Consider the following 72,089-nt stretch of genomic DNA (forward strand, 5'->3'; position numbering starts at 1 on the left):
TTTAGGAACATCTTAGCGAAGTAACGGGATATTCCCGATTTGAAAGTTTTCGAAAATGTAAAGACGTCATCGTTAACTCTAGTATCGTATACGACCGAAGCGGTTACGTTATTTCTTTTTTCCTCTTCACTGGCTCCTAGAAAAAGGTCTCCTTCTCGAACGTTGCATAACATTTGCGTCGTTGCAGCCACTGCATGGTCCTTTCCGTGTAACGCAACTTTTATTTCGCGTATTGTTCTCTTAACGTCGCTATCCGACAGATGCACTTAACCTTAGTGCATTTCTCGCGTTACTCTAATTCTATAATTAAAGCTTCTGTATTTATTTAACCCTCTGGTTGTATTATAAAGCTAAAAACACGAGTTCCGTACAATTCGTTCATTTTTATTCGAAAATCTTGAGTGTACGGTCGAGCCAAAGAATATATTCCGATTGAATCAGAATAATTACCTCTACGCCACTGTTACCGTTGCAACTGACGCTTCATCGTGCAACTAAAAGGGGTAGAATTGAAATCACTTTTCGATCGCGAGCTCTCAATTTCTCGACTACATTGCTCCAAATTTTCTTCGATGACAATTTTTTACAACGTTTACAATGTATAATTAAAGCTTCTGTATTTATTTAACCCTCTGGTTGTATTATAAAGCTAAAAACACAAGTTCCGTACAATTCGTTCATTTTTATTCGAAAATCTTGAGCGTACTGTCCAACCAAAGAATAATTTCCGATTGAATCAGAATAATTACCTCTACGCCACTGTTACCGTTGCAACTGACGCTTCATTGTGCAACTAAAAGGGATCGGTAGAATTGTAACCACTTTTCGATCGCGAGCTCTCAGTTTCACGGCCACGTCGTTCCAAATTTTCGTCAATGAAAATTGTTTACGACGCTATTGGTGATCTTCGGCGCAGAATTGTTCCTCCGGCGGTTCGAGCCAGGGGTGGGGACCTTGCGGGAAATTCGGTGCACGTTTTTCCTTTAGATCTGGGGAGTGTTAAGGATATCCATTCGTGTCGGCAATAGAAATTACAACGGACCACGTACCCGGCTCGCTTTCATGATTTGCATATTCGTTTGAAACAATATCCTCGAGCGGAGCCGTCTCTCCGTCAACTCGGAGGTGTTCGACTGTTTCAATTAAAATAAGCATACGCCACTGGCGCGCCAACACCAACCCCTGTTGGTCGTCGACACCCTACTCTTTACCGGGGAACGACGGGAAAAGAAGATACCCACGACCCCGGTATATTGCTCGGCACTGGCGAGCATTGAATGCGAAAGTAGTCGGTGAAAAGTCGAGAATATTAATGTTTTTTTTCTTTTCACCCCCCGACGTGAACACTGCGCGGGGTTCGATCGAGAAATGATTTGTTTTCGATGGATTAAATTAGTTCGTTGCTAACGCGCGTCCAACACGTTGTTGTTTTGTACGAGGTGAGAGAAGGGATATTTGTCGATGGTTTAGTGGAGAAATTTTCAAAAATATTTTTATTTTGTACCGACAGGGACGTTTCTAACGCATGGACGAAGCTAGGGTTCACCAGGTACCTCGAAACGAGATTAACAACGATGACGAGTGAAACAAAAATTTTACCCAGGTCGTTTCGATCGTAATTCATCAAATCTATAGAATTTGTAAAAGATAAATCTCACAAGACGATCAAAGGTTCGGTCGACTAGGTTTTTGCAAAGTAGATTCTAGGAGCAAAGGCGTATTGTATATGTGTGTGCGCGCGCTTCGTACAAACGAGGGAAGGTAAAAAAGAATAAAGCTTCGTAAAAGTATCCACTCTTTGACAGCACGGTGCATATTGCAAAATAGTATTATTAAAATAGTAATTTTGTGTAAAAGAGGACTGTACAATAGTTTCTCGTACCTCTTCCACAAAACTTTCAATATCGTTTCGCAAAAATGTTTCGTTTTTCCGTAACAAATTTATTCCCTTTAGAAAATTGTTTACTTCCCTCTTAAAAGAAGTATAAATATTACTGTTTCCTTCGACCAAAAATTTCCACTTTTTTTCGTAAAGTTTTCTCGCGTCGAAAGTGATAAGTCCCTCGTAGCTTGAACTATCGGAGAAATTTACCAACAATTCCGTGTGGTTGTTCCATTTTCGTGGAACGAATATCGTCGTATTTTTCGAAGGAGAGATACAACGGTATTTCACCGTTAAGTCGAAAATAATTTCAGCGAAGTAAATACGACTCCAACACCGATATACAACCAGGAACGTACGCGCCCAACTAGAAGGGGGATACAGTTTTCCTCGGAAGTAAGGGAGGTATATATACGTTCCGCCGAGAAGGGGTGAATGGAGAGGAGGGTGGCGGGGTGGTGGCAGCCAGCTAATATTTTTAGACACCACCATCCCCCGGCCGATTCCTCGATGCTCACCTCGCCACCCCTGCCACTCTGCTACGTGTATATATAAGATCCTTTAAATGGGAAATCGAAACGTTTCGGAGATAACTCTCCTCGGGTAAGAATGTATTCAAAATGGCTGCCACAACGGCTCGGAGCGTTATGGATGGGAAGGAGATGGCGGGTTACCCCTCTATGATGATACGAAACATATTCCACCCTTAAGATCCCGGAGGCCGCTCCCCCACGCCGGCTATAAAATAAAATTCATCGTCCTCGTCCCTCCGCGACGATTCTCGCTTGAATTCGAAGATGGCGGACCGGAGTACCGGGTTTGAGGAGTGGTTTTTTTCAGAGTGGAAATGAAGTAAGGTCGAACGAGGAGGAGTCGATATATTCGTAAGAAGTTGAACATTTTATTTCCTTTTTCGCGTTCCATGGCGTCGCGCTCGTATCGTCGTGATGGTTGGAGAGATGTTTCGATGCATCGACGACAATACGAAACTATAATGTTAGATATCTCGCTGCTTCGGGATATGGAACATTCTGATATCAATTATAGCAATTTATCGATATAAAATCTACCGTACTATTCGTGTATTCAAAGATATCAACATTGAAACTTTCTTGTAGAAATCTCGATGTATCGATCTCAATCGTGAATTTCTAAGATGTACAGGTTAAGAGAGAAGCTTTTGCTACACCATAGATTCCTGTACTATCGTTTCGAGAAGTTCTTCATTCTGTGAAAGAGTTTTGGAAACTCAAGTCAGGAATAATTTAGACTAAAAAGTGCTTATCTTGTCCACAGAAAGTGGAATACCGGTTTGTAGAGTAATCGTCGCTATATTTCGTATCGAGAATAATTGTTTCTCAGAAAGTGGGACCGGAATTCACACGTGAGCGAGGTATACTCCTCTCGAGTGTATTTGTCGATCGTATTCGATACTTTCGCGCGGAGAGATTCGTGAAAACGTCCGTCGCGGGCTCGCGTCAAATTTCAAGTTCCCTCGCGAAGGCACCGTCCCCCAGAAATACAAAATCGAGCAACAGCAGTCATGATGTCTCGTCTACTCCAGATAACGTGGCTGTCGAACGAACTGATGCCTACTTCACCCCCGTGATGCATCGATTCTGCCGCGAAATCCACCCCTGACCTTATCCTCGATACAAAGTCGAGCACGAAAAACGTTCCCGAGCGAAGAAGACTCACCCCTGCTCGCTTATGCGTGGAGAAAGGAACACGTAGGTAGGACGTGGGCCACCCCCAACCCCTCATACATCACGCTGACACTCGTCTAACTACGTCTCTCCAGATTTATCGCGTTTACCGAGCGTACCTAATATCACGCAACGTTTTCACCACACCTTATTCGAAGCCTAGCACTTCCATCCCCGCCGGTGTCATTGTAGATCGTGTTGGAATGCAAGAAGTCGGAGGGTTATAAGCTCCCTACCGTTATTACCCCCGTGGACAATGCTGTTTTTCGATGCGAGGCTGCATTTGAGGGACGACAATTTTTTCTCTTCTCACCTCTACGCTTCTTCAGCCATTTCTCGGGGCAATTTATATTTGACAACCGGGAAAATTTGTGTTTGTACAGTGGTACGAATTAGAAACACATTTGTACAAGTAGTATTAAATCGTATTCGGTCTTGTACGAATATCTGTCATTTTTTTTTTTTTTTTGTAAAATTTATGATTTTGATTTTGTAAAATTTGAATTGTTTCTTTTGAGAGGAACGAAGCATTGAGCAATGTACAGAGTTTGATCGTAACTAAATTAGAGATTTGTAAGTCAGTAGAGATTTGGAAGAAACAATGTAGGAGACACTGATTAGTTTGATAATTTATATTTAGTAATATCTCTGTGGAAACTGTTCTGTTGTTTTCTTTTTTTTTATAAAATTTGTGATTTCAATTTTACAAAACCATTTTTAGGGACAATTCATATTGGACAATATCTATCATTTTTTTTTTTTTTTGTAAAATTCATGTCTCTGATCTTGTAAAATTTGGATTGTTTCTTTTGAGAGGAACGAAGCATTGAGCAATGTACAGAGTTTGATCGTAACTAAATTAGAGTTTGTAAGTCACATTGAACATTGTTTGGAAGAAACAATGTTGGAGACACAGATTAGTATAATGATTTATATTTGGTAATATCTCTGTGGAAACTGTTCTGTCGTTTTTTTTTTTAAATTTGCGATTTCAATTTTACAAAACTCGGGTTGCTTCGTATTTAGTGACGTTTTTGTATATTATCTTATAAGTACGGAATGTTCTCGACTCGCGCAGTTAATTCGTTCTATAGCTTTTCGCTTAAGTTGAATTGTACAAGTGCGATGTATTGCTGGGAGAAAGAAAGGTCGGTCCAGGGTTTAAAATAATGCGATACCATCAACGAAGGGAATATGGACAACGTCGAAGGTTTTTTACTTGCATCGCAGAGCTCTCGAAGGTCGAGTGAAACGTTCGACTCGATACGGTTCGCAATTCCAGCCGAGATTGATTTTTTTTCTCCTTGGAATACATTTAGTGTACAATCTTCGTTACAGAAGTTGATTAAAGTCTCATACGAACCCCTTTACGAAAAGAAAAATCGTAGAAACGAAAATTTTGTTTAATTTTAAGGACATATTTAAAGACACGATTTAAATATATTTAAGGACATAAACGTAAAATTATTTCTAAATTAGGATTTAAATTGGCCCAACTCGAGAAATCATTTTACTTTATTTCTCTCAAAGAAAACGTTTCGTTCTAACGATACTTTTACAGTAACATAAATACGTGGAAATCCGTTGGAACTATAATAAATTGAAATGTACAGATTAAGCTGAAATTTTTTTCTCAAATTAATTCATTGTATTTACAACGGTGCAATATTTTCTAATATTTTCGCGTTCCGTTTCTAGAATTCTGCCTCTGTAATCCCTGTTTTCCGTTTGTCGATTCAAAATTATTATTCTCGAATTTCGTTGGCAACGTACAAAGTTTAAACTAACCACGAAGTAAAAATTTAATGAAACTGCTCGCTCTTGAGCTCTCATCTTCGAAGAAATGCAACCTCAGGTACTCGTTCAACATGCTCACCGATTCCATGAGAATGCTTCTGCAAATGAAAAATCGTTCTTATCGAATACGTTGCCTTAAAATCCCTTACTACTCTCACCACTGTCCCGATAATTCCAAGTCTGACATTTACTCCAAAAAAAATTACACATCGCGAGAAAATTGCAAGTTACATGTCTTCTTATACTATTTTCACCACTGCATCGATATTTCCAAATGTGATATTTACTCCAAAAAAAAAAATTACACATCGCAAGAAAATTACAAGTTACGCCTCCTTATACTATTTTCACCACTGCAACGATATTTCTAAATGTGAGATTTACTCCAAAAAGAAAAGAAAAAAAAAAGAATTACAAATCACGAGAAAATTGCAAGTTACGTCTCCTTGTACTATTTTCACCACTGCATCGATGTTTTCAAATCTGACATTTACTCCAAAAAAAAAAAAGAAAAAAGAATTACAAATCGCGAGAAAATTGCAAGTTACGTCTCCTTGTACTATTTTCACCACTGCATCGATGTTTCCAAATCTGACATTTGCTCCGAAAAAGAAAAGAAAAATCTACACACCGCGAGAAAATTGCAAGTTACGTCTCCTTGATACCAGAGTAAACGCGTGCCGTATTATTGAACCGATGCCAATTTATCATCGGTGCGGGTTCAAGTAATTTTTCTCCTGGAACGTTTTACAACGTCCGGCGAGTACTTGGTCGACGCGACCCCTATTTCAAAACGAGATCGATGCAATCGCGCCACGGCACGGGTACGTGTCCTTTTATCCGGAAAATAATCCGCAGATAGCATCGCGGAATCGTGTATCCATAAACAGACAAGTCGGTTCGCTCGGTGATTAAAGATATTTATGAGATGACGATTACGCTTTCATTCGTCGATCGGTATCGAAAGGGGTGGCTCCGCTAGACGTTTTCACGACAGACCGAGCGGGAAATTCTGCTCGTCACCGGGCGTTCATTTGTCTGCTCGTTGGCTGGTGCCTCGAACAGGAAGCGTGGTTGGACAGCAAGGAAACAGAAACATGACACGGGCCACGGTTATTAATCGTCGTTACCCTCCAGGGTTGATCACGAACGATGCACCCCGGGGATACGTGTCGTGTTGCTTAATGCGATCGTTTTTGGCTTTGGCTTTCGGATACTTGGACGAGTTTCGGTCCGAAGTTGGTTAGGTTTAGTTTGGACGAACGCTCGAGGGGTTGAGTCTCGCTTTCGGGTAGACGTAGACGGCTAGCCTTAGGTGCTTTTGGGTTTCGGTTACGCTTCCACGGGTATTAAGCTCTCTTTCCCAAGGTGAAGCTTTAGCCGGGAAAGAAGCTCTTCTTACGCGTCTAATCTGGAAATTTAACAACGAACCACTTTTCCGGATAAACACCGCTCGAAACAATCGGGGGATTATTACACGACGTTATCGCCCGGACAATGACCGACACTTTCAACCCTGACGCGTTCCTCGCCTCTTTTTCGAACCGTCCCGTTCTCGTGTATATTGTTTTTCTATAATTGAAGCTATTATAACAGTGCATTTACTCGAGCCCTCTTGTATCTTGTATCTTGTCGTGTATCGCGAAATTAAAAATAGGTGTTCGTTCGGGATATTTTTCATCCAGTGATCGCGTTCGATAAGATGCGAAGAAAAACTTTTGTGTCTTTTTGTGTCGACTTCGTCGAATTCGGAATTTGTAATTTAATTATCGGTGGATGACGTCACGAGGAAGTTACATTTGTCGCGATACAACCAAGTTTACAAGTACATTTGTAAATAAATTTTATTCGAGCGTTGGGAAATTCTATATTTACAGAATTTCGTGTACGATCTTCTGTTTATACGATTTTAATGAAATGTCTTAGGGTTATTTTTCGTAGAAGTAAACGTATGGAAACCTCTCGAGTATATGTGCACTTGAGGAAAATTGTTTATCGATAGCTGAAGAAAAAATATTTTCTTGTAGATTCAATATTTATGCTTCGACTTTCGCAGGTTTCTTCAGAGTCGAAAATAAATTTTGAGGTTAGGAAAAAAATACTTTCTTCCAGATTCATGCTTCGAAGGATTTCTCAAAGTAAAAATTACATTTTGAGGTTAGGAAAAATGGTTCACGAGTGTTTCTTTATATTTTTGCAACGGTACGAAAAAATACTTTCTTCCAGATTCATGGAAGAATTTACTTCGAAGAATTTCTCAAAGTAAAAATTACATTTTGAGGTTAGGAGGAACGGTTGGTGAGTGTTCGTTTTTATTTTTGCAGCATTACGTAATCGATCGTGCTCGATCAAAATGTTGGGTCGAGCTGGAAATTACCATATCGCTTCGTACCGTAGACCCCTAGCAACGAGGGTACGACAGGGAGACAGAGGAATCTCGAAAACGCGATACAGGCTCTCAGCAGTCGCTCGGAGCTTTCCCGTGAGAGCAGATACGCGTGTTAATGCAACACGATGCTCGTTATAATAATCTGCGAACGGAATACACGTAGCCTAGTCGCAGGTTGTCGGTGATAGTACTGTCGGCGCTATCTCGTGCACGAGATCAGGCCCGATGGGGGTACGAGGTTTGCTTCGTAAGCCGGTTATCTAAATACCGTAAATAACAACAAGCCCCCGTAGCTGGGCAAGGCCCCCTAGCAGAGCGTCACCCTTTTGTGCATCCCCCACGGATGCTTATAATGTGTGCTTCCACGTGCCTGAACGACTTTAACGATTCCTATGAGATGGACCGTGGTCGGGGTGCCGGAATTACGTTAATCTCCTCTTTCTCGCGCTGGTACGGGGCGTTTTTACGCTATATGCCCCCGATCGAACGAACGGGAGTGCTTGCTGTTCCTTTATCTCGATCGAGGTACCATTTCCTCGACGATCGTTACCAGCACAGTCTTCAAGTTCCGATGTTTGTTTCCAGTCTGATCCGCAAGATTCGAGCGGGTCTGCTTCGACTGTTTAGCAGTGTTGGATCACCTCTAACAGGGTGAGTCAACGAGAACCGTTTCTTCATATATCTTCGATCGAAAAACGTATCTTCACGAAGTACACACTACAGTCATCGTAAATCTACGACTTGTCAATATTTTACGTATCGTATTTTTACGATAGACACTCGAATGAATTCCTACCTCGAGTTTCATGAAATTTCGTAAAGATACGTAAAACGGTCTGAAATATAACTGACACGTATTTTAACTATCATCCAAAGTTTCATCCTTTAACGATACCTCGATATTTTTCAATTTCTATATTCGACGCTTTGCACGCGTTTCGTTGAATTTCTCTCTCTTCTTTTTCCTTTCTCAATTTTTCAGAACGTCTCCTTTCAATTTCGCAAACCTCCGTTTCGCGAAAATAGCTCCTCGTGTTTCGTGTACCGCGACATCTTTCTTACCGAGTTCCTCTCGGCGCTCTTATCTTCTTATTTCGGTCTCTCTTCCGGTTTTCGATACAGCTCTTTATCTCCGACTTTCGGGCCGCGGCCCCAATACCGCTATCCCTTTCCCTTTATCTTCGTTGCCTCGTGTTCCGCTAGTTTTTGTCTCCTCGTTTCGGTCTCCAGACGTCCCTATCGCGGCCACGACTTCGCTAGAGCATGGCGGAGTTATTGTGATCGGTAGGCTTCCCCCAGGCTCAAAGGATTTCGGGTTATTACTCAACGTCAAAAATCAAAGCTCGGGATATGCGGGGATTAAGACGCTTACCTGATGTCGGATTATGTTTACTGATGTTTCGGCGCGTGGTTGGCGTTCGTGGCACGCCCCGTGCGGCATCGTTGTGGTCTCTTTGGCGCGGGCGATGCGGATCGCGCGATGCAATGTGTACGTTTCCACGGAACCGAGCTACAACTTCTAGCATTTTCACTTCCGGAAGGTGGTACAAGCCACGTTACTCGAATGGTCTATCATTGGAAGGCTTTATTATCAGAAGGCTCTATTATCAAGAGGCTCTATTATCAGAAGGCTCTGTTATCAATTGGCTCTATGATCAGGAGGCTCTATTATCGGAAGAATCTGTTATAAGAAGGCTGTATTGTCTGAAAGCACTATTATCAGAAGAATCTATTATATGAAGGCTGTATTGTCAGAAAGCTATATTAACAGAAAAATCTATTATATAAAGGCTGAATTGTCAGAAAGCTCTATGATCAGAAGGCTCTATTATCGGAAGAATTTATTATAAGAAGGCTGTATTATCAGAAAGCTCTATTATCAGAAGAATCTATTATACGAAGGCTGTATTGTCAGAAATCTCTATTATATGAAGACTGTATTGTCAGAAAGCGCTATTATAAAAAGAATGTATTATTAGAAGGTTCTGTTATTAGAAGCATATGTATATCATCAGAAGCATCTGTTATCAAAAAGCTCTATTATCAATCTGATTGCTCTATTAAAAAAGAAATCTATTATCAGAAGGTTCTGTTATTAGATTCATATGTATATTATCAGGAGCATCTGTTATCAGAAGGCTATATCATTAATCTGAATGCTGTATTATCAAAAAAATGCATTATAAGAAGGCTGTATTATCAGAAAGCTTTATTATCAGAAAAATCTATTATATGAAGGCTGTATTGACAGAAGGTTCTGTTACCAGAAAAGTCTATTATCAGAAGGTTCTGTTATTAGAAGCATATGTATATCATCAGGAGCATCTGTTATCAGAAGGCTCTATCATCAATCTGAATGCTCTATTATCAAAAAAATGCATTATAAGAAGGCTGTATTATCAGAGAGCTCTATTATCAATCTGAATGCTCTATTATTCGAATGCTCTATTGTCAAAAATATTTATTATCAGAAGGTTCTGTTATTAGAAACATATATACATCATCGGAAGCATCTATTGTCAGAAAGATCTAGATTCAGAAGGCTGTACTATCCGAATGGTTTATTATCAGAAGGATTGATCATCAGAGGTATCCATTATCAGAAGACTTTATTATCAGAAGTCTCTGTCATCCAAACAGAGCACGTCTTTCTAAAGTACAGGATATATAATTCATCTTTTTGAAACAGTTTGTTCACATTGTCACAACAAATTCTTTTTTCTGTGCGAGTATCTAATTGTTCGAGACTCAAGAGAAGGTAGTTTCTGTTTCGGTTATGGTTTTGTATAATATTTATGAAAAACTTGTCGTGGAAAATGTATTCCCAGCATTTTATTACTATTCCTCTTTATATATCCGGTAAGTGGAGTCGAATCGATCCTAGTTTCTAGTTGCGAAGTTTGACCAACAAATTATGCCAAACTTGGTATTTCATACGCGTTGATTGCTTCGAACACGTGTCTTGAATTTGGTTCAGATTCAAGTGTACACACCACTCGTTTCTTATATCGTGTTTTCAGTTGTGATTTTACTTCCGAGCGGTTGATTCTTGTGTTCCGTTGCAATCCCAGGTATTTGTATATTTCGTTTTGCTCCAAATTGTCTAGTGTTTCTGTTTTATTTCGGTGTGTCCATTTACCTTTCTCTGTACGTGGTAGTTTGCTCGATTCGAAATTGCATTCCTATGTCGGTTGTAACTTTTTCGACTACTTTGATTCGGTATCATCATACGTGTGCGTCTGTTGGTGTACGCGTCATTCGTGTACAACGCTTGATTTCGCGCTGTTAGATTTCCTGGCTACCAATACCAAATCTATAACTTGTGTCATCGAGGATGTCCGATGGTAGGTTTACCTCGTGACCATAATTCGCTCAATGAGTCTCCTCCATTTATTATCTATTTATTTCAAACCTATCTCTTCCCATACGTCTGCCCCAGATAGATCATAGAGATTCCTTTGTCGCATAGTATACCTCTATACACTTCTTCTTTTCCTTCCCCCTAACTTTTCATTATTACTCTTCCACAGATCTGTCATCAAAATGGAGTGTACATGTTAATTATATTAAAATTTTTCATCTATTCTCTGTCACAAAATTGTATACCATTGAATTCTGTGCATCTCCAGAATTCTATTCTCAAGTATCTACTCCTCGACAGTATAACATACCTTTTCACATAGTATACCTATACATAATTATTCTCTTCCTTTTTCCAACCTTTTATTATCACTCTTCCTTCGATCTACCTTCAAACCAAAGTGTAGATGTTAATTTATACCGTTGGATTCTCTGCACCTCCAGAATTCTATTCTCAAGTATCTACTCCTCGACAGTATAATACATCACTTCGAATAGTGAACCCATACATAATTATTCTCTTCCATCTTCCACCCATTTTATTATCACTCTTCCTTCCATCCACCATCGAAACAAACTGTACATGTTAAACCTATACCCCTCGATCGCAGCGAGTACCTGGTATTGCACTTTTCCCTTGTACAAAATTTTAGAAAAGTTTACACGGTTGGATTTCCCAGACCCCCTTGTATCCTCCCCTTAAATACGTACCGTAGAACGCGATCGACGTCACTTGGACAGTTCGTGTAACCGTTTCTTCTACGTTCGTTTCGCAATGTCGTTATCTATTATTCTTATTACGTACGAAGCTGTATAGGTAGACGTACGTATAGAAGTCCGCTGGCTGCACAACGGAGCGATCTGAAATCTACAGTGCGAGTCTTGCAAGTGCACCGAGATTCTTTGTTCCCACAAGCGGGCCGCTTTTGTTGGGCATCGCACGGAACAAGCAGGACGACTTCGGAGCGACTCGGTGATCCGATAAACTGATAGATATCCGCCGGTACCACTATAATTAACGCTGACCTGCTGGCGACCTGGCGGCAATTTCAGCAACCAGCCGATACGACGATCATAATAATCGCGGCTAAATCTTTCTGCTTGTCAATCAGCCGACTGACACACGACTCCGGTCTGCCCGGGGCTTTGCGTGTCCTGCGAGGATCGTTGCACGCTAGCTACATCGATGCTCGATCATTAGGCTCGTCCATGTTTCCTCTTTGCGCGACCCTCGCGTGCGATAGATCGATGCCCGTGGCGCGAGATCGACCAGCCGTGCCAGATGGACATCGAGACTCGTTGCCTTTCAATGCCCCTAATTATTTGGATTTGCGTACCAGCGGCTACGGGGGCCCAGAGGTCATCGTGCAGCCTTTCATTTACGTCGCTTGAGCAGAACGTTACGTGGAAATGGGAAAACTCGCTCTTTAGGGCTTTTCAACCTCGCGGCCCGAGCCTGAGAATTTACCGAGTCGTTGTTCCTTCTTGTTTCAATTTCTTTGTAGATCGATTTCTTCCAGAGGAAATCAAATCGAAGCTCAGAATATGCCGAGTCGTTGTTCGTTCTTGTTTAAATTTCTTTGTAGGTCGATTCATTCCAGAGGAAATCAAATCGAAGGTCGTACGAAGATAAGATTAACCGGGAAGGTGGGGTCTGGGGGATTTTGGTGAATTTTGTTATTGTTAAAAATTCTATTTATTCGGTTTCTTGGTCAATTAATAATTAGAATATACCGAGTCGTTGTTCGTTCTTGTTTAAATTTCTTTATAGATCGATTCATTCCAGAGGAAATAAAATCGGAGGTCGTACGAAGGTAAGATTAATCGGTAAGGTGGGATCTGATGGATTTTTAGTGAATTTTGTTATTGTTAAAAATTCTATTTATTCGGTTCCTTGGTAAATTAATAATCAGAATGTACCGAGTCGTTGTTAGTTCTCGTTTAAATTTCTTTATAGATCGATTCATTCCAGAGGAAATCAAATCGAAGGTCGTATGAAAATAAGATTAACCGATAAAGTGGGGTCCGACGAATTTTGGAGAATTTTGTTATTGTTAAAAATTCAATTTATTCAGTTTCTCGGTAAATTAATAAGAGTCTCAAAATCCGAATTCTTTCTTCTTACAAATGTCTAGAGACATTTAAACCATTCTTTCACCGTGTACCTTTCCAAAATTAATTTCCCATCTGTCTAGACACCACGTGTCAATTTTCACGTTAATCGGTTCGAAGTTTGAAAAACAGCGCGAAATTCAAATCGACCGCCAACGATCGGGACACCCTGTACTAATTTCGTCTCCGTGGTTGCACATTTGCACTCTTTTCCTTGCACCAACGCATTAAATTCGTCTTCGTGTGACTCCAAAGTTGAATTCAACGCATCGAAACAAGACAAACAACACCTGCAATCGCACCACACCCGAAAACAACCTCACGTCCCACTTGCAGCCATTTTGGTCTTCCCGGTAATTATTCCCACGATACAGATCCGCGTAACTTGAAACTCCAATTCAACGCACGTAGCGAACATCTTTCGAAACACACACTCGGCAATCCACCGACGATAATTGCACACTAACAAAAAAAAAAAAAAAAATGGCCTCCCGAGTTTTCCGTATCGACCTAACTCGGAAAAACATACGGTAAGATCGGTACCAGGTAGAAGTGCACACGCGGCCGAAAGGGTGAACATTGGTGTCGTCATCGAGGAAAGGAACGCACGGTTGTGCTATTCGAGCGATTTTTATCGGCAGGAAGACGCGACTAAGGAACCTGAACGAAAGGCAAACTCCATCGGACCGTGGAACTCCCATGCACCTGTTTGATCCGTGCTGATTAGTTTTATTTTTATGGCGGCCGTCTGTTGTACGATCCGTATACGCTTCCTATACGGAATCGGCCGAAATTGCGTAATTTCACGCATGCGAGGTACGTGTAACGCGCGAGCTGGCGATATCGCAGATTAAACTGTTTAGAAACACTTGTAAGGGTTGTCGATCGAATCGCGCGCGAAACGTAACCCGACCCGGGCCTGCGCTCGGTAATCTTGCATCTACCGGGGTTGCGAGGGTGAGGGGAGGGGTAAGGGGTGGTCCGTGACGCTGGATACGTGGGGTGGGAATTACGAAAAAGCGTGCAGGAATTTCTACGACAGCGTTGGCAATTAAACGTTACCGACACGGTACAAATTATTTTTCCTCGGTCTGTCCACCCCTTGAAATTAGCGTTCCGCTAACACGTGCGTGTTCGCAAATTGCCGCTTCGAATCCATCGACGACCGACGCCACGATAATCGGCAAAATATGTTTCGCGTCTCGAATTTCTACGCGAATCGTTCCTCGACTTTCATCGATTCGTATGTCTTAGCTCCGCTCGACTGTGTTCGAGGTGTTTTTGCGTAGGATACTGCGAGTTCCAAGAATCTAATTTTTCCAGAAGGAGAAACGAAAATTGCTGGTGTAATGAAATTTGATTTGTTTTTGAGGGTTACGAGGTATCTTGTTTTCTGTTAATTGATAGATTAGGAAAGTTTTAATAGGAAATGTATCGTTTGTTTTTGAAATTTGTTACGGTTTCGAGAAGGAGAAACGAAAATTGCTGGTGTAATGAAATTTGATTTGTTTTTGAGGGTTACGAGGTATCTTGTTGTTTGTTAATTGATAGATTAGGAAAGTTGTAGTAGGAAATGTATCGGTTGTTTTTGAAATTTGTTACGGTTTCGAGAAGGAGAAGCGAAAATTACTGGTGTAATTTACGAAAGAAATTTAATTGTTTTTAAGGGGTTACGAGGTATCTTGTTTTCTGTTAATTGATAGATTAGGAAAGCTGTAGTAGAAAATGTATCGTTGGTTTTTGAAATTTGTTACGGTTTCGAGAAGGAGAAACGAAAATTGCTGGTGTAATTTACGAATTAAATTTGATTTGTTTTTAGGGGTTACGAGGTACCTTGTTTTCTGTTAATTAATAGATTAGGAAAGTTGTAGTAGGAAATGTATCGTTTGTTTTAGGCAATTTGTTACGGTTTAGAGTTTTTGAGATATCGAAACGGCCTTGAAGTTTTTAATCGATACTTCGTTTATTTATTTTAGCGTTGTATTTTAATCGAAAATGTAGGCGGTGGAATTCTTGAAACGAGTTCTGCAAATTACGAGAAGTTGTAGTAATCGAGACGTTAGTGTGTATTGTATATGTGTGTACGTATATAGACTTGTCATATGCATGGTACGATAGTCAGCTTGTTAACGAGTGTAACAAACACCTTTGCGGAATTAATTAGATCCATCTACTTGGAATTCTATTTAAACGGAGCTGAAAGTGGCGTAGGTGATCCGTTGGCAAAAATGATTCCAAGCGTGAATATCTTAGATAAGAAACACTTCGCACCTTGCAACGCAACATCTAGAACACTGTCTACAGAGGTGATAAAAAATACTGTCGTCCTTTTTAAACGAGATACCTTTTTTTTTTAAATGAATGTTAGGCAGGGGAGGTCGATCAAAATTGATCAAATTAATCTCCAAATCTGATTTGATGTACAATTCAATTTATACATTTTTAAAATTAAAATAATATTGTTGCGTATGTGATAATAATATATTTTACCTGTAAAAGTTATCAAACTCGTTTTCAAATTTTCTCGTTAATCGTGTTACCGAGTCAACAGTGTTAACGACCACTTTTGAAATAAAAATCATATAACGTGGATAATATAAAATTATCATATCTACAAAAATCATGAAGCTTCTGTTTAAAATGTCTCGTTAATCGTGTTATCGAGGCAACAGTGTTACGAACACTTTTGAAATAAAAATTATATAACGTGGATAACTGCATATAAAAATATCATACTTATAAAAATCACGAAGCTTCTCTTTAAATTGTCTCATTAATCGTGTTACAGAGCAAACTTTATCAAACACTTTTGAAATGAAAATCATATAACGTGGATAACTGTATATAAAAATATTATATTTATAAAAATCACGAAGCTTTTCTTTAAATTGTCTCATTAATCGTGTTACAGAGCAAACGTTATCAAACACTTTTGAAATGAAAATCATATAACGTGGACAACTGTATATAAAAATATCATATTTATAAAAATCACAAAGCTTCTCTTTAAATTGTCTCATTAATCGTGTTACAGAGCAAACGTTATCGAACACTTTTAAAATAAAAATCATACAACGTGGATAACTGCATATAAAAATATCACACCCACAAAAATCATAAAGCTTCTCTTTAAATTGTCTCGTTAATCGTGTTACCGAGCAAACGTTGTTATCGAAAGCATATATCGAATACGCGAAACACAGCCAGAAATTACAAACGAGGAAGACAAATAATCGACTCCTACGATCGGCAACGACCCACATTGCCAAAGAGCGAAAAGTAACGCGTCCCACGGAGAACATTCCCCATTGATCCAGGATAGTTTCACCCGTGATTCACCGTGGTCCGAGAAAGTTCACGGTCCTCCAGAAAATTGAAGAGCGGCCATAGTGGCTCGTGGGTGAAATTACAATTATATCGGCCGGCTCGTATATATCGACGACAATAGGACACTCAAGTGGGATACAATGTGCATGAAACTTTATTGTTCCCCTGAAAGCGCCGGTCAGTTTGGTCCATCTGCTGACACAGCGGCAGTTGCTACACGTACCGCCGGCGTCATCAACTGCATCGGCATCGTTTACAACGAGTTCTGAGTGGACGTACTCCCAAGGATCCATTTGATACGAACTATCCTCGTCAAACGGGACCACGGGAAACGTATACCCGCGTTCCTTGACAGAGTCGCGTTTATTATTCACCCAACGACCGGGTGTTCTGGTACAAGCAGGTTGGAAAAATATTTGCGTCGCCCTACATTCGAATTTTGCGAACACGGATAAAATGGACAAATTTTCTCGATCGACGGATCTGTGAAATTCGAATTGTATTTTGAATTATGTATAGAGGATCGATCTTCGAACGATGTTTGAAAAATAATCCAAGGCGATAGAAAATTTATTAGAGAAGTGTTCTGTAATTTAATATCTATTCATATTTAATTATTTATTTGTCGAAAATTCAATTTATTCGGTTCCTCGGTAAATTAATAATGAGATGAATATTATCTATTCGTAGATAAATATTTCATTTTTGCTCCGTTGGGTTTTGCTTGATATTTTGTTAGGTATAGGCGTTTTTTGCTGGCCAGATCACGGATGAGATTTAATTAATATTGTGTAGAATTAATTAAAAGATCTTTTCTTTAATCGACGCAAATGGTATATGTTATTTTTGGGATAGTTGAAGTTTATATACACAATTTTGTTTAGAACTGTATTGAATTAATTGATATTAAAAACACGTGGTCGTCACAAGTTTTATTATTATCTTGTTTGTACGTATTCTTGCGAAGGACCTGAAAAAGTGTTAAGATTTGGTAATATCTTTGTATTTGTTATCTTCGTCGCACATGACCAAGAATAAATAAATTTTTGACAATGGTTGCGAAAGAATCCATCATTTTGTGTTCGATTCTGATACAATGATAAACTCACAACGTTATGTCACAATACTGGAAATTTTACAACGATCATGAAGAGTTCGGGGCAACAAAAACTAAATTTTGTTGCAACTTGAAAACGTGAGACTGCATACAGTTCGAAACACCGGAGAAACAACGAAGAAGTTATTGCTCCATTCTCCATATAGTCGAGACTTGGCCCCAGGAGAATTTCACCTTTTTCCAAAATTAAAGGAACACCTTCGAGGCCATTGTTTCGAAACTAAAGAAGACTTGGAAAGCACCTCGAGGAAGTGGCCGAAGGTACAAAATGGTCGGTTTTTTCGCAACAGTCTTCGCGAAAGACTTCGATCGTAACCTTTCTGTGCGAAAAAATTATTCTTTACGGGATATTTATTTATAAAACTATCGCGAACAACGCTGCTAATCACTAATAACACTAGAAGAAAAGCAAAAGAAATTTTGCTACAGTTTATAAAATTTCTACAAATTAGTATTCTTACACCTACATTTCTTACATTCTTTTAATTAAGAAAGGTCAAAAACTGGGTAAATTTTGCGAATTTTTTTTCTAAGTAATTACTAAATGAAAAATGTAGTCTTTTTCAGAGAATATAAATATAACTTCCAGCTTCATTTTACAATTTTGCAAATGTAAAAACCTTACAAAATGGTGAAATTTTTCGCTATTCCCAAAATCCCTTCTGGTGAAACATTGTTTGTTGACCACTACAGTTGACAAGAACTGGGAGGTTTGAAATAAAAAAGTATCATTGATTCATAAACTAGAGACTATTATTTAAAATGTAGCGTACGATATTTCGAAAATTTTAACAATTGTAAAAATGGTCGTAGCTTGAAGAGATAACAATCATTTTTATTCGAAAAAACGACTTTAAACGTTTATAAAAAAATTAATATTTAACAAAAATCGTGTTTCATTTTCACCGAAAAAAACGAAATGACTGTCGAAAACGTGAAGTTTTGAGAGAATATATAATTTAATGAAAAGAATGGAGATAATACAATTTAATAATATGTTTAGACACTCTAAAAAAGTTGTGTTTCATTCCACCAAAAAAAACGAAATGACTTTCGAAAACGAAAAATTTTGAGAGAATATATGATTTAATAAAAAGAATGGAAAATATACAATTTAATGAAATGTTTGTACACTCTAAAAAATCGTGTTTCATTTTCACCGAAAAAAAATGAAATAACTTTTCGAAAACGAAAAATTTTGAGAGAATGTATAATTTAATGAAAAGAATAGAGAATATACAATTTAATAAAATATTTATACACTCTAAGAAAATCATATTTCATTTCCACCGAAAAAAAATGAAATAACTTTTCAAAAACGAAAAATTTTGAGAGAATGTATAATTTAATAAAAAGAGTGGAGAATATACAATTTAATAAAATATTTATACACTCTAAAAAAATCATATTTCATTTTCATTAAAAAAAAAAAAACAAAATGACTTTTCGAACATATTTCCCGATATTTTCAAGAAGGTCAAAACATTTGACACGGTTCATCGAACACGATTCCTCGAATATCCTTCCCCCCACCCCCTCCCCGAGTCGTTCCGTGGAATATTGTATCGATAATTCCTCGAAACAAGTATTCCAAATTGCACCCCGTCGGAAAGAATAATTACTTAACGGTCGGGGGTTGTCGAGGCCGTAGCTGCGTGCAAAAAATCAGTCTCACCGATCACGGAAGTCAATCAGCCTCGAGGGAGGATCATTAAATTCGAAATGTAAATCGCGAGGGGTGCGGCAAGTGGGCGCTAATATGCGCCAGATCCATTAATCATAACCCCGGGGATCCGCGCCACCCCACCTCGTGTCTGTGGGGGTTGCAAAACTGTGCGAGTGCTCAGAAACTGAAACAGGTTAACGTTAGATACACCCCATCGCTCGTTGGGGGACAACCGGCATTGTTCATGGTGCTGCACTACCCTAAATATTAACAACGAGCGAACAGGGGTCAGTACAACCCTCGAAAACTTTTCCCCGGCTGCTCCCTTTGGGTTGTTTCTCTTCGTGCTCGCGGAACGTCGTCCCCTCCCCTACCCGACGCGCGTCAGGGACGATTCTATGGGTTTATGAGAACGTAGGAATGTGAAAAGTTTCATCTTTCATCGAGAGATATTTGTCACGGTGCTCGAAGAATTTTCCATGAATTTCGCGACGGTCCTGGACAAGAGTTTCTCGTCGATAGATGAGATAGCGACACTTCCGGGGGATTATTTTCTGGGGGATAATCAGGTGATGGAGGGTGTTGGTTGGAGAGGTAATCACATTTGCGATTTATCTTTGAGATTTGTTTAATGTTTGAAAATTCTAAGGTAATGTTGGAGAGGTAATTACCTTTGCCATTTATCTTTGAGCTTTGGTAGTGTTTGAAAATTCTAAGGTAATGTTGGAGAGGTAATTACCTTTGCCATTTATCTTTGAGCTTTGGTAGTGTTTAAAAATTCTAAGGTAATGTTGGAGAGGTAATTACCTTTGCCATTTATCTTTGAGCTTTGGTAGTGTTTAAAAATTCTAAGGTAATGTTGGAGAGGTAATCACCTTTGCAATTTATCTTTGAGCTTTGGTAGTGTTTAAAAATTCTAAGGTAATGTTGGAGAGGTAATCACCTTTGAAATTTATTTTTGAGCTTTGTTTAATGTTTGAACATTCTAAGGTAATGTTGGAGAGGTAATCACCTTTGCGATTTATTTTTGAGATTTGTTTAATGTTTGAAAATTCTAAGGTAATGTTGGAGAGGTAATTACCTTTGCCATTTATCTTTGAGCTTTGGTAGTGTTTAAAAATTCTAAGGTAATGTTGGAGAGGTAATTACCTTTGCCATTTATCTTTGAGCTTTGGTAGTGTTTAAAAATTCTAGGGTAATGTTGAAGAGATAATCACCTTTGTAATTTATTTTTGAGCTTTGTTAGTGTTTGAAAATTCTAAGGTAGTGTTGGAGAGGTAATCACCTTTGCGATTTATCTTTGAGCTTTGTTTAATGTTTGAAAATTCTAAGGTAATGTTGGAGAGGTAATAACCTTTGCAATTTATTTTTGAGCTTTGTTTAATGCTTAAAAATTCTAACTTAATGTTGGAGAGTATGTACGTAATTACCTTTGCCATTTATCTTTGAGCTTTGTTAGCGTTTGAAAATTCTAGGGTAATGTTGAAGAGATAATCACCTTTGTAATTTATTTTTGAGCTTTGTTAGTGTTTGAAAATTCTAAGGTAGTGTTGGAGAGGTAATCACCTTTGCGATTTATCTTTGAGCTTTGTTTAATGTTTGAAAATTCTAAGGTAATGTTGGAGAGGTAATAACCTTTGCAATTTATTTTTGAGCTTTGTTTAATGCTTAAAAATTCTAACTTAATGTTGGAGAGTATGTACGTAATTACCTTTGCCATTTATCTTTGAGCTTTGTTAGCGTTTGAAAATTCTAAGGTAATGTTGAAGAGGTAATAACCTTTGCAATTTATCTTTGAGATTTGTTTAATGTTTAAAAATTCTAAGGTAATGTTGGAGAGGTAATAACCTTTGCGATTTATCTTTGAGCTTTGTTAATGTTTGAAAATTCTAATGCAACGAATAGAAATATAACGAGTGAGATATAGTACAAATTTATATTAATGAATATGTATTGTTTACAGAGTAAAGTAAGGAAAGAAAGATTAAAAGATATTTTATTTTGAGTAGAATAATTTCGTTCGAAAGATTTGAAAAAAAATATGTGTAGTGTAATTGCATAAAAAATAGTATTAAAAAGTAAAAGTTATTACGTGATTATTAATTACTGCCCAATTTTGCTCGATTGACTTCTGGTTAAACTTTTGGTTTGATTACACATATACAGAATAAGTGTGTTTCTAATAGGCACTACGTAAGATTTTATTTCCAAGGAATTCTTAGTTCTTTTCAATTTTTGATCGAATACAGTTCGTAAGATTTTCTTATTGCATTTAGAAAAAATCAGTCACGTTTAACTTGTATCATTGGACAAAAATAACTTTTAGTAAAATTGATAAAAGTACATGCAAAATAGTTTAAGAATTTTATACGATTATAATCAATACAATGTCACTCAATAATTGTGTAATCGTTAGGAGTTGAATATATCTAATAAAAAATTTCAAGTGTATACGATACTTTTTGTTGAAAATGACCTACTTTATACGAGGACAATATTTGTTGAATACCACACTCGGCACCCTGTATATACAATTAAAATTCTTTGTAACACTTTCCCCCTTGTGTATTTATCGTTAAGAATTTAATATCACTCCTTCTGACCGACTTGCATCGGAGGGGACCGAAGTATAATGGTTGGAAGTTACAAGATCTAAATTACTAAATTACTTTGAAGTCGGATTACTTGTAGAGATTATACAAAAAAATAAATCTTTTCTACGTGAAACACCAAATGCTCTCTTAATCCTATATCTAAATTTCAACGTCTAAATAGTGACATTGATTAATCGCAATATTCATAAAGAGTATATATATTTAGAATCAATTTTTCGACGCAAGAATATTCTTGTTAATTAATAACAATATTTACAAAGATTGTAAATAAATCAATTTTTCTTACTGAAAACCTACAAAAATACCTCCTTAACCCCAATATTCTTGCATGCTTAAATCTCGATTCAAGAATACTGTTATTATTACACTATATATTACTGGATGATAACAATATTTACAAAGATCGTAAATAAATCAATTTTTCATACTGGAAACCTACAAAAATACCTCCTTAACTTCGTGCTTAAACCTCGACGCTAGAATATTCTTATTAACCAATAACAATATTTACAAAGATCGTAAATAAATCAATTTTTCATACTCGAAACCTATGAGAATACCTCCACAATACTTCCTTAACCCCATGCTTGAATCTCGATTCAAAAATACTGTTATTATTACACTATATATTATTGAATGATAACAATATTTACAAAGATCGTAAATAAATCAATTTTTCATACTGGAAACCTACAAAAATACCTCCTTAACCCCGTACTTAAATCTCGACGCAGGAATACTGTTTGAATAATAACAATATTTACAAAGATCGTAAATAAATTAATTTTTCATACTCGAAATCTACAAGAATACCTCCTTAACCCCAATATTCTTGTATACTTAAATCTCGACGCAAGAATACTGTTATTAACCAATAACAATATTTACAAAGATCGTAAAGAAATCAATTTTTCATACTCGAAACCTACGAGAATACCTCCACAATACTTCCTTAACCCCGTGCTTCAATCTCGACGCAAGAATACTGTTTGAATAATAACAATATTTACAAAGATCGTAAAGAAATCAATTTTTCATACTCGAAACCTACGAGAATACCTCCACAATACTTTCTTAACCCCATGCTTGAATCTCGACGCAAGAATATTCTTATTAACCAATAACAATATTTAAAAAGATCGTAAAGAAATCAATTTTTCATACTGGAAAGCTACGAGAATACCTCCACAATACTTCCTTAACCCCGTGCTTCAATCTCGACGCAAGAATACTGTTTGAATAATAACAATATTTACAAAGATCGTAAAGAAATTAATTTTTCATACTCGAAACCTACGAGAATACCTCCACAATACTTTCTTAACCCCATGCTTGAATCTCGACGCAAGAATATTCTTATTAACCAATAACAATATTTAAAAAGATCGTAAAGAAATCAATTTTTCATACTGAAAAGCTACGAGAATACCTCCACAATACTTCCTTAACCCCATGCTTGAATCTCGACGCAAGAATATTCTTATTAACCAATAACAATATTTAAAAAGATCGTAAATAAATCAATTTTTCATACTGGAAACCTACAAGAATATCTCCTTAACCTCGTGCTTATAGTAAATCTCGACGCTAGAATATTCTTATTAACCAATAACAATATTTAAAAAGATCGTAAAGAAATCAATTTTTCATACTGGAAACCTACGAGAATACCTCCACAATACTTCCTTAACCCCGTGTTTGAATCTCGACGCAAAGAAACACCGAACTTTGATCCCCGCGTGGAACCCGTTTCGACGGTCAACTGCCACGCATGGAAAAAAGTCCCGCGAAGTAACCCGCGGAAAGACGAACTCCGCAGAACGTCATTGCGCGCGTACGTGAACAGATAGTGATCGGCTATCGGGATAAGTGGTGAAACTGCTGCAATATGAAAGGCGACATCCCTAAATGGAGCAGCCGGTTGTGAAGGCAATATGTACCGCTCATGTGGCACGCGATTGCGCTCACAATGTGTTCCCATATACGGTCCTGTACATGTGTTCCGGTCAGTGGTTCTTCTCCCTCTGGTCCAGGCTGCCTTTTCCGGCTGTCGGGTGCTGCATTCCTTATTCGATGCGCCTCTGTCCACGTGCACGGTGCTCACCTGTCGGCCCCGAGAGAAACGCGCGCTCCACTGGCGATAAAATATTGCCAATCCCCGTTGCTGCAACTACAGCTGTCGGGAATAACAACTAACCGGCGAACGATAGGAGAGAACACGAAAAACCAAAAAAAAAAAGAAAGGAACGGAAGAAAAAAAAAAAAAAAAAAGAAAAAATTAGAAGATCGCGGACGGAAGTTTCGAAAGAAAAGAAGAAAAGAAACGATGATTGCGCGTTCACGAAATCGAAGGTTGGTTTCTCGGGTCCCGAGACGTCGTTGAACGTCGCCAGAAGGGAGACGAGACGGAATCTGGGGGAAACTGGCATCTCGAAGACCAAGTATCGGTTTCTTTATACGTTAACCCTGGTGCGTTCCTTGTGTCTTTTTCGAGCAGTGTCCTTGCCAATATATCGTACGTTTGTAATTAAAATTATTACGAGCTTCTGTATTTTTTTTTTTAAATCGTTTCATTACGAAGTTACAGAGAGATGTTTCGTACATTGGGGATATCTTTGCTCGAAGATTTTTAACGTACGTTTGAAGGAAAGAAGGTTTAAGGTTGAAGATCCTTGTAATTTTAAATGCGTTAAATATCTGTTGAAAGAGTGTATAAAATTCCTTGGATCGATTGAAAGTAACAAGTGGTAGAACTTGAGTAACTTGTAATCTAGATTTAGTTGTAAAATAAAATAATACAATTTTATACTTACACATTTGAGCAATTGTGGTTGAAATGGTTAGTGACGTTTTTGGTGTACATAGAATTATTTGAATGTTACAAAAGAGACATTGACTTTCAGAGTTTGTTCGGTAGGTAATAATATAGTATATTGTAGCTAATTGAATGTTTTAAAAAAGTGAAGAAAAATAGCATCGGATAAACTCGACGAAGAATATTCTGCTCGTGATTTTCGAAAGTGCGATGCATTCTAAAGACGTTATTTACCGAAGATATTATTTTGTAATGTCAAGAACTGCGCTCCTTAATGTTTAAAAAATGCAAGCCTGTGGACTAGATCGATACTAAGATGTCTTTATTTATCCCGTAGCTTTCGACGAACATGTTTCGATCCCCTTCGGTGCAAGGCAGTAATAATACTTACTAAGGAGCGATATAAAATTCTCAATCATTTGGATCCCATCCCATATCGGTCTCGAATGGCGAAAGAAATAGCCAATCTTGCAATCACTCCTCGTGCCCAACTTTTAGCGCCAAACAACCTGCCCTCCCTCATAAGGCCACAAGTACAACACGACTGAACGGGGAATGGAAATCTACAGCGATTTTTATGGAAAGAATTATTCGAGTAATGTCTCGAGACAGGACGAAATTGCAAATTCAATTTCACCGAAAGCAAAATTATCACGAACCACTTTGTTTATCGTTACGATAAATTTTCCATCGATCGATCGCGTTTGAATATCAATTCAGGATAATAGGATAATTCAAAGTATCGAAAAAAATGTATTATATTCTCCGGAGGTTTGGAAACGAATTAAATTTTTTCGAGAATCGTAACAGGTAATCAACAGGTTCGATCGAGTCGCTAGTAACCCGCTCAATTGGTTGACGCGACTGTGAACAACTAATTAAAGCAGAGATACCTCTTTGATCGTATTAAGTTTAAATTATACAGCCTGACCCATAAATAAGTGGCTACACGCTGGGAGCTTGTTATACACACCTTGGGGGTGAAAAAATTGAGACGGTAGTATGGTCGAAAACACTTCCTTTTTCAGTTGTAAACACTTTTTAGTCCCGGTACGGTTCTGAGAAACTGTTCACAACGTTCGTACGGGTTCGATCTTAGAATGAGTATCGCTCATTCCCGTGTCAACGATCAAACGAAAAAGTCTACACGACTGACTCGGTCAGATATTCTTACGAAACTCTACCACAAGGAAACGTAGAATTTTATTCGCAACGTTCACGAAATTTATAAAAATTCTATGCAAGTAGAATTGGAGGGTCAAATCACCTTTTGAAAAATTTGAATTTTTCTTTCTCTTGGAATATTTCCAAAATAGTGAGAGATATAAAAATCTACTAGATCTACATACTTGGAAGACCATCGAAAATAAAAATCGTTGAAACTAATCTATAAATCGCAGTAACAGAAAAAATACGTATTGCTCGAAGCGTTTCATATAGTTAACAAACATATTTTGTCAAAAAAAAAAAAAATATATATATACAAATTGAACTTTCGAAACATTCCAACATTGCAACGATTCTATTATCTCCCAAGGCGGTAAATCCCCAATACAACGAGGAAGTGACCGTATAACGAGGTTTTTTAATTAATGTAGGGAAGGATCGTTTAGATACCGTTCATAAAAGGAGAAGAATACCAGGAGGAAGTGTCCCACTATTGTTCCTAACTGAAGAACTATGTTGTCGGGAATATCCCGACATCCGTTCACCGGTAGGTCTGGAAAAATTCTTTGTGCCAAATTATTTCGGATTTCGCATTGTCCGTTAAATTTACTAACCGTTGCGTTCAATAGGCGTCCGAAATAACAGTAATTATTATTATTGTGGGACGCTCCGGAGCCCCGAGGGATTCTAGAGCGCTCCCGAGAATTCTAGAGCATTCTGGTTATATGCATTATAATGTGCATACTTTGCATAACGACCAAGATGTTGCAACGCTCCTACCTACTGCCACGAATTACGTGGATATTCCGTTTCCTGGTCAGCCAAGCCAAGAACAGTAAATGCAAATGCGATGGGTTCCCGCGTGGTTAATATTAATGAATGAATTTTCTCTTCGCGCCTTCGGCTGCGCGTCCTTAAATGTTGTTCTTTGAAATATCGCGGTCGGGAAATTTCATGTGGAAATTATTACAGGCCCGTGAATAATTTACACATTATCGCAGCTCGTGCGTGTAACGAGAACTGCTTGAATTTATCGGGTTCGAATGGGCTATTTTTTTTTTTTATATGTCTTTACTTTCTGTCTCGCATACGTATCACCGTTTAGAAGTCACGTATCTCGTTTAATTGCTAGGAAAAAATGTCGAGATTTGCAATCCCGAGTTGGACGTACGTATATACTTTTTATATGCATCTGTGGAAAACAGCGATATTGGGTACGAATATTCTTGCTTGGGAATTTTTATTCGAGTCTGTCGTGCGATAGCCAATTAACTCCATTAATTGGAGATTTTATTACGTTTGGGATCGTTTATGAGCCGTAACGATCCTCGTGGCGATTATAGCAATTCTTATAACGATGTGGACTTAGACGAATGAGTTTGTTTCTTGTAATAGAATGTTCTCGTGTTTAAAGTTTGTTTTGGATCGTCTTGCTTATTGTTAGTCTAGGTGTTTTCCTTTTTGTATATACTTCTGATGTATTTACTCGTGGAAGTTGATACGGTATGGAGGAACTGTACATGATAGCAAGTAGGACACGTACAGGTGTGCAGGTTGTTCACCGCACGAGGGCGGTTAATCAACAGGGAGGTATTGAGATCGATCAGGTGAGCGTTGAAATTTTGTTTCTAACGCACACGATTTTTATTCAAGAAGCTTTCTCGGATCTCGAAATAATTGAAGACTATTTGCAATTCATCGTGTCACTTATCCAATTTAAACGAGTGGCTTATTTCTTACAATTACCCAACTGCACCTTTGATATTGCAATTTTTTCAACTAATACCAGGTTACGAATAATTTTTCTTCTCACATTTCAAATCGTACACCAAAAAGGATCAACGCATAAATTTGACTTCTTCGTTTCGATAAACGATAAATGATTTAAAAATGAAATTTTGAAAAATTCTGTACAAGTAGAGTAGGGGGTGAAATCACGTTAAAAAAAATTCAAATTTTTCTTTCTCGTGGAATATTTCCAGAATAGCGAGATATATATATAAAGAAACCTACTATACCTATATACCTAGAAGAATATCATTTTGTCAATAATCGTTTCTCCGAATATTCAATAATCGCGTTTATATTATGCTCTCCGTTCTATCGTACTCGTGACTACGAGTTTAACACGTTCAGTGCCGTGTGGCTCATCGGTGAGCCACGTTCTACTTTCCCTCCCAGACGATTTCGATCGTTTCGTACGCGAAACGTTATCGAGAAATTTTATAGTATCGTTCGATCGGTACATTAGTATTATCTACGGTGAAATCACGGTATCGTGGGCTTTCTTTTCTTTATCTATCGCCATCTAACTGGGTCGTATGACGAAGAAAGTAAATAAAACATATCAAAACCGAGCGAGCCCCTGTACCGTCTCATAGGACTTCTTGCGAGCTGTGCACAGTACAATGAAATCGTCGTACGGTGGGTCTTCTTGACAACGATTTTTTTAACGTATCTAAACGTTTCCAATGTATCTTTTTAACGTAGGTCTTCTTTACAACGATTATTTTTATATATCGTAGGTTTTCTTCGCAATAATTATTTGAACAATCTTAAGAAAATATTGTATTTTACATACGAGTACGAGTGCAATAACACTCGACTATACCAATCTAATATTGGTAAGTATTCGGTAGAGTGAAATTATTGTTTTCTAGGCCTTTTACATGACAATTATTTTAACACAGTGTAGGCCTTTTCCACGACAATTATTTTAACACAGTGTATGCCTTTTCCACGACAATTATTTTAACACAGTGTTGGCCTTTGTCATAACAATTATTTTAACCTATCGTAGGCTTTCTTTACAATGGTTATTTTAACAATTTTGCGCACAATGTCAACGAGATTCCAATCATCCTAACTTAATATTAGTAAGTATTATGCACACTGAAATCATCGTATCGTGGGTCTTTTTTACAAAAATTATTTTAACAATTTCACTCACGATATTGTGTCTTACAAACCAACCATCCCAACCCAATACTACTAGATATTACTCACAGTGAAATCATCGTATTGTAGATCGTTTCCACAAAAATTATTTCAACAATCTCACTCACGATATTCCGTCTTGCAAACACCTATAAACGCAACAACACCGAGAGCATCCCGACCCAAAATAAATTTTCCCTTGGTGAAAAATCGCGTGAAAAATTACGGCGGGTTTCTCGACTCCGTTGAAAACGTCTCTGCGGAACGCCACGTTTTCGAGTCCCGTTTCCATCAATTTTTCGGAAAATCCGAAACGAACCGATTAATCGGGCGCAGCTGAACCCCGGACGTCTCTCAATTCACGCCCCCGTTTTATTACTCGATAAAACAGAAACGCTACCTGTCACCGGGGGCCCGGGCGTGTAGCAGCTGTCGGGGCCACGACGAAATAATCGTAATAGAATTGTCAAAACGTATCCGGCCGGTTATTTTACGGGGGTTGAATCCGAGTCCGGGGGAAGAGGACTTCTTCGGCCGGGATCCACGGAGAATCGTTTCCCGGGGGAATTACCGGGTATTATATTGAACTGGAAGGACGTCGAGATAGGGGCCCGGGTGCAAATGGAGTGGCCCGGCAGAATATGCTAGTGTCACGGGGACGCTTACTAATACCACGGATTATACCGGAGATATCTGCACGGTATATCTTATTCGCGCGATCGCTTTAACGCGGCTGCATCTTTCCGGTGAGAATTAGCATACTGCGATAAAGCCTGGGTCGGAGGAAGAAACATGTAGATGAGCTTTAGACGAGATGTGACGGCGAGGTAACGACTTATGCGATAACTTCGATCGCCCGTAAAAATGTTCGCGCCTATTGTACCGAGAAGTGTATCTACCGTGTAGTAGCTCTCGAGTTGTGGCTCTTGAGTTTGCGAGCGAGTTGATAACAAGACGTACGAGCGACGTAACTGCGATGCTCAGCACGCGCGCTGGAGAAGAGAGAAACTTTTCTAACGCTTGATTGGTTGCTCGAAACCGACACCCATTCGAAATTATGCGGATTGTCTCGTCGGTGGAGGTGATCGTCGATTTTGAAGCTTCGAGTCGATGCATCGAGTCTTTTGAATTTCGAGGTAGTCGAAATGAAAGGAAATTGACAAAAAATAGATCAACTGGGTGTTTATTTACGAGGAGGGATGTATTGGTAATGTGTGATTTGAGTAATTTTAATTTTTGATGGAGAATTGAACTTTATGGAGGGTTAAGGATATTCTTTATCGTTTTTAATTTATTTTATATCTGAACTCTGGATCTCTTCGGATTGATTATTATTATCGTATTAATTTGCTTTGTTTCTTCACCTTATATTTTGAAGCTTCGAGTCGATGCATCGAGTTTTTTGAATTTTGAGTTAGTCGAAATAAAGGGACATTGACAAAAAATAGATCAACTGGGTGTTTATTTACGAGGAGGGATGTATTGGTAATGTGTGATTTGAGTAATTTTAATTTTTGATGGAGAATTGAACTTTATGGAGGGTTAAGGATATTCTTTATCGTTTTTAATTTATTTTATACTCAAACTCTCGATCTCTTCGGATCAATTATTATTATCGTATTCTTCACCTTATATTTTAAAGATTCGAGTTAACTTTAACGATAAGGTTGTATCCGAGATTCCGATTGATAGTCGAGTGTTACTTATCACACTTCGAGATAATTAATAGGTATTTATACCATAGTCACGTGTCCCGATAGGTTTCAAATTGTTTGACGACATTCCTGAGAACGGTTTCATACAAGAGTATCGATTTCAAACCTACATGTATCCATGATACCGAAGCACCTCTTGCAAGGAACGTCAGTAAAGTGTCCTTCCTTTAATTTTGATAAAACTTCTCAGAGTGTGAAGCGACCAAAAATAAGGGTCAGGTATTTCTTTTACCTGTGGTAACTCCAGTTACGGTAACCTCTCAAAGTTTCAGTTTTCCTATAGTATGACACTACCGAATATATCAGTCTTTCAAACAAACGCAATAAGAATATTTTCCAAATTAAAAGTCTTGTTTCAAAATATTTAAATTACACTATTCAAATGAAATACTGAACCTCCGTTACCGAAGAATAAATTCTTGTTACGTCTGTCCCCTATCTATTGCATACAAATTTAATTGTTTCACAAATGTATACAATATCTCGAGATGAGCAAAGGTAAGTAAAGAATATATACAATTTTAATTAGTTCGAGCAATATTCGTATCGAAGTCGATCGATTCTCGAAATGTACCCCTTTTCGTAAAGTCTCAAACGCCAAATCTCGATTTAACGGATTGAAAATTTCAGAAACCACCACCCCTCGTCGAAATGGTTGAAAATTTCGAATCCAGGGGGGTACGAGATGCGACCCACGGAAGAGACCACGGTGGACGATAAATCAACGCTGGAGTTTTCCGGCATCGATGACAAACACAATAAGTCCCAATTTCGGTCATTTATATACGCTACGCCTGGGATAATATGACGCCGGATCCTTTGTGCACACAGACCGTGGGGTTCGTTGGATGTACACGAGTGACGTCACTTACAAGGACATAAATCAAAGCGAAGGACCAGGGTCCCGGTCACGGCGCTGACGTTCCCCGGGGAACCGGAGTCCTTTTTTGACTCCGGCAAGAATTCCACGGGCGAGGATTACCTAAGGGTTCGTCCACGCGTTTCGTTCAAAGCGAGAGGGTCCAAAGGGGTTAGATTTTACACTATTGCGGCGAATTGAAAGAGATAGAAGTGGCGTCGCGTGTTTAAACGCGAGAAAGGGACTTTTTAGCGACAGAAGGTATCCCACGACGAGTGACCGACTTTAATTTTAACTACAAGAAATCGAGTCGATGGAAACGTTGGGGTAGTGCGTCTATTTAAATAATATATGTATTTAACTATGGAATCTTTGGAAAGAAATTGGTGGATTAGATCATTGTTACGAATAACTGTCTTAATGTTTTTATTTCTTTTTTATAGGATTATTTGAAGAGTGAAGCGTGCAACATGGTTCTCCTCACTGCTGAGGACTATTGGGTTGTTCGGGAAGTCGTTTTGTTTTTTTTTTGGTGAAAATGAAACACGATCTTTTTAGAGTGTATGAACATTTTATTAAATTATATATTCTTCATTTTGGAAAACGAAATGACTTTTCGAATAATCCAATGGATGCTTAAGACTGGAAAAGACGAAAGGAAATATATTCAACCGATTCTTATGGATACTGTTAAGTAGAGGAATTGTCCGAAGTGCACAAAGCACCTTTTATTTCCTATGTAGGTATAAGAATCATAAATATTATCGGTAACAAAGACAAGAATAATGGGCATTGTACATGCTGTTTCGAGACGTATAGTACTCGAGGGGTGATTGCACGTGCAAAAAGAAGTCGACATTTTTGAACGAAATTTATTCGAGAAAAATTATATTTACGAGCAAAAATAATACTCAGAATTCTTTCGAGTGAGAATTCTTCATTTAGAAACGAGTAGGTTAATATGTCTGCCCATTACTCATTATTTCTACTGGTGTTTGTGTTTGCAGAGATTTACGGTTATTAAATATTGTTTTATCTAGTTCTAGTTAGAACATTGTAAGATCAGCAGGAAATAAATAAGACGGTGTTTACGAACATTAATTACAGGTAGATATAATAAGTAATAGATACAAGCGTTAGTTAAGTTGCAGTCAATTGTACGTGCTCCTTAAAGAATTTTCAAAACAGATACTCTTGAATGGAAAGCTTATTAAATAATTTTATTCCATATTTTCCAATTAGAATCATCACTTGCTCGAATGTACCATTTGTTTTAAAACACCCTGTAGAGGGCAAGGATGATCATTTGGCGGACTCGGTGCCCCCAGAATATAATTTTGGGTTACACGTTGGACAAATGAAAAAATAATGTGTAAAAATCATTAACTGTAGTAGGAACATACTAGTAAGTAGTGTCTTACTGACGTCCATTCTATGCATGTGTTATTTTAGGTACTAATAGTCATTGACTACTGTTGCAACGTATGTCTGATATGTTACGTCATCGTACAATCGAATTGTTCACATCACCTTTATATTTATATTTATTCTTATATGTAATATTCCCAGAAACTTCACATGCTACAATTTGATCCATAGTCGATGAATTCAGTGTCAAGATTCGACGATCTTGTACATCTTTCTACGTGAAATTTGCTATTAAAAAATACCACTTTGAAAAATGTTTAATTTCTCATCTCGTCCTATACATCTTCCTGGATTTTACTGCTGGCCGTGGGAGGCTCACAGTTTGCATTCATACACGCCCTAAATTCATAAAGCGAACCCCACCACGGGACTCTTGTTCTACGCAGGCGTGGTCTGTTGTCCAAAGAAAGCTACCTGTCCCATAGCGCTGAAGGCTACCCACGTGGCCAACAAGTCGGCCATCCCTGTTACAGGCTTTTATTCCAAAACCGGAACACTTAATTATCTCCTTTATTTTTAACGACGACTGGAAACGTTTCGAACGCGATTTGAATACTTACAACGCGTGTTTGTTCTAACCTTAGCTTTTGCGGACTTGTCAAGTATAGTTGGACAATTTGGAAAATATCTCTAGACTCTCTAGACACCAGACTCTAGCATCTTCTCCCATAAGACGTCCACATTGATTCAGTTATTGTTCCAGTTCGAATTCCACGACTTTGTATTCCTTTTTTTCAAATGAGTGTCACGGTTTGACGATTTTAAAGAACTGAACTTTATCGGCTTCTCAGTTCAAATAAATATCCAAATATCAACGATAAAGTGCCTGTTCTTTAGTCGTACGACGTTCGATGCGACGCCTGGTAGCTGCGCGACTTCGCGTCTTATTGCTCCATCTTATCCTCTCCCTTCTTTCACCCCACCATGCTCGGACCACTCCCTCAGGGACCTTTTCTAAGTTGTTGAGCTATACTTTATGTACCATTCCCTTTCCACCTTCTCAGAACTGCCTTCATCCATGATAATTCTTCTTCTGTATTCTCCAGTAGCCTTACCATTTTTCCATCTGCGTTCCCTAACCCTCTGCATTGCCTCGTAAATGTTCCAATTTGTCCATTTCTCTGTATTAAAATATACAACCCCTGTTCTTCGGTTCCATTCGATACCCGTTGCCTTTCCAGTTGTTTCTCCATCTCAATATGGTAATCACTTTGTACCCTAATTACTCTCGTAGTCTTCTTGATTACCTATATTACTCTCCCACGTAACACTACATTCCTTGTTTTTCTATTCACATTGTTCAATTTCCTTCGATACGAATCCATCTTTTTCATAGAAATCCATTTTCTATTATCTTCTCCACATTCTTCGTCGCGAATGCAAAGTAAACGTTACAATAATATACGTTATAGACATTTAAAAAATTATTACTACAAATGGAACACTCTCTCAAAATTGTCTCAGCGATCTTGGAATGATTCAAAGTTTAATTATCTTCCCATACCGCGAGGTATCTGTGTTCTGTTTCGGTTAGTAAAATTTACAAAAAAAGCACAGCGTTCCCTGGAAGAAAATGGCGAGCAAGAGTTGCCCGTCGAAGTGGTTTCGAATGATCGGACTCTGTGAAACTTGGGTTAAATTATTCTGTCCGTATATAATCCGGATTCTTCGTCGGTGGAACATCCTTTGAAATTTAACGAGTAATTTCCCGATTAAAAGGAACCAATGCGTTCCGACCCAGGGGGGGTTGTAGGAAAGTTGGGCGTAATCAGCGATAAAACACTTGGCTGAATCCACCCCTTCCAGCGAATTAAACCAGGCCCATTATCTTATGATAATTCGCGCGCCGGGGTTGAAATTAATCGAGTAACTACAATTTCATAATGGCTACCCCCAGCGCCGCGTTGCCGGCACGGAGGGGAGCGTCCCTTTGTCTCTCTCTCCTCCCCATCTCCCCCCACCCCGCCACAAGTCCCTCCATCGCGCCCGTATAACTGGAATGACATAATTGAATAATATAACGCGCAGCCACCCTCCTCGGAGCAGAAACTGGAACCGCATCGAGCTGAACTGAACTGAGTAATGGTGGTGCGAGTCGAGGACTCGTGGGACCTCTCGTCACGCATATTTCATTACGCGATCCGGCAACCCTGCAACCCCGGCCCCCCCGTTACACCGCACCGCCGACGTTGGTCCAGGTTCGGTCGAATCGAATCCGGAAATAAGCGAACTTAATTAAAGCGCATCAAGTGCCGATTCCTTTCCTTCCGAAAAACGCTTCTCAAATTCTCCCGCCCCTTTTCACCGACTAGAGGATTCAACCCTTGCTGGACAGGGTGTGTGGGTACGTGTCCACGACCACGACCGTGAATTTTTAAATACCATCGACGGAGGAAATTGTTTTAGATTTTTAACCCACGCGTGGATAATGCTCCGTGAGATCTTTTAAAGTGGTCAAGAATTCGTTAAGTGTTCCTTCAATTTTTTTTAAGCGTGATTGCTTGAAGTGTTCACGATTTCGTTAAGTGTTCTTTCAGTTTTTTTAAGTGTGATTTCTTGAAGTGTTCACGATTTCGTTAAGTGTTCTTTCAGTTTTTTTAAGTGTGATTTCTTGGAGTGTTCACGATTTCGTTAAGTGTTCTTTCAGTTTTTTTAAGTGTGATTTCTTGAAGTGTTCACGATTTCGTTAAGTGTTCTTTCAGTTTTTGTAAGTGTGACTTCCTGAAGTGTTCATGATTTCGTTAAGTGTTCTTTCAGTTCTTTTAAGTGTGACTTCCTGAAGTGTTCATGATTTCGTTAAGTGTTCTTTCAGTTTTTTTAAATGTGACTTCCTGAAGTGTTCATGATTTCGTTAAGTGTTCTTTCAATTCTTTTAAGAGTGATTTCTTGAAGTTTTCAATATTTTTTAGGCGCAATGGAAAATGTTTAACCCTAGTCTGTTCCTAATACCTTTTTATACGATTGTAGCTATTATACTATATTATAGACGCAATTCGATGTTCTTGTATTTCTTTGTATTCTTTATTACTCTTATTTTATTGTAAAATTAAGAACGCGAGTTGTATATATTCGAGTCATTTTTTACCCAAAAACTGAGCTTACCTAAAAACATTTTAGGGTTAAGTGAGCGAGAAGAATAAGGGTGATGCACTTAACAATAGGTACGATGGATTTTCGACTAATTTATATATTCGTAATGAATTTCCTTATTGAAAAATATTACATACTACGAACTATTAAAGAACGAAATTTTTCAGTACATTAATTCAAAGTTATCCATAGAGTTACAAAGTAGATCAACATACGTCTTCTACACTTAATCCACTATACCCGATCCAAGACCACTCTTCACCGAGATTATTATCCTTTCGACGTAGTCTTGCAAACAACAGGTGCATCACTTGCCGTGAAAACAAACGGGAATATAACAATAAACCTGCATCGACTCTATAGCTACTAAACCCCCAAACCTCTACAACTACGATAATTTTATCAACTTCAGTACTTCAGGAACACATGTTCATATCCATACATCACTTCGATACTTTCAGTATTCAAGGCTTCGATAAAATACACCGACCGAATAATCGATTTTTCTAACCCCCCGGTCCGAGAGATCCCCTTAAGGAATTAATAATGGTAATTATCATCAGCACACCAGACCCTATTCGCTTCCACCATATTGAGACTCTCCGAAATAAAGGAACACCTACCAACAATCCTGTCTCTATCCTCGGAAAGAAGTTACTCGAGCCGAATTATTCAAGTACCTAAAAGCCTAACACTTCCTACCTCGCACCCCAATCTCTTTTACCCTCAAACGCATCCCGGTCCAATCTCGATATGATTGCATTTCGAGGAGAAAAAGATTGTCGTGAAAGTGCAGTGATTATCGGTGGTCCGATCGCCGATAAGACGAGGAGGAGCCAGCTTTTAAGTGAATCGTCAAATCGTTTCTGTCACCCCTGAAACCGGGGGGTTGCATGGACACATGTATCGCATGCTGTGCAAATACCCCTCCCTCGTGTCGCCATAAAGCTCTATCTCCTCTTTGTCCGGCATGGAGGGTGCCTTATTCCCTTATTCCAATCTCTGTCGCGTCTTTCGATAGGAATGCGTACCCCTTGCACCGCGAACAGAGAGAAAGAGAGAGAGAGAGATAGTGACAAATCGTGCTCTGTTTATCCAGCTGGCGCATTTAAATGTCGCTCTAACTCGGCGTAAAATTATATGCAAAAATCCCCATAAAATATGTAAGTCCCCCTTAATGCACCGGGAAATTGTTGCGTTGCGTGGCGGGGCCTTCTGGGATTATTATAGCTCGCGCTTCGAGCCACCCCCGTTAAGAAGGGTGCACGATCCACCCCATCCTAGGAGTTAAATGCAGCGCAGATTTCTTTCTCCTTCGGTTTATTCGCATGGTAGATTTTCGAAGATAGATACCAGAGAAATGTTAACTTCTACGGAGACCCTGGCGCCATGGCACGGGAATTTTATAGCAAACGTTGTTTCTCAACGTAACTACATTCGGTGTGGATTATGAATTTTCGATGTAATTGTTATCAACGAATAATAATCGAAAGGGAATCTCATCGACGAGTAATAATCGCAAGGGTGGTATTGTTATTTTGATCAGAGAAAATGGGGCGATTACGATAGTAATTGTTCCTTAAAATTTGTAAATGTGTTACTCGATTTTCTACTGTGTGATTATTTTTAAGTATTCAAATTTATTGCAACGTAAATATATGATTTCTCGACCACGCTGAGAAAAACTAGATACTTCCAGTTACTGTTTAATACGAAAATATTTAACTTGTATCAATTTTACAGTATTTTTTTGCTTGGACGATTAGAATCACTCTGCTTTAAACTAGTTGGGTAATTTGACGAGGTTATGGTTTAAAGTCTAATTATGTAGAAGTTATGGTAGAAAAGTCTCGTTTCTAATTGGACGCTCGGAAATTCTTCATATTTGATTCGTCATTGACTCGTTTAGGGAGAGAAGAAAGCTAATCCTTCGAAGATGGAAGGGTCTTTTCTTGTACCGATTCGTCATAGAATGTTATACCTGGAATTTACACGTTGAAAGGACACCGTGGCGAGATGTGTGGTCCGGTAATTAACAGTGCAGGGCCCTCCGTGTGGCATTCGCTCTTGGATTTATATACTTGGCCCGTCATTTTTGTTATTTCTTTCGTATTTCTTCACAAATCTCTTCTCCCCCTGCATCGATCGTTGCTCCTTTTCGTCCTGCGTATTATAAAATATTGTTCAACTCGTTTCTCCGTACAGAGTGTTCGAAATTGGTGATCGTTTCGAGAAAATAGAACGAAACGTGTACAAATAAATACATTACCGAAAATCGAACAATTTTCTCTTAGCGACCACAAAAAAAAAGAATTCAGGTACGTATCAAATAATTACGCTTCTGCACGCGTTATACTCGCGTAAGAATGGTGCGAATGGAATTCGAGTGTTCGTGAAAATCTACCGGTATTGTATTTTCTTGCTCGCGAGATAAATTCCTGGTGTCTTTTAATTAGCTGAAAAATCACGGTCCCCAATGGAAGGAATTGAATGTGGTTAGCACAAAATTGGATATTTAGAACGTGTGCAGAAGATGCGGAAAGTAGCCACGAACCCAGCGAGAGAAAAGAAAGATTGTGAAAACGGAACGCGAAAAACGATCGAGGAAAAATGGAAGAAAAGACGATCGCTGGAAAAACTGGCGAATATTTAATTGTCATCCAACGTGTCTACAATTTTTCGTGTCTTTCTCTTCTGAGATACATTCTTCCAAATGTCAACAACGGATGCAAGAGAATCCACAGGTTTCTTAGTAATCGTTAATATTATTAGACATTATAGCAATAATTGCTCGTAATAAATCCTCTGGATCAAATATAATAAATACTGGTCTGATCAGACGATCGAAGGTGTTTCTAGTAAATATTAATAAATTAGTAATTTTTTTCTTAAAAAAATGTTTTCTCCAGTGTCCCCCAATGATCGTTATTTTAATTTTAGATAAGTAGCTCGTTACTATAAATACTGTTATCGGTATTTTCGCAATGATACGCTTCGAATTTCCCGTTAAATATAACGTTCTGCTTGTTTAATAACAACAATACCTTGTCAGGGCCGCGAAGCGTGCATTAAGCGACTCATAGCAGCCATCGGGATGGTAGGGGTCAGGATGCAAAGCAATTTGTAGGTAGCAGCCAGCAGGTTGTCAGGTGTCGATGGGGGGCCGAATGTCAGCGGGGGTTCCGCTACCTAACAGTAGTAAGGCTGCCATCGCTTATTCGACGGCCCCCTGCGATCTTACATGGTCCCTCGTTCCTCGAGCCTCGATTTTTGGCTATTTTATCTTCAATTAAGTTAAACCCGTTGGACTTTCACACTTTGTGGATCGATTCCGCTTTAACGCGTTCGTTGCCACGTCATTCGTACACGTGTCTACGTAACACGGTGATCTTTCGTACATCTGTACGTATAACAACGTTACGTAGAAATACAACTGATATTTAAAAGTGCAACTGATTTTGATCAAATTGATTCTCCTTTGTAAACGGTTTTGCTAAGATTTGTGAAATAGAAGATAAATTGTGAAACGAACCAAAGTCTCAAAATTAAGAAGTCAGTTACAAAGGATGCAAGTTCGTAAACTCTGATGTACAGCTTTAGGTTTTCATACGAATTAATTATTGTGTATATAATACTATAACATTTTTTTGCGTACACGTGTCTACGTAATACGGTGATCTTTCGTACATCTGTACGTGTAACGTTATGTAGAAATACAACTGGTATTTAAAAGTGCAACTGATTTTGATAAAATTGATTCTCCTTTGTAAACGGTTTTGCTAAGATTTGTGAAATGGAAGATAAATTGTGAAACGAATCAAAGTCTCAAAATTAAGAAATCAGTTACAAAGGATGCAAGTTCGTGAACTCTGAGGTACAGCTTTAGGTTTTCATACGAATTAACTATTGTGTATATAATACTATAAAATTTTTTTTGAAAATGTTTCAAAGAATCTTTGTAAAAATATCGTTCAATTTTTAAGGGTGCGGATAGTTTTGGCTGAATTACAGTGTATTTGAAAATTTTCTTTTGTTTTTTGAAACTCTTTCAACTTCTTCGAAAACAGAAGCAACATTTCAATGCTGCATTATGACGAAGTCGACGAAAAAATCGACTCGGGGGACCTCTCAGCGGTTGTTTTCTCTTCCCCTCTTATTGCCTTGGCCGATGACTTCGATGCTCAGAGTTCGGCAGCGTTCAATGAGGCTAGCGATGGGATCGAGTGTATTGAACGAATTCTTGTTTTTGTAAACATCATTTCGACAAAATGAATCTTGAACACCTTATTAATATTCACAAACGATGCTGGTAATAAACATCATCGACTAAAGGTCAGATAAAATCTCTGACAATGTAATTTTTATTGTCTCGAAATCGAAAAAGACAAAATTATTTCGTTTCAAACATTTCGAGTACGATAAAGAACGAGAACTTTCGACCAATATTAATTCACATAAATATTCACCTCTCAATTAATTCTTCTTCAACGACTCTGAAATAACAAAAGAAGAACACAACGAAATGAAAATCAACCGTATGAAAACACGAGGTACAATATTAAAGAAATGAATTTCTTCCGGTTCGTCCCTCGAAAAATTGAATATTAAAATATACGATCGAAGCGAGCAGGATTCGAAGGCGATCGTGGAACGATATGTAAATTTTAGAATGGTTGCAATCGAACGAAAAAAAAAACCAAAAAAAGAAAAATATATATTCTTCGATTTGAAGAAAACGAGGAGAATTTGTAAAATTGTCAAGCACCGCTGCCACGAGTCGCAGCGTCCTCCGTATGACAAGAAACAATCTCTCTCTCGGTGAAACAACGTCCTTCGTGCTGTGCAATTAATCGCGGAGCTTATGGGAATCATAAATATTCAATACACGCGGCTGGAAAAGAAGAGCCGCGAAAAAGCGGACGTGAAATAATCCGATTACAATAATCCGTAGCCACCGGTGACATTACGCTCCTCGACTCCATTGTGATGCCAATGTAAAAACGATGCCGCACGATATGTTTATTACCAAACACCGGATAGGGATCAATATTCATAAGCCGGTTCGGTTGGACCCGGACTGGCGCTCATCGACTGTGGCGGCTCGGGCATTATTATTTTAATCAAGCCGTATAATGTCTCTGCAAATTACAGGGTGGCCCTCGCTTAATGACCGGAAGGTCTAGCGCGCTGCAACGGATGAGGAATCACTGCGAAACCGGAAGCGCGGTATCTGCGATCCGTAAAGGTTTGCTGCGAATTGGAGGAAAGAAGCAAGCGCGCTGTGAGAAAGAAGGGAAGAAGAAAATGGCCACTTGCTCCACGAATCTCGCGAGATACGTACCTATTTTCTTTTTCTATCGTTATCTGGTATTCGTTGCGCCAACGACTATAGTAAACGATTAGGTGAAATACGAATAGACACGGTGTAAACACCGACGCGGTTGACAGGTGTGGTTCGAGGAGATCTTGTAAATGAAACGAAGTTAATCGTTTGGTTGTTGGGAAAGTCATTTTGTTTTTTTTTTTTTGGTGAATGTGAAACACGATTTTTTTAGGGTGTATAAATATTTTATTGGATTATATGTTCTTCAGTTTGGAAAATGGAATGATTTTTCGAACAACGAATAATATGTTGGGATATTTACATGAATGCATATTGAAAAGGAAAATAAACACAGTAGGGAAATAAATTGAAATGGACTAGCCATTAAACCACTTTGGAAAGTGTGATTATTTATTTATTTACTGATATAGGAACGTTGAAAAATATTTATTACGCGAGTTAAGATTTGTACGAATTTATGTTTCAATTTTTTGGTAACTTTTAGTCCACGTTCGTTTCAAATTCAATTGTAAAAATTTCGTTTCAAGGTACAAATGGTTTGAACGACTTTTGATTTTTATTTTAGAACTTGGAAAAATATTAAAAGTAACGCTCAGAAGTTGTTACGGAATGCGTAGAGTTCTATTATTTCAATTTCAATTTTATTTTATCGTTCATTTAGTCGATAAGTGGAAACAAATACACGTACGAATTTTATCTGTACTGTATGGATAAGAATTAACAACGAAATCGATTCTTGCATTACAAGGGTTGGCGCACAAAAAGTGAAAAAGTTTGCTTCGGGTGCGTCAAATTACAAACAAATCGTCGAATCGTGAACAACGAATTCGTTGTTTTCGTTAATATCGATTACAATTAATACCTGGGTAGCTACATGTCGCTGTACGTAGCTACGAGTACTTGAACCGGTGCGAAACTAATTCGAGTGAGTTATAAACTCAGTTAAATTATCACCAGTATACTTAACTTTCGAACGTACACGATTGCAGAATATTATTTACAACTTTCGAAAAAAAGCCATCCGTTTAAGAACAGGAAAACTGTAATCGATTGGTCGCCAAACCGTGAATACAAATCGTGGTCCAGAGTATTTTAATTAGCGACAATAATGGTGAAAAGAAATATAACGATAAAATTCCACCTTTCTATCGTTTCTCAAAACGTGGTATTCGTCAATAACCGAGAAATCCAATCACCATCCGGCCAATAAAACCGTCAAATGCTCAATTCCTGAAAACAGCTTTCATTTAACCTTCGAACGTACACGATTGCAGAATATTATTTATAACTTTCAAAAAAAAAAGTCATCCGTTTAAGAATAAGAAAACTGTATTCGTTCTATCGCCATATCGTGAATGCAAATCGCGGTCCAGAGTATTCTATAATTATAAAAAGAAATATAACGATAAAATTCCACCTTTCTATCGTTTCTCAAAACGTGGTATTCGTCAATAACCGAGAAATCCAATCAACATCCGGCCAATAAAACCGTCAAATGCTCAATCCCTGGAAACAGCTTTCGTTTCGTCGTATTGACGCGAATTATCAGAGACAAAGAACGCCAGGGGGATGAGTCTACCCCGAGGAAGCAGGACAAGGGGGGGGTGAAGAAGAGGACGAGGCTTGTCTCATTTTACTTTACAAGAGGGATTTAAAAACGAAGCACCATTTGACAGCTATTGCCGGTCGCTCGTCTCTCTGGGGTTCCGAATTAAATTTAAAATATACAATAAACAGGGAAATAATCAATAATCGTGTCCCTCGGTCGTGTCGTTTAATATGTCGATAATTAAAAGTCGTCCTGGGACGCGTCGACGGCCATGTTGGAAACGGGCGGGAGGGGGTGGGGGGGTTTAGGTTAAATTGTGAATAATGACGCCGTCTTATTGGTAGCGCCGTTAAAATCGTTACCTGAGATCCGTGCCTACCCGAGGCGAATACGTTAGTCTAGTTTCTTCTGCGACTTGTTTTTCCGAAGCTCCGTGCCTCGCTTTTGAAATTTTTTCGCGCCCTCGGTGTGTAATTCGATTTCTCACGGAAGACCGGCGGAACGTGTCTTTGATAATTTATGAGTTAATGAGACTTTCGAGGGATTCTCGCGCCATTTTCTTTGTTCATGGGGGTTGTTTCGAGGCTGGCCATTCGAACAATTGGCTCAAACGTTAGTCGAATACTCGTTTCAGCTGCACGAGAGTCACCGAGTTCCTGTTTTGAAATTATTTTCTTTATTTTTCACTCCGTAATTGCAACTTTGTTCTCTTAGATTTACCGGCTCGAATAACGAGGTTTTATTTTAAGATAAAAATTCCAGACGAAAGACAGTAAAAATCATCAAGGCCGATCGTTCTTATCGGAAACTCTCTTTTATTTTATTCACTGCTTTTTAGTATTACACTTTCAAAGTCAAGATTACGATCGAATTATTTTTAGAACGAGGGATTTCTTATTAAGTATACTTTGTTCAATTAACAATTGTAGCATCGTTTTCGGGTCTCTCGAACGAATTCTGCGATATTGTTATCAGGATTTTGTTCGTTATGGATAATAATAGAGACACTGTTTCGTAGAAGTCGAGATCGAAGAAGAGAGGTTACCATAGAACTCTAAACTTAAGCAATTGGTACCGCGTCTATAACCGATCGATCGTAATTAAAATTTCACCACAAATCATTAATTGGTATCTTGTACTGACACTAGTTAGTATCTGGTAATCTTTCGTTCGATACGTTACGAATAATCGTTCGGTTAAGTACACCCTTTAGAAGTAATTAACTCTTCAACGGTTCGGAAAGATGACGCAGGCCTGGACTATCCACTTATTAACGAAAAATCAATATAATACCTACGAAACATATTACAGTCGTTCCCCTATGGCAATTACGACTAATTTCGAGCGTAACGAGGAGTAAACGTTTTATTCGCTCTACTTGGTCGCTCTTAATGAACTGTTAAAGCGTTAAGTAGCTAGCCATGCATCACGTAGGATCGAGCACGACGATCGAGCCGTGATAGCAACACGGTGGACAACTCGGTTGCGCGAATTCCAGAATTATTATTATCATCGGCACACTTGCCCGTGTTTCTTTTGTATCAATTAATGCAGAAACTTCACCGCGTACTTGAGCGGTTCTTTGAACCCCTCCCCGCCGGTGTGTTCACCATAGGTGTGGTGATCAACTCGGCGTGTAACCGAGACCGAACAAGTCCGCGTCTGGAAACCGAACAAGAGACGAAGCTTGCTTCAAAAGTAACAAATTCCTGACAAACGCGAAATGCAACACGGCCGCTCTTTCCCGACCGTAAATGCCACTTTTAAGTCGCGAGTAGGCCTTGGTCAGCACTTATCTGGTTGCTCGATCGCCGATTCAACGGATCTGTTCTTACCGATCGATAAATAACGAGCGCATGCGCGACCGGCGTAGACTTATTTAATAATTTATATTATGCGCGTGCACATAAATCGACGACACAGCGAAGAAAGCCATGATGTATGGGATAATTTGACGTATAGCGAGGGCACCGATCGTGGCGGCCATGTATGGCTGAATGGCCGACTGTAAATTACTGGCACGTCGCGTAAAAACAACGGGGCTGGCTGTCCAGCCTCCCTTGACCAACGTCGACGTCTATCGACGTCGATGCCTCATCGACACTCGAATCCCCATTAACTGCTGCCTGACGCGGACGCTGAATCGAGTTCGTCCTGCAAGACGCTCGTAGGGACCTGATTCAACGAGTTGTGATTGACCTTTGTCTTCTCCTGCCCGGACAGAAAAACACCAGTTTGAGATTGTACCGGTTTGTTGCGCCTATCCGAGTGGAGTTTTGTCGAAGACGAGGTTTGTTAGGTGGAATATTTAGGATGTACACTTTGTCGATAACAAGGAGAGGTTATGGATGTATGTATATACGCGACGATTGCGGAGTATGGGGTTTATTAACCACCGATGCTGGCCGATGAAGACGGTTTGAATTCAATGGTATTTTTGTAATTATTCCAGCTTTTCTTTTCAACACTGTAAGCTGTTATTCATGGTGGTACATTGAAAATTGAATTAATAATATCGAATAACTATCGGAGTGGATTTTGTCGAAGAAGAGGTTTGTTAGGTGGAATATTTAGGATGTACACTTTGTGGATAACAAGGAGAGGTTATGTATGTATGTATATGTATATGTGAACGCGACGATTGCGGAGTATGGGGTTTATTAACCATCGATGCTGGCCGATGAAGACGGTTTGAATTCAATCTCGATTTTATACCTTGCACCTCGTGGTAGCTGAAACTACCAATAGTACCGAGCGTGTAATTTATAAATTTTAAAATACCGGTTTACAATTTACGTCAGAGTGGATTTTGTTGCAGAAGAGGTATGTTAAGTGGAGTGTTGGGGATACTGCCGGTAACGAGGAAAGGTTATGTGTATTTGCGAATGCGATGATTATAAAGTGTACGGTTTATTATTGAGAAGAATTGGTTATCGAAGACGGTGCAAAGGGAATTTAAATTTAATCTCGATTGTAGACTTTAAGTTCTTGTGTAGCCGAAGCGAGTGGTAGTGGCAACGAGAGTGCGATTTGTAAAATTTATGCAATTTTTACATTCAGATACATTGTAGAAGAGTAATTGGGGAACTCAAATATGAAAAAATGATTCTTTGTCAATTTGATAAATGATGAATTTTTATCAATTTGATAAATAATGTTTTTGGACGTGTCTCGTTATTCTGCGGTATACGCGAGCTAGATTCGGGGTCTACACACAGGGACTCCTCGTACGCGCATGCGTGAAACGCCGTGCACGGACAAACCTATTTCCAACGATTTAAAACGCAATAAAATATTTTCTATTACTATTTCTGTTACAATAGTCACAAATTTCTTTCGAAAGAAATGGTAAAAGTATCAAATATCAATTTGTAATTTTTGTAGCATCCAATCACCCTCGTTAGATACAATGCATTTTTTTGCATTCGAATACCTTATCACTGCCAATTCCTTCGAAAGATTTAAGAATTTCTAATTCCAAATAATATTCCAAATATTTCGAAAATTTCAACTTCCTTTCAAAGCTGACCGAAGTTACCTCGAAACTGTAGCTTTGAATTCATTATTATCGGTTCATTCGGAAAGTCATTTCGTTTTTTTCCGTGAAAATGAAATACAATTTTTTTACACTGTACAAACATTTTATTAAATTAGTATATACTCTCCATTTTGGAAAACGAAATCACTTTCCGAACAATCCGATACAATATCATCGACACTTTCTTCGCGATACTCAAGTGCACCGAGATCTGAAGATCTTGTGCATATTTATTCGAAGTCGGAACTATGGGGGAATTGTACCACGGGTGGGGGTGTAGTGTGGCGAGATGGAGCAAGGGTGGGGAGAGCTTTTTGTCACTGCATGGGACCACCTCGGAGATGAAGCTGTCCTTCCTTCCTGAACCTACCCCTTCTGAGCCTTCTTTTTGGTGTTCGGTGATGTTCACATTCGCACAATTCTCACGCGCGCGATCATCAGAATTGGGGACATTGTAGAAAGAAACCGCCGTCAAATCCAAACCGGGAACTGAACGGATCGCAGGAATCGCAATAAAATGAACACGGGCCCTTTGAAATTAAGGACAGCAAAAACGTCGACGGCTTCGTACTTGGACCGTGGATGAATCGTTACCAGCCGTAGTTTTGCGAGATGCATGAGCGGATGACGACAGTCGAGATGCATGCAGATGAAATATACATACACGTATTCCAGGAAATTGTGCAACACGTGTATCGGTCGATCGTACTCGATACTTGATTAAAGTTTTTCGAGATATCTTTTCATCGGAGCATACAGATGAGGAAATATGAGGCACGTGGATATATTCAAATAATCTTATCGCTATTGTTTCGATATGCTCAAGTATTAAATTATATTGTTATTGCAATATCAATTGCGTTTTCCTTTGACTGGAAGTTGCAGTTGTATTTATCGTCCAATTTGCAGTAGAACTTGTCTAACGATGACTCGTCGGTGTATAATCAGTTTGCTAAGATTTTGTTTAATATAAATGGTTTATTGAAAGAAAAAAGTATAACACGGTGTTGGGTCGAGTATTTGAATATTTTTAGGAAGATGTTGAAGAAATCTTGTTTTCTTTTGTTTCAAGATATATTTCTCTTCTTGAATGGTGATTTTAAATAAATAGTTACGGTATAAATAATAGCTATGATCACACTTCTTGAAATATTTTTTCTCCTTTAGAAGATTGTTTCTCGTGTCATTTTATACAACAAAAATGACACGGTTAATGACAAGGTAGATTACAATAATGTAGATAGAATTTATCACGCTTCTCGCCAACCATAATTGCTTACATAATTTCCGTATAATAGTTTATAAAAGATAGGCAACGGAAACTTTATTTTATTTCATTTCATTTGAATCGAAAGCCACAATTTTTTTATACATATTTATTTCCTTTATTCGGTCGACGAATTACAGGATTACACTTCGTCGCACGATTTGACTAATTGTAAAACAAAGAAAAAATTCTTTATACTATCAGAAATCCGGAAAGTCATTTCGTTTTTCAAAATGGAGAATATATAATTCAATAAAATATTTATACACTCTAAAAAAGTCGTGTTCCATTTTCACCAAAAAAAAAAAAAAAAAAAAAAAACGAAATGACATTCCGAACAACCCAATGGTAATTACGTAATTTAAGTATATTCAATACAAATCAATTTTACATACAACCAAATACAACTATCTTACCTTCCATTCCCGTACGCGCTAAGGGTAAGAAGAATATTCTCCAACTGCGCAACCTACTCCAACCGAACAGAAATACGCGAAGAAAATCGAAGGAAATCGAAAGAAACGCGACATAAAAAAGAAATAAATAAATAAAGAATAAACGGAGGAAATGGAATACTTCGGAAAGGAAAAAATGCGATTAACCTATTAGCTAAAATTGTAACTGTGACCCTCCCTCGAAGGATTTCCCATAAACGTAACGCAGATTCAGGATCAACCACCGGGTGGATAAAAAACGTGGCAAAGAAGAGTCGTTCGTCGATTAGGTGGCCGAAAACAGTCCTGCAATCACTCAAGCACGCCAGAAAGCGTGGAGATTTTCATTTGAACCCGGTGATCGGAAGCCAGGAGCCACCCACGGCGCGCCGGCAGGACGATCGGGGATTTCTCTTGATCATTTCGATCGCGCCGGCTTGCCTTTATGTGCATATTATGTATTTATTATAGCTGCCTACCAGGAACCGAGCGACAAAACCAAAGGAGCTTGGCCTTTTGCTGGTCCGCGGAGCCCCGTTCCACATACCGTCTCCCCTGGCTCATTAATTGACACCGTGATGCTCGTCCCGCCGATCTTGGTGGTCCCTCAGGCTGCGTCGATCTTCGAATACGATCTCCGCTGGACATTCAGGAAACTTCGCGAAACCGACCACGGATGAGGAATACAGTTTTAACCCTAGAACACACCGCGGCTCGTTTTTCATCGTGGGGCCCAACGAACCCCCACCGTTGCTCGTGACCGCGTGTTGTTTACGATTCTTGAGAAATAACAGAATCGAGACCGAAACTTACACACCGTAACTAGTCTTTTTTTTTTTAGAAATGGACGAATTGCAGGAAATTGAATTTAAAGTTGAAAATTTCTATGGTTTTGGATATGTAAGGAATTGATTTCTTTGATATGGACGAATTGCAGGAAATTGAATTTAAAGTTGAAAATTTCTATGGTTTTGGATATGTAAGGAATTGATTTCTTTGATATGGACGAATTGCAGGAAATTGAATTTAAAGTTGAAAATTTCTATGGTTTTGGATATGTAAGGAATTGCTCTCTTCGAAATGGAGGAATTGCGGAAAATTGAATTTAAAGTTGAAAATTTCTATGGTTTTGGATATGTAAGGAATTGCTTTCTTCGAAATGGAGGAATTGCAGGAAATTGAATTTAAAGTTGAAAATTTCTATGGTTTTGGATATGTAAGGAATTGCTTTCTTCGAAGTGGAGGAATTGCAGAAAATTAAATTTAAAGTTGAAAATTTCTATACTTTCAAATTTGTAAGGAATTGTTTTTTTCGAAATGGACGAATTTCAGAAAATTGAATTTAAAATTCAAATTTTTATACTTTCGAAAATATCGATCTACTTTTTTTTCGAAACCGACGAATTTCAGAAAATTGATATTTAAAATTATTTCTAGAAAATTGAATCCAAAGTTATTTTGGTATTATCATTTGTAGATCTATGAGGACGTCGTCAATTATTTTTATCAATGTTTTAACAAATTCATAGTGTGACGAAGGAGGAAGATTATCGATGCGTTTTACACTTTAAACCGAAAATTATTTTAATTCTTTCGAAAGATTTGGAAATATAGAATTAAGTGTTTTTCTTTGAACAAATGGACTTACTTAGATGTACTTTTGTTCGACAATCTCTGTATTCGAAATTGATTTTGTGCTAAGGAAATGACAATTTAAAATATTGAAATTATCGATGTATAATTAAAAATAATCCAAACATGGCCATGTTTGGACTTATTTTCATCGGGAAAACCTAACCAATCTATCGAAAATACTAAAACGAAAATATAATAAAAATATATTAACCTTAATTTTTATCAATGAAATTTAATAGAAGTTTTGGTGTGAAAATTGTGAATTACCTGTTTAACCATCGAGTATTGAACAATGCCAATATGTTAGGGCTTCGTTCGAGGTCGGCCATTTTTCTTCCATGTACTGACTTGGCAACAACCAAATTCTGTATGGTCCCACTTAGAAATTTTATCCGTTGTAGGCGTCAACATTGTACGTGCAAGAATTCGTAAACTAAAAAATCGTTCGCCCGTCACAAGGTAAAATATGCAAAAAATTCGTGTTTGCAAAAATCCTTTGTGTCAAGAAGCAAGTCTCAGGTGAGATTTGGAAAGATCCCACGTGGCTCGCATATAAAAATTGGTGCCAGATGTAGCGATGGGCTGAAAACGTTTCCAATCAGTCCAACGCGTATGACGAAACTTCCAAATCATTTCGAATATCACACCGGTCGAAGAAGAAAGTGTTGGAAGATATTTAAAAATCATAGTAAACTCAACAACCTCTACAAATTTTAATAAAAAATACTCTCGTTCCATACAATTAACCGAAACTTCGCTTTACTGTGTTTATTTCCAAATAGAAGAATCTTTCTCAAAGAAAACTGTCCACACTAAGAAACAATTACAAAAGATCACTGCACAAACAAGAGAATACAACTTTCCTACAACAAAACCTTAAATAATTACTTCGAAGTCATCCCTTCGACCTTCTCCGTTCAATTAAATTTTACAACTCTTCACACACAAATTATTAATCATACACAAAGCCACAATCAAAATCATTCTTCATCGTAAATCCCTACTTTGAATTTCCCACTCGTAGAATTTATATTCGTGAAATTAATTACACCGAATCCGTATCTTCTGTCCGTTTATATTTTAATCGACTCGAATAACAATGGACAAAATTAATCATAAATACTCTCGAGAAGACACTCGGTGTCCTATACACATTTATCTCAATAGATTATTCGACTAAGAAATTTCCCACTCGAAATTTCGAATAATTGGCGCCAATCAATTCCCGCCAATATTCTCCTCGGTGGAATCGAATTGCACGAAAATTTCCAGGAGAAATTTTTGCAAGGCCATCGCTGTACACCGGATGGCGGAATTTGGTCGGTTTCGTGTTCCCGAACGGTGTTTCTTGACGAAACGCTGGTCTGCTGCGTATCACGTACGGCGCCCATGGCTCGAGTCGTGCGTTTTCGTGCCGGGACCCGTTTATGGGGCAATCTGTAAGCCACGGACGATCTGTGACACGGTGTGGAACTGGGCCGACGTTCATAACGCATTTACATTCCTTTCAATGTCGCGCCACGTTCACTGGAGGCCACTGGCTGGATTTGTATTCCGGGTCTGGTTTCTTCGATTTATCCGATGCCTCTATAACTGCCATAAGCCCCACGCTCGGAATAGGAGAGTGGACGGTGTCGCTTGGGAAAAATTCGATTAACCACTTCGCCCGTTGCCCCGGAAATTGTTACAAGGAAATGATAACTCGGTCCGTGTTTTGCGAATAAACTTGGATCGACTATCGTAGACCACGGGGAATATCGTTAGGGTTTCTTTTGTAATATTTTGTTGGGTAATGTTAAAATCGAAATGTTTCTATTTTGCTTCAAATAAATACCCTATTGCAACGTTAGGTTTCTTTATAATTTTGTACGACTTTTTTATAATTTTGCCCCGAAAATTGTTACAAGGAAATGATAACTCGGTCCGTGTTTTGCGAATAAACTTGGATCAACTATCGTAGACCACGGGGAATATCGTTAGGATTTTTTTTTTATTTTTTTGTTGGGTAATGTAAAAATTGAAATGTTTCTATTTTGCTTCAAATAAATACCCTATTGCAACGTTAAGTTTTTTTTCTAATTTTTCCCTGGAAATTGTTACAAGGAAATGATAACTCGTGTTTTGCGAATAAACTTGGATCAACTATCGTAGATCATAGGGAATATTATTAGGGTTCTTTTTGTAATATTTTGTTGGGTAATGTAACAATTGAAATGTTTCTAGTTGCTTCAAATAAATACCCTATTGCAACATTAGGTTTTTTTATAATTTTGTACGACGATGCAGAAAATTATGTCTTCGGTATTTTTTAACATGTGTTAATTAACTGCCAGCGTTATTTCGGTTATGGAATAATATTGGTATAAGTAACTTATTATATAAGTAGCATTAGTAGAGTAGATAAAATTGTATTTACTTAGAATTATATTGGAACTTAACTTTGCTTTCTCTTTTCATGTTATTCTTTATCTATTTATTTATTTATCCGGACGATTTATTGATTTGTAAATTAGTTTTAGTAATTATACAGAATATAAAGTTTTACTTATTTTTTTTTTACATGCTTTCTTATAATAAGTAGGATAAGATCGAGACACTCGTCAAACAACTTAAATTGAATCACTCGTATGAACAAGAAAAGAAGTTCTTGATACTTTAACTCATGGCCATGTTAGTGTATAATGCTGGGAATATTTCAAGAAGTATACTTTTAATATTGACTACGTTGCAACGGTATGCGCTTTGTGAATTGATACCAAGATACATCTACGGTAATACTTGTAAAATCTAGTTACTCAATCTAATCAGCAACACCAGATAAGGATCCTCGATTTAGGGCTAGAAACACACGAATGCATAAAAACATAAAGTGCTATTTATACGCCAAGCTAGAAGAATACAAAAGAATCGACCTAAGAAACGACTTGAGGAACTCCACGCGCGTGTGCTTCAATGGCGCTTGTAATTTCGTTCGTGTTTCGAATTTCGGTGTAACGTTTAGCGCGTTTTATTCTGGACGCTGTATACTTACAGAAGATGTTAAAAAAAAAATCGATTTTTTTTGCTTAAAACAAAAAAAAAGGCGAACGAATACCACTTTACAAAATTTCATCGACACGATCGTTGAAATCAGCTCGGTGTATTTCCGTTCGTGTTTCGAATTTCGGTGTAACGTTTAGCGCGTATATTCTGGACACTTTACACTTACAAAAAATGTGACGAAACAAACAAATCGATGTTTTTATTTTGAGAAAAAAAAATGAATACTCCCTTAAAAAATTTCATCGTCACGTTCGTCGACTCGGTGTATTTCCGTTCGTGTTTCGAATTTCGGTGTAACGTTTAGCACCGTACATTCTGGAAACTTTACACTTAGAAAGAATGTGAAACAAATTGATTGTTTAGCTTCGAAAGGAACGAATAATTCCTTAAAAAATGTCATTGACACGTTTGTCGAAATCGACTCGGTGTATTTCTATTCGTGTTTTGAATTTTTTAGTATTTCAGTTCGTGTTTCGAATTTCGGTGTATTTCCGTTAGCATTTCGAATTTTCGGTGTATTTCCGATCGCTTTTCGATTTTCGGTGTATTTCAGTTCACGTTTCGAATTTCGGTGTATTTCCATCCGTGTTTCGAATTTCGGTGTATTTCCGTTAGCATTTTGAATTTCGGTGTATTTCCGTTAGCATTTTGAATTTCGGTGTATTGCCATTCACGTTTCGAATTTCGGTGTATTTCCATCCGTGTTTCGAATTTCGGTGTATTTCCGTTAGCATTTCGAATTTCGGTGTATTTCCGTTAGCATTTCGAATTTCGGTGTATTTCAGTTCGCGTTTCGAATTTCGGTGTATTTCCATTCTTGTTTCAAATTTCGGTGTATTTCCATTCGTGTTTCGAATTTCGGTCTATTTCCGTTCGTGCTTTGAATTTTGGTGTATTTCCATCCGCGTTTCGAATTTCGGTGTATTTCTGTTAGCATTTCGAATTTCGGTGTATTTCTGTTCGCGTTTCGAATTTCGGTGTATTTCCATTCCCGTTTCGAATTTCGATGTATTTCCGTTCTCGTTTCGAATTACGGTGTAACGTTAAACGCCGCATATTCTGTACACTTTACACTCAGAAAAAAATACGAAACGAATCGATCGTTTCGCTTCGTAAGATACGAATAACCCTTAAAAATGTGTCGTCCGTAGGATCGTTGAAATCGGTTCGGGGCGTTTCGATTCGTGGTGCGCGTTGATCGTTAAAATCGCCATCGGGAGCGACATACGAAATTTCTACGATCGCAAGGAACCGTAAATAAGACGAGAACAGGAGAAAATAAAGGAAAACGTGCGACGCCGAGTGCGGATGAGAATTGAGGCTCGTGTATGTATTCAAAGATCGATCGAAACTCGACCTGGTTCTCGGAAGAGCGGCTCGCGAACGATTGTTATTCCATTCGCGGCCGGTGTAATAATAAATTATGATTCTCTTTTGAAATAGGTGGGTGCCAGGCGGATTCCTAACGGGGCCGTAGGCCCCATATTTACGATTATAATGTCCGCATAGCATTATTTCGATCTGGGAAACGCGAGCATGACGGAATGCCAGCGGCTCGTCATGTTGTCGCATAACAATACTCGCGATCCTCCCGTGGCATTGTTATTCAAATCAGATATGAATATGATTCAGGTGTTTCGATCCTCTTAATATATAGAATCGATCCACGAACGGTTTCGAATTTTCCCGAACGATTCTTCGAACGAAAGCGTACATTTTCGAAACCGAGAGAGCCTCGTCGCACGACGAATAGACATCGTTGTTACTGAAACTTTCTAACCAGTCATTTACTATTTGTATCGAGCGGGAATATGTACGCGCAAAGGGCCAGACTTTGCACTGCGAAACTTCTGTTCGAATACGAAAGAAGCAAGGTGTCTAGGATCGATTCGTCCAATTTCCATAGCCACACAGTCTTGTGGGATGAAGGTTTCGCGTGGCTGATTTTTCGACTAATTGAAAAAGTTGGAAAGAATATCGACGATAAACCAAACAACGATTCGTTCTCTAGGCAGGCTCTCGAATGTAAATTATCATAGCTTTTTATATTTTTGTAATTATTCTAGCTTTTCTTTTGAGCACTGTAGACTGTTATTCATGGCGGTACATTGAAAAATGAATTAATAATATTGAATAACTAATCGAACAGTGGAGAGATCAATTGTAGTATCGCGAAATGAATATGTATAATTACATCAGTTGCAGAGGAAGATGATTATTTTGAATTGTGAACGATTGTGACAGAAGAGGGATGGAGAGAAATATTGTCATTTGAGAAGTTTTACAATTGGTAGGAAAAATTCAGTGAAAATTTTATAACGAGGTGAAAGAGGAAAATGGAACGAAAGTCGAAGAAAGCTAGGTAGGTTTTGCATCGTAACGAATAATGACTCGCAATACTGTTTTCTGTTGTTACTATTCGTTACTCGTTTTTCTTCTGCAATTATTTATCATTGTATTATACGTATTATAGAGTACGAGTTATATTTTATTCTTTTGGTTGCAGTTCACTTTTCTAACGAGTCTTATTTTTCTTTAATAATTGTACTTTTCAACGATATTCTAACAAACGTTTCGGTTCCCTGTTTCAGTACCATCTTCAGAATTCTAAACACAAATTAATGCAAGAAAATTTGTACAACAGCTGCATATTTAAAATTATATTTGTCTTTACTATTTTTGACAATATTTTTAGCAAGATTGCTCTATACGATTGTTTTCCATGAAGGATAAAACAGTAAGATTCTAGTAATACAGGTGCTTCCCAAAAAGATGAAAATATAGAAACAAGGCAAATTTTCAAAGCCATAATTCTTTACTAAATTAATTACCAGATGCATAAATATTTCCACTAGATACTTTCCAAAAATTCCAGATAGTCGTATCATAGACCAAGCCTTCGAAATGTCCTAACACCAAATATAATGATAGTTTGACATTTGTTTAGATTTAACCCGAGTTACGTATCAGTGTTTCATTGATAAAAATAAAAGGTAGATTACAAAGGAGAAGTTTTTGTTAAAATTGACGATTCTGGCGGAAATTTCGTCACGAATTTCGCCATATTTATTGATATTTATTGCGTTTGCGAGCGTACACTCGAGGATGAACACGTATCCGTGATGTAGTCGCGACATATTTTCGTTGCCCATAAAACGACTGAACATCGTGGATACTGTTATTTCTTTGTTTTATTCATTCGTCCAGCAGTTTCCTGATATCTGAATGTCGTTTCGGAGTGTGGTATCTGACTTCGAATGAGTCGAAAATCGAAGACGTCACCTCGAAATGTTAGCGAAGAGAAATGTGTCTCAACCACGTTTGAACAGGTGTTCCTTTTTGGTATTGAAAATCAGTATTCCTCTCATTCTTTCGGCAAAACTTGCATTTTTATCTAACCACTCGACCAAAAAATAATTGGAAAAATGATTACGATCGAAGGTTTCTCAATCGTTTGGTAACGCAATGTCAAGCTTGACAATTGAACAGGTGTTCCCTTTTGGTATTGAAAATCAGTATTCCTCTCATTCTTTCGGCAAAACTTGCATTTTTATCTAACCTCTCGACCAAAAAATCATTGGAAAAATAATTTCGATCGAAGGTTTCTCAATCGTTTGGTAACGCAATGTCAAGCTTGAGAATTGAACAGGTGTTCCCTTTTGGTATTGAAAATCAGTATTCCTCTCGTTCTTTCGGCAAAACTTGCATTTTTATCTAACCTCTCGACCAAAAAATCATTGGAAAAATGACACGATTCCTATCGAAGGTTTTTCAATCATTTGGTAACGCAATGTTAAGCTTAAGAAGCTTAACGAAGACTTCGATCTCTTGTTTCGATTACGCGATACGAACTTGAGATATTATTATTGTTCAAGAAAAGCGTTGAAAGTTTTTACCATTTTAGAGAAACGATAGTTCGTAACTTGTTTATTCGATTCCACGTCTATTTTCTTGTATAAATTCTTGGTATATCTATTTTTAGTTACTCTATTTCACCTTGCGCGCGTGACTCGCGTGGCAAAACTAAACGAGGAAAAACTCGAACAAGAATCGATGACGAAAACATGAATGACAACTAGAACAATTCAACTTCTGTCGTGTCGAGCTTACAAGCGGTGAGAGGTATCGTTTCTGTGATTTTTTTTTTTCATTCGGTATAATTCTAAACGTGACGCAATAATTTACAATTAATTTTCTTACCCCGATGGTTGCAGAAGAATATTATTAATCCTGATTATCGTTTCATTCTTTTGCTCGATCTTCGTGTAGGCCTAACTTTACCACGCGAATTCACTGTAATTTAACATAAATTAAAAGATACAAAACAATGTGGCATAAGTGTGAAATGAATAAGATTTCCTTCATTTTTTTCTTTGTTAGAGGAGCTAGAGAAATGAAACGTAAGGATCAATTTCTAAGAATTGAAATTATGTCGAAATAGTGTCGAAAGAAAACGAAATCAATTCTAGTAATTGTAATACGTATTAATGTAATGGTTACAGCTATTAAAATTATTATACACATAGGTGGTTACAGTTTTGCAAATTGTGTAACTGAAATTATGTTCAATTTCATAATTCACACTATGTATTATCGTTAAGGTCTTTCACTTTCAGCAGTGCTGAATATAAAGTGTAAAAGAGATGATTCGAGCAAGCGGGTTGCGTAATTTGAATAATTAACTAAGTGAAACATTGCAAAATTCTGAAGTACACACAGGAGGAACAAGTGGGTCGTATGTTGATATGTAAGACATTTCCTCATTCAAAAGTATAGTAATTCACCAAAATCTCACCGAAGAGAGAAAACGAATTTCGTACACCTCAGTATTTCAAAAGGATTACTTCGTTAAAATTACCACCCGTTAGATCTCAGTCGAAACAATCAGGTAGGAATATATTCTCAATGTCTGAAGTCACCGGTTGCTAGCAAGATCGAGAATCTCGTTCTAAGATAACAATTTAAACTTAATCGCATCTTGAATTGCAACTCGACATAGGAGCTCGCTTATTTTATCTTTCAAATATAAGTAAAGGTACATAACGGAGTGCTTCGAATTAAATATTGTACAATATTTAAAGTGTACTGTGTGCGTTAAAATTTTAGTGTAATATTTAAAAATTTAGCACAATATTTAAAAATTCATTAATATTGAAATATAATTATCGTCAATGATACTAGTTGGATCACCGGCTCGGATATAGTTAAATCAGTAACTACAGAACAGTTAGATTATTAACCCAGGTATAGTTAAATTACTAACCTAAGTGGAGTTAGATTACTGGTTTGGGTATAATTAGATTATTATACGAGTTTTAATTCTCGTGCAAAAGATGCAGACTTAGTTTGATTCGATGTAACTTTAAAGATGGCTGGTACTCTACGTTTTAAACGTTTGTTTAGAAATGAATATTAAATGGAAAGAAAATTGTACGCATTCACTTATTTATTTCGTTACGTGCAAATTTATGCACGACTTCACGTTTTAAACGTTTGTTTAGAAACGAATATTAAATAGGAAGGAAATTGTACGCTTGCAGGCATTCGCTTATTTATTTCGTTGTGTGCAAATTTATGCACGATTCTTTCCTGAAGTAAAATCTGTGTAAAATGGAAATTTTGATACGGATCAAAGTGACCTTGTAATTATCTGCCACGTCCATCCCAAATCATTAAAGAGACCTTCGCTCGCGAATTATTTCGCACTCGATGATATGGGTAAACTCGATGCATTCCGCTTCTTGATGCGAATGGGTTAATTGCAAACAGAAAATCAATAATGTATTATTCACGTTGTAACTATCGTCGAGTCCAGCTAGACGGACATCGTACGAAAAATTATGCAAATATTTAATATTCGTTGGTTGGGTTATTTTACCGAATTTTTGCAAACCACGAGGAGCAAATTTGATTCGAATCGAATGCAGCGATTCATTCGATCGTAAACTCAAAACTTGATTCGTTTGTTGCGAAATATTTCGTTCTATAATTATTCGAATTTTGAGTTTTATCCAACGAGCAACAGACAGAACGTTGTTTATCTATTATTTACCGTTATTGTTCACCGTTAGAAACTTTTATCTGGATAACGATTTTCCCCAACTCCGGTGACGAACACACATAGTTATACAGAGTTTTTATTCTGTATCTATTGCACGAATAAAACTCTGCCTCATTTGTGTCTAACGGCCGATAAATACTTCGAAACGAATATCGAACTAGCGAGTAGAAAAAAAAAACACACAGAGTTAACCTTTATTCTTTGATAATTTCATTCGAACCTCGAAAAAATATCTATTCTTGGTATACTTTCGTACGAGAAGACTTTCCTTGTTTCGAATTTTTGTTCAAAACTACTCGCTCTGTATATACTTCGAAACATATTTGAAAACTTTCGTGAGAAGAGGTCGCGTGTGAATGGATCGAGAAAAGTTTCACAATCGAACTAAAACTGCAAACTCACTCTCCGTACGATAAAATAATTTTCTTCGATCGTAAATCCCACTACGCTATACGATCCACAATCGTAACATCGATTTCTGACAAAAATTCCAATAATAAGAAACTCGAACAGAAATATCGCGAAAACCATTGAAAATCCCCAAAATTTTCTAAACGACTAAAAAACATTTTACGTTTACCAAAAAAGAAAAAAGAAAAAAAAAATATACATATTTACTCCCGTTACGATAGAACTTCCCATCGGTTGGTTCGCGAAGCCAGCACTTTTCTCCACACGCGCGTTACAAGTTCCATTGTGCCCGGTTCGTCGAAACCGGTGGAAAAAGTCTGAGAACCGTGTCCGCGCGCTAATGATCATTAGTATCTAAATTCTAACGATTAGCCGGCCTCGGACGGTGGTGGCTCGCTCGTCTAGCCGTCTAATTGTAATTTCCGTGGGGCGCGCGATGCATTGGAACATGATCACGTATGTATGTGACACGTCAGCCGGTTGTGATGGTGTTCCGTGTCCTGCGTGGGAACCGTCCAGGTCACGCGTCTAAGAACCGCGCGCGGAATCGCCAAGTGGCCGATGGAGACGTTGGTTGCGCCTCGAAACCCGGCGCGGGGCACGCCACGGGGATCTATGCTTTCGAGTGCACTCGAATTGTCACGTTTCACGCTTAAAAAGAACAAGCTATTAATTCCATAGCTCGTACGCGCCGGTGGAAATTCATCGGGACCGGGTACGGTGATCGTGCGAACCGACGCGACGCGGAATACGGAAGCGTCACGACGCGGTGCACCGGCCCGGTGTAATAATAGACGGAACGTCGGGTTAGGTGCATACGAGTTTTGACAAAGCTTGCGCGGTAGTTATTTCGGCGTCAAGGGTGCACCAACCGCGAAAAGAAAGCCGCGGTCGGTCGTTTTGGTGAGCGACGCGGAAATTGGGGAACCGACACGGAATTGTAACTGTAATCCAATGGTCGGCTGCGTGGTGGGGGTGAGCGGAGAGCCCCGGTTGTGGAGAGGGGGGAACTCGAATCGGACGAGACCGAGAGCGACAAACCGGGTGTTATAGAAGGCGAAATAACGCGAAGATCAGAGTTATGGATACGGGATCGCGCGGTGAATTCTAAAGCGGGGCGGATCGTCTAGGCGAGCGTGGTTTAACTCGGGGTGATATTGGCACGGACGCTTCGGGGTGTATTGTAACGGGTGATTGTGTATTGGGTACGTGGAGGAGAAGATTGGAGGAAGATGAATCTGTTGAGTTTGTCGCGTGGGAGAGTGTGGGAAATAGGAATTTGATGTGTAGGGTATACGATTGTGGAGAAGTAGAAGTTGTAGGTGTAAGAGTATGGAAAAGATAGGTAGAGTAGGAGATTGTAGAGAAATAGATGTTTGGTTGTAGAGTGTAAGAGTGTGGAGAAAATAGGTAGAGTAGAAGATTGTAGGAGAATGAGTGTTGGGTATGTAGCGTGGAAGAGTATGGAAAAAGTAGGTAGAGTAGAGATTGTAGGAGAATGAATGTTGGGTATGTAGAGTGTAAGAGTATGGAAAAAGTAGGTAGAGTAGAAGATTGTAGGAGAATGAATGTTGGGTATGTAGCGTGGAAGAGTATGGAAAAATAGGAATTGGATACGTAGGGTATGAGATTGTAGAGAAATAGAAATTTGGTTGTAGAGTATAAGAGTATGGAGAAAATAGGTAGAGTAGAAGATTGTAGGAGAATGAACGTTGAGTATGTAGCATGTAAGAGTATGGAAAAATAAGTAGAGTAAAAGATTGTAGGAAAATGAATGTTGGGTATGTAGCATGTAAGAGTATGGAAAGAATAGATAAGATTATGGAAAATTAAAAGTTGGGTATGTAAAGTGCAACATTATTGAGAAAAAATGAAATTGGATACGCAGATTATGAGATTATGTAAAAATAAAAATTGAGTATCTAGAGTATGAGATTATGTGAAAAGAAAAATTAAGTATCCGGAGTGTCAGATTATGGAAAAATAACAATTGGGTATATAGACTATCGGGTTGTGGGAGAATAAAAATTGCAATTACAGTAATTATGCTGGTATATAAATATTATAAAACTATTCTATATTGCAATTCTAATGATTAACTTTTCTAAGATGAAGACGAATTAAGTATCAATGTAAAATTAACATTGTAGAAGGTGATATTTTGTGTATTGTGAAGTTGAAAATATCGTTAACGGAATATTATGAACAAATACGTTAGCATTTGAATGGGGATAAAGAAGGTAAAGATATATGAAAAAATATTCTTCAAGAATAATAGAAATCATCGGGACGAATAATAAACGACGCAAGATGACCGTAGTTACAGAGTTCCCGCTTTAATTTTAATATTTAAATAAGACACCCGTCGTCAGGGTACCTCTTTTGTCAGTTCCAATCATGTATTCCGCCGCAAGAAAAGCAGCAGCGATATCATCTAAGAAGCATAAAGAGAGAAAGTCATGTGAATGGAAGCAGAAAGGATTGAAACAAAACCAAAGGCGCATCCAGAGTAGCTATACGAGTTGAATATTACAGAATGTAACACTGTTGCGCGGAATATTTAATGCGTGGAAACAGGTGGCCGTGGTTTTGTTAAAAAACAAAGAACCAAGTGTCGTCGACGTGTCGATCGCTGACGAATAACTTTCTAATGAAACGAATAAAAGAAAACGGAGATATTTCTTATTATTTTAAATACATATAAATATCGATATAAATATAAACATCATTGAACCATCACACCGTGGTATATAGCGTGTCGAAATTAAATATGAAAATTATAACGCACAACGAGGACTTATAATATTTTTACTATAATATATAATATTTTTACTATAATATATAATATTTTTACTATAATATATAATATATAATATTTTTACTATAATATATAATATTTTTACTATAATATATAATATATAATATATAATATTTTTACTATAATTATTAGCTTACCTACCATTTTGTATTTTTCAGTCATAGTCCAATAAAATTAAGAAATATTTGAAGAGACCTTGGAAGGTTGAATCGTCCGAATTATTCCCTTCTATTCCACCATTGATTAAATATTAACGTATAATACAAATTGAAAGATGGTTAACCGAATTAAGAAAAATGCAGCTCCTCTTTCGTTCCGTTCGCGACTTTTACAAAAAGAAATGCAATCGGTAGAAATATCGATACTTTTATGTATCGGAGGCACACGTAACGTGGCAAGAAAATGATAAAAAATTTACCAAAGAATACTATACGGTACACTTATCTTATTCCGCACGATTTTATCTCCGTGAGATTAACTAATTACTTGTGTTCGGTAGACAGCTGGAATGTGCGGAATCTTAGGCTGAACATTCTTGTTTGCACGTCTTGGTGGACAACTTGCCACGAGGTGATTTTCGCGATACTATTATCCCTTGCATGCTCGTCCCTGAATTCTCTCGTGGATCGATTTTCAAATTATTGCAATTCTATTATGTGGTTACATAATCGTGCCTTAAATACTCTTCCGAGTGTATGGAATCACAGTAAAATAAATAAAGAACGTTTAAAAAAAAAAAGAAGAAATTATTGGACATTTTCCAGAGCACACATTATTTGTGCAATCGGTCGTTAGATAATAATTATTCGTGAAATCTCAAAGTTTCTTCATCGTCGTTGAAAATCCCCTATGAGCATTTTATACAATTCTGAATATACCTAAAAGAGTAGTATATCTATTTACGTGAATATTATTATATTGTTCTACAAAATATATTCCACACGTTTTCTGCGTACGTCATAAATCAATACAATTTTCAATTTTAAACATACAGAAGGAGTACATGTAGAAAAGGAGTACATACATTTATGTAAATATCATTATATTGTTTTACTAAATATATTCTACACGTTTTCTGCATAGGTCACAAATAAATTTTAAACATACACGTCAAAGAGGAGTACATATATTTATGTAAATATCATTATATTATTTTACTAAATATATTCCACACGTTTTCTGCATACAGTTACAAATAAATTTTAAACATACACGTCAAAGAGGAGTACATATATTTATCTAAACATCGTTATATACTATTTCACTAAATACATTCCACACGCTCTTTACATACATCACAAATCAATTTTAAACATATACATAAAAGAGAAGTATACACATTTATGTAAACATCGTTATATCATTCTATAATACTAAATACACTCGATACTTCCACACGCCATAAATCAGTACAATTATCAATTTCAAACGTACACGTGCAAAAAAAATGAGTACACATATTTATCTAAATATCCTTATACATTATTTCGCTAAATACATTCCACGCGCTCTCTGCATACATCACAAATCAATTTTAAACATATACATAAAAGAGGAGTATACATATTTATGTAAACATCGTTATATCATTCTATAATACTAAATACACTCGATACTTCCACACGCCATAAATCAGTACAATTGTCAATTTCAAACGTACACGTGCAAAAAAAAATGAGTACACATATTTATCTAAATATCCTTATACATTATTACGCTAAATACATTCCACGCGCTCTATGCATACATAATAAATCAATAAAATCCGCGATGTCAGTCGTTAGTCATCGTTTTCGAATCCTTTGAAGCCGCGACGTTAAACCTACAACCCCCTGGACTCGATTTATAGGGGTGTACGAGGAATTTGGTATTTATTTTCGTTCCACCCTATCGCGACGAGTTACGAGTTTCCCCGTGAATCGCCAAAATTTCCAAAAGAAAATCCTCGTCGTGCCGTCCATGCAGATCCGGTGATCGTTAGGAGTAAGTTTATCCTGGACTCCTGGGGGATCGTTTCTTGCATCCCCGTCAGCTCGGACGATGGGGACGGTGCGGAGTTTTGCACATAAATCTGGTCTACCTACGGTACCGGTTCCTCTTGGGAGTCAGTTCTAAGATAGTACGGAAAAGGACTTCAGGAAGACTTCTCCTTAGAAGACTGCTGAACACTCGTTACCTCTGTCGTCGAGGAATTTTGATTTGAACTTTGCCCCGATACGCTCATTTCCAAAGGAAGAACAACGTTCGTGAAACTGTTCAACTTCACGTTGATCACTATTGCACGTGAGCATCCGATTCGTTGTTACGCGATCGATTCCACCCGGTCGTCGATCATATCGTTCGAAAACGATCGTCGAATGATCGTCCACGCTCGATCTTACTGCAACACGGTCGATTCGTTACGCGTTGCATCGAAACCGTGTTAAGCGAAACCTACTCGGTGTAATTGGGTATCGAGGAACATTATTAAGAACTCTATGGAAACCGTATTACAAGTGTATCGTGTTACGGGAGGATTTTTACACAGCGTTACACCGAAAACGTGTTCTCGGAGTAACGTGTTACCGGGTGGGTTCGGTGTATTAATTTTTTTTTTATCTAGTGTTAGAATTTCTAGGGTCGTCGAGATGCGTAGAATTTGTGGTTATAGGTGAGTCGTCAGAAACGGTACAAAAGAATATAATTGAAACGGTCTCGGAGAACCAACCGCGAAGAATATTTATTTTTCTTTCCGATGTTAATTTTCTCTGAATCGTTTTACATTGGGTTACTTTTTGTTCGTTATCTTTTCTTATTCCGATTCGTGAAAGTAACTTACAGTTTTATTCGTACGATATCGTATCGAGGGAACCAATGTTTAAATTTATTTACCGTGCTCAAGAGGATGATTCGTATTCGTCCTGTTTTCGCTTTATTATTTTCTTTAGTGTGTTTATTATATATATTTATCAAATTTATGGAAATTGCCATTTATGTACAAAGAAATAGATATTGGAACATATATACTCGAATCAGTAACATTTTTCCATGCTCTCGAAATATTCAAGCTCGAAACAATCGAGATTCTTCAAACATATTCGAATTACTTGGATTGCATTCGTGTTTCTCGAAAGATCGAGTCGAGTAACAAATTGCCTCGAAATTTGTCCAAATACTCGTACAGTTAAATAACACTTAAAAAATAAGTAACCGTACCGTTAGTTTCAATTGTTTTCATAAATTCCATATCGAAACGAGTTCAACAGTTACCCGAACAATGTACTTCAGAATTGTTCCAACGATCCAGTAAGATTTCAGTTCTCGTAAAGCTCCAAGTTTAAAGAACTTCTTTACTCAAGCGTGACTCGAAGCTTCGAGATAATTCAAATAGTTCTAAATGATCTACGGTTCTGAATTGGTAGGTGTTGCGAGAACTTTCACATTCGATGTTTCTCATTTTTCTCGGTGTAAACTTAAGTGTATCACCCTAACAAGTTTCAGTAAAAATTCCTCGAGAAAGCAACGAGAGCGCGAAGAAGACCGAGGTCCAGGAAAACCCGCCTTTTTGCAGGAAACGCGTAAAAACGCAGACATAGTCCGTTGGCTCGCCGAGAGATGGCAGTTGGTAGCTATCTTTCGGGACTTTTAACTTTTCCTTGAAAAATACCAACGATTGTACAGAACTGTGCAAGTAACGTCAAATGAAAACGTAATTACTGGGAAATTAAATTTCTAAACAATGGTCTCTGTACGTTCTTTGCAACTTTCGTGCGAATAGGCATCGTCAATTATTTTCACGCGGTTGAATATGTCTGTACCTTGAATCGTTGAAACATGGATACCTCCATTGTTGATATTTGAAATTCGAATAGTAACCGTTGCAAGCTATCAGTCCTTGAATTTCATTTTCGTTAATTTTACAACTACCAAAGCAGTTAAAAATCTAATTTAACGTTTTACGCAGAGTAACAAGTTGCAGATAGAGTTATTTGAACAAAGTTAATCGGTTGTGACGGTTATGGATTATTCACTTTCGTGACAGAGGCTACTTTAGGTTATATTAAGTTTTATGAACACCTATGAATTGACTCGTAGCTGATGAACTGTCACCAGACACTATTTATGGATAAATAATAATGGACGTTTAAGAGAAAGAAATTATTACTCATCAGAGAAGCGAATATTTATTTGTGGAAAAAAATATCAAGCCAAGAGTCGTTTCAATCGATGAAATTGTGTCGGATTTAATATGGAATCGGTGCAACGTACAACTTTAGTTCGATTTCGATCTTTCAACGAGTAGATAACAGTACGTAGATGACATATACGTGTTTAACGTAATTAGTGTACATGTACGAAATGTAGGAAAACGTGAGATAAGGGTTAAAGTTGCTTCCCGGTCTGTTTTAAAACATACGAAATTCAATGTGCTTTTAACACGCCACGAACGAAACGGTTATGTGTACTATATATCGATAGTTTCGTAGGGGTATCAAACGTTTACCGATTCTGTTTCGTCTCTGTGTGTTTGATACTCTTTCATGTGAAATTGTAATCAACGATTGAGCGATCATATATGTAACAGAAACAAGTTCTACAACAGTAGTAGGTACTGTTTAAAAATGAAACATAATACAATGGTACGAGAACGTTACGATATTGTATTAACAATATTATATAGTAAGATTGAAGAAGATTGAACGAAAAGTATAAATTACAAATATATGAAACTGTACGAGCTACGAAATTAAAATGTTCCTGGATCGCAGTAAGAGCATCTTAGGTATTCGATATATGTTATAATTATTATATTATTCGATTCTGTTCAATGATGTTAATTTAGGTTACAAATTATAACGTTACTTCGTACGTGAATTTAATTCTGAGATGCAACGAGTTGAAAACGGTTTTAACGATATAATAAAATAGAATACCGGTTCGATGCGTAGCGCAATGTTAAAGCTAGTAGCTTAGGTATCGATAGTGTCGAATTACTATCATTCCAATCTCCACCAAATACCAAAGCGAGTGTGTTGTTCGATTGGTTATGAGTTCCAACGAACCAGCGAGTGCCACTGAAAACCTAACCCAGACCTAATCAGACCAGGTGGGCTTATTGTACTAATTTGTTATAATCCAATTGTTCGATTTAACGATGTTTAGTTTAGCTCGTTCACGTGTAAATTTAATTCTGGTATGCAACGAGTTGAAAATGGTTTCATCGATAGTTTACCTATTAAATCGCTATTCACGTTCACAATGTTAAAATTAATAGATTAGGTAACGATAGTACCAATTTGCTATCATTCCGCTAATCGTAAGTACCAAAAGGAGTGTGTTGCTCGATCGTTCAATTATACGAGTTATAAGTTCCAATGAGTCAGTAAGTTCTAACGAGAACCTAACTCAGACCAGGGCAGATAAGTTTCATTGATCCTCAATTGATGTGAAGATTATTTTGTCACATATACATGTATGGTGGATGTTGTAGGGTCTCGTATAATTGTTTAAATATAATATTTGTAGGCATTTTTAAGAAAAAAGGGCTCTTATTAATTTAGTAAGAAACTGAATAAATTGAATTTTTTACAATAACAGTATTCGTTGGATTTCACCTAACTAGTCAGGGATTAACAACGTCATTTAGAACATTTAATAACACTTCATTCACGTATCTAAAATATTATAGAATAGTCAATTTTCAGCGTGTCGATAACGACAATTCTCAAATACCGAAACACCAAAGCGAGTAAATTATTAGTTTCGATAAAAACTTAACCCAGACCTAGCCAGGCCAGATGGGTTCCGTTAATAATGTAATTTGGAAGACCTAGTAATGTGTCATCTGTGTATCCAAAATAGAACAGTTGTTTGAGCGTGCAACGTTATAGTCACTGTTCTACATTACGTATGAATGGCATCGATTCTCAAATACCGAAACACCAAAGTGAGTAGATTATGAGTTTCAAATACTAAAACCTAACTTAGACTTAGACTAATAATCCATTAATAATGTAACTTTGTAAAGTAATGATAATGTTTAAGATAAAATTGAAAGTTGTACGTATCTGCAGTGTAGAGGTGTACTTTGATTTTAATTATAGGTGTGTTTATTTGTTTTTTAATATTATTGCATACTTTAAGAAACGAGTCCAAAGATTACCTTGGAAAACCTCTTAACGTTTCATTCACGTATCTAAAATAGAAATACTCTATTTACTTTACTAAATACCACTATCCAGCGTATCGATAACGACGATTCTCAAATACCGAAACACCAAAGTGAGTAGATTATAAGTTTCAAATACTAAACCCTAACGTAGACCTAGACTAATATTCCATTAATAATGTAACTTGGAAAACCTACTAATACTTCATTCACATATCTAAAATAGAAATACTCTATTTACTTCATTAGATACCAATATCCATCGTATCGATAACAACGATTCCCAAATACCGAAATACCAAAGCGAGTAGCTTACAAGTATCAAATACTAAAACTTAACTTACACCTACACTAATACTCCATTAATAATGCAACTTGGAAAACCTACTAGCACTTCCTTCGCGTATCCAAAATACAAATACTCAATTTACTTCGCTATGCACCGCAACATTCTATCCAATACCCACCGTATCGATAACGTCACGATACCCAAATACCGAAACACCAAAGCGAGTAGCTTACGAGTTTGAAATACTAAAACCTAACTTACACCTACACTAATATTCCATTAGTAATGCAACTTGGAAAGCCTACTAACACTTCATTCACTTATCTAAAACAGAAATACTCTATTTACTTCATTAGATACCAATATCCAGTGTGTCGATAACGACGATTCTCAAATACCGAAACACCAAAGCGAGTACCTTCCGAGTATCAAATACTAAAACCTAACTTAAACCTAGACTAATACTCCAGTAATAATGCAACTTGGAAAACCTACTAACACTTCCTTCACGTATCTAGAACAGAAATACTTTTTCACCGCAACGTTCTATCCAATATCCATCGTATCGATAACGACACGATACCCAAATACCGAAACACCAAAGCGAGTAGCTTACGAGTATCAAATCCTAAAACTTAACTTACACCTACACTAATACTCAATTAATAATGCAACTTGGAAAACCTACTAGCACTTCCTTCGCGTATCCAAAATACAAATACTCAATTTACTTCGCTATGCACCGCAACATTCTATCCAATACCCACCGTATCGATAACGTCACGATACCCAAATACCGAAACACCAAAGCGAGTAGCTTACGAGTTTGAAATACTAAAACCTAACTTACACCTACACTAATATTCCATTAGTAATGCAACTTGGAAAGCCTACTAACACTTCATTCACTTATCTAAACAGAAATACTCTATTTACTTCATTAGATACCAATATCCAGTGTGTCGATAACGACGATTCTCAAATACCGAAACACCAAAGCGAGTACCTTCCGAGTATGAAATACTAAAACCTAACTTAAACCTAGACTAATACTCCAGTAATAATGCAACTTGGAAAACCTACTAACACTTCCTTCACGTATCTAGAACAGAAATACTTTTTCACCGCAACGTTCTATCCAATATCCATCGTACCGATAACGTCACGATACCCAAATACCGAAACACCAAAGCGAGTAGCTTACAAGTATCAAATACTAAAACCTAACTTAAACCTAGACTAATACTCCAGTAATAATGCAACTTGGAAAACCTACTAGCACTTCCTTCGCGTATCCAAAATACAAATACTCAATTTACTTCGCTACGCACCGCAACATTCTATCCAATACCCACCGTACCGATAACGTCACGATACCCAAATACCGAAACACCAAAACCGGGCGCGTAGCTCGATCGCTCAATCGGTTATGAGTTCCAATGACCCCCCTCCCCGTCGAACGGTGAACTCGCGTGGCCCCGGTCCGGTCTATATATACACACCTGCGCCAGACAAATTAACCGGCAGCGGACGCGGATTAGAACAAAGGAATTTCATCTTCGCCGGCAGTTCATAATCTCGGCGAAAGTCCGCGAGAGGTGTGTGTCATAGGCGTCGCGACTTTCCGGGGTCGGCGGCGACGCGGGGAGACGGGCGCGCCCCTTAATAAATGACCACGGTAAGTGCACAGACGACGCGCACTAATAATTATAGCTTTGTTCCATCGCATACACGAGCAGCCATCCAGCGATGCAAATTAACCGGGCGGCCATTATTGATGGGGCTCAGGCTCGCTTTTGCCCTTTATTCGACAAGGTGGAAGAAAGCCGGGGATTAATTTTGGGTGGCGGCATCGGGGAATGCGGAGAGGATTTTGAGTTTTATTTACACGGCTGCTCGGGGACTCGCTGGATTCTACTTGCTCGATATTGGACAAGTTTTTCAGCGATTGTTAAATCGAGGTTAACGAGGTGTTATATTTCATTTTTTTCATCGGTCGTCGATTAGACGAGAGAAATTTTGTATCGTTGCTTCTTGGTAAGAAGGGGATTATGGAGAGGAGCAATATTTATTTGTATTTTGATTTGTAAATTGTTCGGAACATTTATCGGTTAGTATGCGAGATATTTGTTTGGTTGATTTTGTGATAATATTGTTTCAAGCCGATCGTTACTGGTAATCGATTTATTTTAGTAGAGCTTATTTATTAGTTAAGGATTGGGTAATGGTGATGTTTAAGATAAAATTGAAAGTTGTATGTATGCACAGTGTATGAGTGTAGTTTGGTTTCAATTATGGGTGTGTTTATTTGGTTTTTGATATTATTGCATACTTTAAGAAACGAGTTTAAAGATTGTCTTGTCGATAATTTGTGATAGTTTGAAACGATCAGTTTGTAAGATAACTTTCATCCGAGATAGTTTTTGCAAGGGTTGTTGTTTCGATTAAGGCGAAGGGGATACTGTTCAAATGTTGCTACCGGTTTAATTAGTACTTATATAGAAAATTATCAAGAGAACACGGCAACGTTCGTCCAAAGTCTGGTAGTCCTGAAACTTTTTAATCTTCTCTGACTTATTAGCTCGTGAAAGACGATCCGAAGTCGTAATGGCGAAAACTTTTCAATAGCGGGCCAAGAAAAAGACGAGCTCTCCGCTGGTTTAGATTGCATGCTGATGCAGACACATTCCGAACGATTTAATAACTTCGGATCAGAGGCGAAATTCTTATCTGGATACAAGATTCGAATAACGAACAATTCAATTCTCGAATAATTTTATTGGTATTCAAATTGCTACGATTAAATCGAATGTTCGAACATTTGAATATAATTATTCAAGTGTTTAAGTATTCGAATATAATTATTCAAGTATTTGAGCATTCGAATATAATTATTCAAGTATTTGAGCATTCGAATATAATTATCAAGTATTTGAATATTCGAATATAATTATTCAAGTATTTGAATATTCGAATATAATTATTCAAATATTTGAATATTCGAATATAATTATTCAAGTATTCGAGCTTTCGAATATAATTATTCGAGTATTCGAATATAATTATTCAAGTATTTGAGTATTTGAATATAATTATTCAAGTATTCGAGTATTCCAATATAATTATTCAAGTTTTTGAGCATTCGAATATAATTATTCAAGTATTTGAGTATTCGAATATAACTATTCAAGTATTTGAGCATTCGAATATAATTATTCGAATACTTCGGTATACGAATATCATTCATTCCTTCTGTGGAAACATTAACGATTCCTTTTGTGGAAACATTAACTATATTCGTTATAATTCGAATCCTCGAACGATATAACGAACATTATTTATTTCCTGGTAAATTGAACAATAATCTTGTTCCCGTAAAGTCAACGAATACGTCGTGCACACAAAACTTCTACACCATTCTCGTACGTTCGCTAGACGAATCGTGCGAAACGCAGGATGTTGCGAGATCCCATCGATTCGAGAAATAGTCAGAAAGGGTTGGGAGAAACTGGGAGGAGAAGTGCTTTCAAGGGAAAAGAACTCAAAGCCAATCGACAACGTAATCGATACG

The sequence above is a fragment of the Ptiloglossa arizonensis genome, chromosome 1 (genome assembly GCF_051014685.1).
Source record: "Ptiloglossa arizonensis isolate GNS036 chromosome 1, iyPtiAriz1_principal, whole genome shotgun sequence".
In the NCBI taxonomy this organism is placed as follows: Eukaryota; Metazoa; Arthropoda; class Insecta; order Hymenoptera; family Colletidae; genus Ptiloglossa; species Ptiloglossa arizonensis.